This window comes from Nansenia antarctica (genome assembly GCF_963989245.1).
Source record: "Nansenia antarctica genome assembly, chromosome: 4".
In the NCBI taxonomy this organism is placed as follows: Eukaryota; Metazoa; Chordata; class Actinopteri; order Argentiniformes; family Microstomatidae; genus Nansenia; species Nansenia antarctica.
The window spans coordinates 20,386,369-20,458,457 of record NC_137689.1 but is presented as its reverse complement, the minus strand read 5'-3'; the positions used below and the strand labels follow the sequence as shown (position 1 = coordinate 20,458,457).

The 72,089-nt window shown below is 41.6% G+C and overlaps 4 protein-coding genes across 4 annotated transcripts in view; 2 read left to right on the top strand and 2 right to left on the bottom strand.

The window, feature by feature from the left end:
* Nucleotides 1-13,723: 13,723 nt before the first annotated feature.
* LOC308155857 (polyadenylate-binding protein 1A-like) lies at nt 13,724-15,852 on the bottom strand (the record flags this gene model as incomplete). The annotated part of the gene is made up of 4 exons (XM_080529226.1): nt 13,724-13,932; nt 14,019-14,225; nt 14,330-14,882; nt 15,001-15,852. 4 exons carry the CDS (start codon nt 15,850-15,852, stop codon nt 13,724-13,726), a joined length of 1,821 nt encoding a protein of 606 aa, XP_080385352.1.
* Nucleotides 15,853-19,153: 3,301 nt separating this feature from the next.
* LOC308155341 (kelch repeat and BTB domain-containing protein 4-like) lies at nt 19,154-21,293 on the bottom strand (the record flags this gene model as incomplete). The annotated part of the gene is made up of 4 exons (XM_080528650.1): nt 19,154-20,035; nt 20,176-20,282; nt 20,433-20,574; nt 20,835-21,293. 4 exons carry the CDS (start codon nt 21,291-21,293, stop codon nt 19,154-19,156), a joined length of 1,590 nt encoding a protein of 529 aa, XP_080384776.1.
* Nucleotides 21,294-53,015: 31,722 nt separating this feature from the next.
* Nucleotides 53,016-55,138, top strand: LOC308155150 (kelch repeat and BTB domain-containing protein 4-like; the record flags this gene model as incomplete). The annotated part of the gene is made up of 4 exons (XM_080528400.1): nt 53,016-53,474; nt 53,735-53,876; nt 54,027-54,133; nt 54,278-55,138. The coding sequence occupies 4 exons, from the start codon at nt 53,016-53,018 to the stop codon at nt 55,136-55,138; spliced, it is 1,569 nt and encodes a 522-aa protein (XP_080384526.1).
* An 11,380-nt stretch (nt 55,139-66,518) lies between these two features.
* The window catches only part of LOC308154949 (amyloid beta precursor protein binding family B member 1-like), a gene marked incomplete at both ends in the record, with an annotated part of 7,777 nt that continues 2,206 nt past the window's right edge, over nt 66,519-72,089 (top strand). The window contains 8 exons of the mRNA XM_080528172.1: nt 66,519-67,356; nt 67,843-68,048; nt 68,369-68,425; nt 69,282-69,358; nt 69,483-69,543; nt 69,656-69,802; nt 69,947-70,074; nt 71,025-71,139. Of these exons, the coding sequence (XP_080384298.1) occupies nt 66,519-67,356; nt 67,843-68,048; nt 68,369-68,425; nt 69,282-69,358; nt 69,483-69,543; nt 69,656-69,802; nt 69,947-70,074; nt 71,025-71,139 (1,629 nt within the window). The remainder of the gene's footprint in view (nt 67,357-67,842; nt 68,049-68,368; nt 68,426-69,281; nt 69,359-69,482; nt 69,544-69,655; nt 69,803-69,946; nt 70,075-71,024; nt 71,140-72,089) is intronic.

Sequence of the window (72,089 nt, the reverse complement as noted above, 5' to 3'; positions counted from 1 at the left end):
AGACATTCTAAGGTTTAAACCAGACATTCTAAGATTCAAACCAGACATTCTAAGGTTTAAACCAGACATTCTAAGATTTAAACCAGACATTCTAAGGTTTAAACCAGACATTCTAAGGTTTAAACCAGACATTCTAAGATTTAAACCAGACATTCTAAGGTTTAAACCAGACATTCTAAGGTTTAAACCAGACATTCTAAGATTTAAACCAGACATTCTAAGGTTCAAACCAGACATTCTAATGTTCAAACCAGACATTCTAAGGTTCAAACCAGACATTCTAAGGTTTAAACCAGACATTCTAAGGTTTAAACCAGACATTCTAAGGTTTAAACCAGACATTCTAAGATTTAAACCAGACATTCTAAGGTTTAAACCAGACATTCTAAGATTTAAACCAGACATTCTAAGGTTTAAACCAGACATTCTAAGGTTTAAACCAGACATTCTAAGATTTAAACCAGACATTCTAAGGTTTAAACCAGACATTCTAAGGTTTAAACCAGACATTCTAAGATTTAAACCAGACATTCTAAGGTTTAAACCAGACTCTCTAAGATTTAAACCAGACATTCTAAGGTTTAAACCAGACATTCTAAGATTCAAACCAGACATTCTAAGGTTTAAACCAGACATTCTAAGATTTAAACCAGACATTCTAAGGTTTAAACCAGACATTCTAAGGTTTAAACCAGACATTCTAAGATTCAAACCAGACATTCTAAGGTTTAAACCAGACATTCTAAGATTCAAACCAGACATTCTAAGGTTCAAACCAGACATTCTAAGGTTTAAACCAGACATTCTAAGATTTAAACCAGACATTCTAAGGTTTAAACCAGACATTCTAAGGTTTAAACCAGACATTCTAAGATTCAAACCAGACATTCTAAGGTTTAAACTAGACATTCTAAGGTTTAAACCAGACATTCTAAGATTTAAACCAGACATTCTATGGTTTAAACCAGACATTCTAAGATTTAAACCAGACATTCTAAGGTTTAAACCAGACATTCTAAGGTTTAAACCAGACATTCTAAGGTTTAAACCAGACATTCTAAGATTTAAACCAGACATTCTAAGGTTTAAACCAGACATTCTAAGATTCAAACCAGACATTCTAAGGTTTAAACCAGATATTCTAAGATTCAAACCAGACATTCTAAGGTTCAAACCAGACATTCTAAGGTTCAAACCAGACATTCTAAGGTTTAAACCAGACATTCTAAGATTTAAACCAGACATTCTAAGATTCAAACCAGACATTCTAAGATTTAAACCAGACATTCTAAGATTCAAACCAGACATTCTAAGATTTAAACCAGACATTCTAATGTTCAAACCAGACATTCTAAGGTTCAAACCAGACATTCTAAGGTTTAAACCAGACATTCTAAGATTTAAACCAGACATTCTAAGGTTCAAACCAGACATTCTAATGTTCAAACCAGACATTCTAAGGTTCAAACCAGACATTCTAAGGTTTAAACCAGACATTCTAAGATTTAAACCAGACATTCTAAGGTTTAAACCAGACATTCTAAGATTTAAACCAGACATTCTAAGGTTTAAACCAGACATTCTAAGGTTTAAACCAGACATTCTAAGATTTAAACCAGACATTCTAAGGTTTAAACCAGACATTCTAAGGTTTAAACCAGACATTCTAAGATTTAAACCAGACATTCTAAGGTTTAAACCAGACATTCTAAGATTTAAACCAGACATTCTAAGGTTTAAACCAGACATTCTAAGATTCAAACCAGACATTCTAAGGTTTAAACCAGACATTCTAAGATTTAAACCAGACATTCTAAGGTTTAAACCAGACATTCTAAGGTTTAAACCAGACATTCTAAGATTCAAACCAGACATTCTAAGGTTTAAACCAGACATTCTAAGATTCAAACCAGACATTCTAAGGTTCAAACCAGACATTCTAAGGTTTAAACCAGACATTCTAAGATTTAAACCAGACATTCTAAGGTTTAAACCAGACATTCTAAGGTTTAAACCAGACATTCTAAGATTCAAACCAGACATTCTAAGGTTTAAACCAGACATTCTAAGGTTTAAACCAGACATTCTAAGATTTAAACCAGACATTCTAAGGTTTAAACCAGACATTCTAAGATTTAAACCAGACATTCTAAGGTTTAAACCAGACATTCTAAGGTTTAAACCAGACATTCTAAGATTTAAACCAGACATTCTAAGGTTTAAACCAGACATTCTAAGATTCAAACCAGACATTCTAAGGTTTAAACCAGACATTCTAAGATTTAAACCAGACATTCTAAGGTTTAAACCAGACATTCTAAGGTTTAAACCAGACATTCTAAGATTCAAACCAGACATTCTAAGGTTTAAACCAGACATTCTAAGATTCAAACCAGACATTCTAAGGTTCAAACCAGACGTTCTAAGGTTTAAACCAGACATTCTAAGATTTAAACCAGACATTCTAAGGTTTAAACCAGACATTCTAAGGTTTAAACCAGACATTCTAAGATTCAAACCAGACATTCTAAGGTTTAAACCAGACATTCTAAGATTCAAACCAGACATTCTAAGGTTCAAACCAGACATTCTAAGGTTCAAACCAGACATTCTAAGGTTTAAACCAGACATTCTAAGATTTAAACCAGACATTCTAAGATTCAAACCAGACATTCTAAGATTTAAACCAGACATTCTAAGATTCAAACCAGACATTCTAAGATTTAAACCAGACATTCTAATGTTCAAACCAGACATTCTAAGGTTCAAACCAGACATTCTAAGGTTTAAACCAGACATTCTAAGGTTTAAACCAGACATTCTAAGATTTAAACAAGACATTCTAAGGTTTAAACCAGACATTCTAAGGTTCAAACCAGACATTCTAAGGTTTAAACCAGACATTCTAAGATTCAAACCAGACATTCTAAGGTTCAAACCAGACATTCTAAGGTTTAAACCAGACATTCTAAGATTTAAACCAGACATTCTAAGGTTTAAACCAGACATTCTAAGGTTTAAACCAGACATTCTAAGATTCAAACCAGACATTCTAAGGTTTAAACCAGACATTCTAAGATTTAAACCAGGCATTCTAAGGTTTAAACCAGACATTCTAAGGTTTAAACCAGACATTCTAAGATTCAAACCAGACATTCTAAGGTTTAAACCAGACATTCTAAGATTCAAAGCAGACATTCTAAGGTTCGAACCAGACATTCTAAGGTTTAAACCAGACATTCTAAGATTCAAACCAGACATTCTAAGGTTTAAACCAGACATTCTAAGATTTAAACCAGACATTCTAAGGTTTAAACCAGACATTCTAAGGTTTAAACCAGACATTCTAAGATTTAAACCAGACATTCTAAGGTTTAAACCAGACATTCTAAGGTTTAAACCAGACATTCTAAGATTTAAACCAGACATTCTAAGGTTCAAACCAGACATTCTAATGTTCAAACCAGACATTCTAAGGTTCAAACCAGACATTCTAAGGTTTAAACCAGACATTCTAAGGTTTAAACCAGACATTCTAAGGTTTAAACCAGACATTCTAAGATTTAAACCAGACATTCTAAGGTTTAAACCAGACATTCTAAGATTTAAACCAGACATTCTAAGGTTTAAACCAGACATTCTAAGGTTTAAACCAGACATTCTAAGATTTAAACCAGACATTCTAAGGTTTAAACCAGACATTCTAAGGTTTAAACCAGACATTCTAAGATTTAAACCAGACATTCTAAGGTTTAAACCAGACTCTCTAAGATTTAAACCAGACATTCTAAGGTTTAAACCAGACATTCTAAGATTCAAACCAGACATTCTAAGGTTTAAACCAGACATTCTAAGATTTAAACCAGACATTCTAAGGTTTAAACCAGACATTCTAAGGTTTAAACCAGACATTCTAAGATTCAAACCAGACATTCTAAGGTTTAAACCAGACATTCTAAGATTCAAACCAGACATTCTAAGGTTCAAACCAGACATTCTAAGGTTTAAACCAGACATTCTAAGATTTAAACCAGACATTCTAAGGTTTAAACCAGACATTCTAAGGTTTAAACCAGACATTCTAAGATTCAAACCAGACATTCTAAGGTTTAAACTAGACATTCTAAGGTTTAAACCAGACATTCTAAGATTTAAACCAGACATTCTATGGTTTAAACCAGACATTCTAAGATTTAAACCAGACATTCTAAGGTTTAAACCAGACATTCTAAGGTTTAAACCAGACATTCTAAGGTTTAAACCAGACATTCTAAGATTTAAACCAGACATTCTAAGGTTTAAACCAGACATTCTAAGATTCAAACCCGACATTCTAAGGTTTAAACCAGACATTCTAAGATTCAAACCAGACATTCTAAGGTTCAAACCAGACATTCTAAGGTTCAAACCAGACATTCTAAGGTTTAAACCAGACATTCTAAGATTTAAACCAGACATTCTAAGATTCAAACCAGACATTCTAAGATTTAAACCAGACATTCTAAGATTCAAACCAGACATTCTAAGATTTAAACCAGACATTCTAATGTTCAAACCAGACATTCTAAGGTTCAAACCAGACATTCTAAGGTTTAAACCAGACATTCTAAGGTTTAAACCAGACATTCTAAGATTTAAACCAGACATTCTAAGGTTTAAACCAGACATTCTAAGGTTCAAACCAGACATTCTAAGGTTTAAACCAGACATTCTAAGATTCAAACCAGACATTCTAAGGTTCAAACCAGACATTCTAAGGTTTAAACCAGACATTCTAAGATTTAAACCAGACATTCTAAGGTTTAAACCAGACATTCTAAGGTTCAAACCAGACATTCTAAGATTCAAACCAGACATTCTAAGGTTTAAACCAGACATTCTAAGATTCAAACCAGACATTCTAAGGTTTAAACCAGACATTCTAAGATTCAAACCAGGCATTCTAAGGTTTAAACCAGACATTCTAAGGTTTAAACCAGACATTCTAAGATTCAAACCAGACATTCTAAGGTTTAAACCAGACATTCTAAGATTCAAACCAGACATTCTAAGGTTCGAACCAGACATTCTAAGGTTTAAACCAGACATTCTAAGGTTCAAACCAGACATTCTAAGGTTCAAACCAGACATTCTAAGGTTTAAACCAGACATTCTAAGATTTAAACCAGACATTCTAAGGTTTAAACCAGACATTCTAAGATTCAAACCAGACATTCTAAGATTCAAACCAGACATTCTAAGATTCAAACCAGACATTCTAAGGTTCAAACCAGACATTCTAATGTTCAAACCAGACATTCTAAGATTCAAACCAGACATTCTAAGGTTTAAACCAGACATTCTAAGATTCAAACCAGACATTCTCAGATTTAAACCAGACATTCTAAGATTCAAACCAGACATTCTAAGATTTAAACCAGACTTTCTAATGTTCAAACCAGACATTCTAAGGTTTAAACCAGACATTCTAAGATTTAAACCAGACATTCTAAGGTTTAAACCAGACATTCTAAGGTTCAAACCAGACATTCTAAGGTTTAAACCAGACATTCTAAGATTCAAACCAGACATTCTAAGGTTCAAACCAGACATTCTAAGGTTTAAACCAGACATTCTATGATTTAAACCAGAAATTCTAAGGTTTAAACCAGACATTCTAAGGTTTAAACCAGACATTCTAAGATTCAAACCAGACATTCTAAGGTTTAAACCAGACATTCTAAGGTTTACACCAGACATTCTAAGATTTAAACCAGACATTCTAAGGTTTAAACCAGACATTCTAAGGTTTAAACCAGACATTCTAAGATTTAAACCAGACATTCTAAGGTCCAAACCAGACATTCTAAGGTTCAAACCAGACATTCTAAGATTCAAACCAGACATTCTAAGGTTTAAACCAGACATTCTAAGATTCAAACCAGACATTCTAAGGTTTAAACCAGACATTCTAAGATTCAAACCAGGCATTCTAAGGTTTAAACCAGACATTCTAAGGTTTAAACCAGACATTCTAAGATTCAAACCAGACATTCTAAGGTTTAAACCAGACATTCTAAGATTCAAACCAGACATTCTGAGGTTCGAACCAGACATTCTAAGGTTTAAACCAGACATTCTAAGGTTCAAACCAGACATTCTAAGGTTCAAACCAGACATTCTAAGGTTTAAACCAGACATTCTAAGATTTAAACCAGACATTCTAAGGTTTAAACCAGACATTCTAAGATTCAAACCAGACATTCTAAGATTCAAACCAGACATTCTAAGATTCAAACCAGACATTCTAAGGTTCAAACCAGACATTCTCAGATTCAAACCAGACATTCTAAGGTTTAAACCAGACATTCTAAGATTCAAACCAGACATTCTCAGATTTAAACCAGACATTCTAAGATTCAAACCAGACATTCTAAGATTTAAACCAGACTTTCTAATGTTCAAACCAGACATTCTAAGGTTCAAACCAGACATTCTAAGGGTTAAACCAGACATTCTAAGGTTTAAACCAGACATTCTAAGATTTAAACCAGACATTCTAAGGTTTAAACCAGACATTCTAAGGTTCAAACCAGACATTCTAAGGTTTAAACCAGACATTCTAAGATTCAAACCAGACATTCTAAGGTTCAAACCAGACATTCTAAGGTTTAAACCAGACATTCTATGATTTAAACCAGAAATTCTAAGGTTTAAACCAGACATTCTAAGGTTTAAACCAGACATTCTAAGATTCAAACCAGACATTCTAAGGTTTAAACCAGACATTCTAAGGTTTACACCAGACATTCTAAGATTTAAACCAGACATTCTAAGGTTTAAACCAGACATTCTAAGGTTTAAACCAGACATTCTAAGATTTAAACCAGACATTCTAAGGTTCAAACCAGACATTCTAAGGTTCAAACCAGACATTCTAAGGTTTAAACCAGACATTCTAAGGTTTAAACCAGACATTCTAAGGTTTAAACCAGACATTCTAAGATTTAAACCAGACATTCTATGGTTTAAACCAGACATTCTAAGGTTTAAACCAGACATTCTAAGATTTAAACCAGACATTCTAAGATTTAAACCAGACATTCTAAGGTTCAAACCAGACATTCTAATGTTCAAACCAGACATTCTAAGGTTCAAACCAGACATTCTAAGGTTCAAACCAGACATTCTAAGGTTTAAACCAGACATTCTAAGGTTTAAACCAGACATTCTAAGATTTAAACCAGACATTCTAAGGTTTAAACCAGACATTCTAAGATTTAAACCAGACATTCTAAGGTTTAAACCAGACATTCTAAGGTTTAAACCAGACATTCTAAGATTTAAACCAGACATTCTAAGGTTTAAACCAGACATTCTAAGGTTTAAACCAGACATTCTAAGATTTAAACCAGACATTCTAAGGTTTAAACCAGACATTCTAAGATTTAAACCAGACATTCTAAGGTTTAAACCAGACATTCTAAGATTCAAACCAGACATTCTAAGGTTTAAACCAGACATTCTAAGATTTAAACCAGACATTCTAAGGTTTAAACCAGACATTCTAAGGTTTAAACCAGACATTCTAAGATTCAAACCAGACATTCTAAGGTTTAAACCAGACATTCTAAGATTCAAACCAGACATTCTAAGGTTCAAACCAGACATTCTAAGGTTTAAACCAGACATTCTAAGATTTAAACCAGACATTCTAAGGTTTAAACCAGACATTCTAAGGTTTAAACCAGACATTCTAAGATTCAAACCAGACATTCTAAGGTTTAAACCAGACATTCTAAGATTCAAACCAGACATTCTAAGGTTCAAACCAGACATTCTAAGGTTCAAACCAGACATTCTAAGGTATAAACCAGACATTCTAAGATTTAAACCAGACATTCTAAGATTCAAACCAGACATTCTAAGATTTAAACCAGACATTCTAAGATTCAAACCAGACATTCTAAGATTTAAACCAGACATTCTAATGTTCAAACCAGACATTCTAAGGTTTAAACCAGACATTCTAAGATTCAAACCAGACATTCTAAGGTTTAAACCAGACATTCTAAGATTCAAACCAGACATTCTAAGGTTCAAACCAGACATTCTAAGGTTTAAACCAGACATTCAAAGATGTAAACCAGACATTCTAAGGTTTAAACCAGACATTCTAAGATTCAAACCAGACATTCTAAGATTCAAACCAGACATTCTAAGATTCAAACCAGACATTCTAAGGTTCAAACCAGACATTCTAAGGTTCAAACCAGACATTCTAAGATTCAAACCAGACATTCTAAGGTTTAAACCAGACATTCTAAGGTTTAAACCAGACATTCTAAGGTTTAAACCAGACATTCTAAGGTTCAAACCAGACATTCTAATGTTCAAACCAGACATTCTAAGGTTCAAACCAGACATTCTAAGGTTTAAACCAGACATTCTAAGGTTTAAACCAGACATTCTAAGGTTTAAACCAGACATTCTAAGATTTAAACCAGACATTCTAAGGTTTAAACCAGACATTCTAAGGTTTAAACCAGACATTCTAAGGTTTAAACCAGACATTCTAAGGTTTAACCCAGCTAGCAGGGAATGTTCCCACAACATTGGCTAACATTCCCTACAAGTTCTGCTAATGTTTTAAAGAAAACGTTTTCATCTAATGTTCAAAGAGCATTTTAAGGATGTTTACCATTTCAAATAATGTTCCTATAACGTTAAATGTTAACAAAGTAAGAACGTTTTAGGTGCAACATTCTGAGGATGTTTTGGGGACATTGTTTAGGTAACAGATTATAGAATGTTCTTTTATAAAATGTTCCCACAATGTTACATGATAACAAAGAATGGACATTTTCAAAGCAACATTCGGATAATGTTTTCAGGATGTTATTGATGCCTCAGATCACAAAACGTTTTTTCTAGAATGTTCCTGTAATGTGATATGTAAACAAAGGAAGAACGTTTTACCTGCAACATTCCAAGGATGTTTCGGGGACATTGTTTAGGTAACAGATTATAGAATGTTATTTTATAAAATGTTCCCACAATGTTACATGATAACAAAGGAAGGACATTTTCAAAGCAACATTCGATAATGTTTTCAGGATGTTATTGATGCCTCAGATCACAAAACGTTTTTTCTAGAATGTTCCTGTAATGTGATATGTAAACAAAGGAAGAACGTTTTACCTGCAACATTCCAAGGATGTTTTGGGGACATTGTTTAGGTAACAGATTATAGAATGTTCTTTTATAAAATGTTCCCACAATGTTACACGATAACAAAGGAAGAACATTCCCAGCTAGCAATTTTTGGTTCTAAAAATGTTCAAAGAATGTTATCTAGAATGTTCTCGTAATGTTTTCAGCGGGAAGTTTTCTTTAAGTTCCCAGAATGTTCTAGGATAACGTTCTCTAAAAACATTTTTTAAATGTTGTGTGATAACCTTCTTAAAATGTTAAGTGACAACATTGCTAGAACATTATGCCCTAATGTTCTTGAAAACGTTTTCAGTGGGAAGTTCCCAGCATGTTTTAGGATAATGTTCTCTAAAAACATTTTTTAAATGTTGTGTGATAACCTTCTTAAAATGTTAAGTGACAACATTGCTAGAACATTATGCCCTAATGTTCTTGAAAATGTTTTCAGTGGGAAGTTCCCAGAATGTTCTAGGATTAACAAACTGTTAATGTCGAGTCCTGGTAGATCTTGCATTACGCCCACTGTCATGCATTTTAAATAAGAGTCAAGTTACCTCAGAGCCAACAACCTCAAACTCTTAGGTTGGCAGGTATTCGTGACGTTAGAATTATAAGGTTCTATCTCCATTTTTGTCAAAATTTAGTTTTTTACATAAATATTTTTAAAAATGTTGAAATGTTTTAGTTAGTAATTCATAAAATACAAAGGTTCTATCTCACAAAACATAATGGAATGTCAAAACTTTGACGCTTAATATCTCTGAACTACCCTAAACGGAGATAGAACCTTATAATTCTAAGCTCACGTATTGTAATCACCCCTCTGAAGTGTGTTATCTTTACTCTACTGTATGAGTGTGGCCAGACAGTATAATATTAGCAGGTAATGAATGGTCTTTATTGTCATTGTAACATGTACAACGAAATTTAAATGCAACCCCTAGGTGCTAACAATCAAACACAGCAAGATACTGTAATAAAAAACAAGAATGACATAAATAGGGGGGATATAAATATAAATAGGGGGATAAGTGATCGGTAGGAATCTGAGAATGTATCTATTATGTAAACTTAACAACACCTCTGTTTACTCCAAAGGACTCTGATCATGGGTCTGATGACCTCAGCTCCGGGGTCTTCTCCTCCTACAACAGCCAGACGGATGGACAGAGCTTCAACCTGGAATGGATGGCCTCCACCAATCAGCCGCCATCCCTTTGCTTTGAGGGTAAGTGAGCTCTCTGGATAGATAGAGGTCGTCTGTTTACACTCTAGGATCAGTTTGCCCTCTCCCAAATCCTGCTAACCATTAGGAGAAAATCCCCAAACTAGATCAGTGCAGCCTCATAGGCAACTTCATTCTATTCCTGAGGTATAACATGTTTTTCTACCGGCTGGTCATCCCTGGTCTTGCATAGCCATACCTCCAAATCATGCTGTTCTCACGACTCTTTTGGAGGTCTGGAGGATTTTTTATTTTTTTATTTTAGCTGTTCTGGCTTGGGTTGAACTGGACAGAGCTGGAGAATCTGCTCGCAATTACATTGGATGCTACATTGCAAGAACACTCCCCCCATATGCCCGTAGAATGGTTGCTTGTTGCTATGTGCGTCATCTGCACATAACAACAAGCAACCATTTGAGCTGGAACGTTTGCAGGAAAAGTGCTATACAAATAAAAGTTATTATTATTATCTGACCAGGTGTACTATTTTGCAGAGTTGTTGCCTATGCTAGCTTGCACCATTGACGAGAATTTAAGGAAACCTGAAGGAAAAACAGAATTCAGTTTTTTTCAGCTCCTCCCAAGCAAAGTATTTGACTGGTTTACGTGTCATGTATGTAGCTACTTAATCCAAAGGATTTAAGGTCAAGTATGATTGGTCAAAAAATCACTGTCCTGTGAATGCTTATTCTAGGTGTTGACATATGGATCGAGAACATTGGCGGGGAATGTCTGAGAATCCGTGATCGCCGCCAGGTGAAAGAGGGCCACGTTGCCATAGGGATCAGTGAGCAGGTAAGACTGCGGTTGCATGAAAGCATTTTGTTCACAAACTGCATTGCAGTTCAACAAATAATAATATGAATACCTATCTTTACTTTCACTGTCAGTTAAATCCAGGTTATTATAGATGACAGGGTCTGTTCTGCTTTTTCCATCTTTGATGACTGAACAAGCAGGCATTCTAAAGGGTTAAATGGGTCTGGAAGGTTTCACTGTGCCTCTGTTTGACTATCTACTGACTATCTCCCTAATAGAGTGGTTCCAACACTGTGTTATGGCAACTAAGACCCAATAAAGACTTTCGATGTTTCTTGTCACCCTAAAGTACAAACCGAAGCAGCAATATTTAAAAATGCATTACATCATTTTGGCATCATCAAATATTGGTTCTTGAGGGTTCATGATCTAATGTTTTGCCATTTCTTATCTCATTAGACCACACAGTCCTCAGTTTAAGGCCAACCAACTTTAGCAAAATAATATTTTGCTCATGGGTGAGGAGAGGTGTGTCCTTTCCATCATGTCATTTCTTGACAATATTTCTCTTTATTTAGGGGACTCTTTTTGCTTTACACTGAAAGGATAGTTCAGGTTTTTGGATGTGAGACTTGCTGAGGTGCATCAATCATATTTGCGTTCTTGAGCGTCCGTTGGCTAGGCTCAGGGCTAGCATTTAGTCATGCTGGTGGAAGTGGTAGGGAACAGAAACCCTCACTCTCAGTATGACTACTTAAAATGAATATCTGTTATCAATATATTAATGTATAACTTAAATAAAACAAAATCATATTTTGGTCATACAATTTAAAGAAGGATTCACTTGACAATTGTAATGCCATTAGTAAATATGTCAAATAAAACACACTGAGTGGGCTTTAAAAAAACCTGATTATCTGCATGTTGTTACATTATGTTTCACGTTTCACATTAAGATTTCTGCCAAGGCCTTCAGTCTGGAGACTCTGGACAGGAAGCTGGTGTCCTTCCAACAGGAAATAGAGGAGTCAGGCTCGTGGCTTCGCTGCATCCCTGCCCCCGACGGATGCCCACTATGGAGTTGGAGGATCACAGAGGGAAAGCTGGAGATTCGGGAATGAGACTAATAGCATATAGTACATGTATGCATTCATCCATTTTGTTGGTTCAGACATATCAATTGTTTCCCTGATGTGACCACAGTACTACTCTGACTTTAAAATGATGAACTGTCAGAATTGGTTTCTCTATATTTTACTACTCGATCTTTTCAGTTTGTAAAGCGTCTTTGAGTGTCTAGAAAAGCGCTATATAAGTCTAATGTATTATTATTATTGTTATTATTATTATTATTATTATTATTATTATATATTTGGATTAGTACAAGGTATGATATAATAGTTCAGTGATAGGCTACTTGGCTGGTCATCCATGTGTAAGAAATTATTTCAATGAAATAAAACACATTAATGAGTGCAATATTTAGATTTGATTTAAATATTTATTTTTGTCACTTAGAAAATATTAAGTTGAAAACATATGTTTAAGACTTAAATCATGTATTATGTATTATTAACCTTGGCTCAGATTGAGCTTTTGGCTCAGATTTATAAATTAAATCTGGGTAAAATGTGTAATCCATATACAGTATATTAAAAAGATGTATACATCTGTAAAAAAAAAAAAATACAAAGGCATTTGTAAATCTTTAAACATTAAATAAATATAAAAAATCTTGTAAACTCAGCTTAAGCAGAGAATGTGACTCGCTGATCTTTATGACATGTACAGTTGATAAGTAGAAGCTGGCCTTTGTGATACATTCCCCATTGGCTTCACAAAAAATAAGAAACTTAGGCATTGTAAGTAAGGCATTGATATACAATTCCACTGCAAATCCGGATCTGCTACTTCTTGGAGAGTGGGTGGTGATGTATGTAGGTGTAGATTAGAGCCTCTCAGAAACATAAAGAACCTAATACTCCTCCATGCACCAGTGCCACAGCTATCATCACTCCATATTATGTTCTGTAGAGAAATGTTATGGTTTGGCCCAGATCTATAAGCACAGAGATGTTTTGGCCTCTGAAGACAGTTTGAGAATTGATCACAGCCAGCGGTATTTCATTCAAATGACTTTCCAAGATATACAATGCAAAATGCATAACTATCAAGTCTTTGTACAGTACAACACTGTTGATATTCTGATCACTGACACAGTAAAAGGCATTCAGGCATAGCAAAATAGACATTTTGTTCATTTGGTAATGAACTAATTTATTAATAATATTTTGAAAATGTAAAGTTGTTCAATGTTAGAAAAGGTTTTTCAATGTCGTAGGAGGAGTAGGTTTTAATGTCTGGATCTCCATCCCTCGTCACGAGTCTATCTACCCTTCTTTTCTGTCTATCTACTCTTCTTTTCTCTGTCTATCTACTCTTCTTTTCTCTGTCTATCTACTCTTCTTTTCTCTGTCTATCTACCCTTCTTTTCTGTCTATCTACTCTTCTTTTCTCTGTCTATCCCTCGTCTTAATCGCTTTGAACTCAAGCTGAGAGGGGGTCAGAGTTCTGTGCAGCCTCCTTAGCCCAGTGTGCCTGCAGTGCAGCGACCGCTTCATCCACCTTGGAGCTCAGGGAGTCTGGAGCCTCCAGCATGTGGAGAAGTTCAGAGTTGTCCATCTCCAGCACCATCCCTGTGAGCTTGGCAGCTAGACTGGGGTGTGTTTTCTGGATAAGTTGGAAGAGATGCTCACCTGGAGGGATGGAGAATCAAACAATCAGTAACAGTTATTATACAGGATAGCTAACGGGGATCTAAAGATCTAACAAGTAGACTCACCCAGCAGCTGTTTCTGCTCCTCAGGAGGAGTGGCAGCCAGCATGGAGGCAGTCAGCACAGCAGGCTGCTGCTGCATGGGGACCTGTGTCTGGGGAGCCATGTGCTGCTGTGGGTAGTCACCAGCTGCATGCTTGTTCTGGGGCACAGTGCGCATCCTGGCTGTAGCTGCATTTGCACTGGCAGGACGCTGTCTCAAAGCCTGAGTGGCTGTGTGCGTAAGAATCAAAAGTATATTCATTGTAAATGTTCTGATATTGGTCTAAGTCACACATCTACTGTATGTGCAGGGTTGCTTCAATAAATATACTGACCGATTTGCTGAGAGGTAATCATACAGGGATCCTGGGACGGTGTGGGGTTCATAGAACTGAAAGTCTGAGGCATGATGTAGGGCATGTTCTGGAAGTATTGAGGTTGCACACTCTGGGTGGCCCAGCCAGGAGCAAGTCTCAGCTGAGCCAGCTGGTTGGGGAGGTAGTAGGCAGCACAGGTCTGGGCCTGTGGAATGGGAGCCATGACGTATCCAGATGGTGGAGCAGGCTGGTAGGGGTTGTTGACAAGGTTGGGCATGGCGCAGACACTGTACTGGTTTGTGATAAACGCCTGGTGCTGTGCTTGGCGATCCTCCCTGCGCTGAGCCAGGGTCACATACAGCGGCTTGGTGGCCACAATGCGGCCGTTCATCTCAGTCACAGCCTTGGTGGCGTCCTCAGGGGAGGAGAAGCACACAAAGCCAAAGCCCTTGCTGCGTTGACCTTCCATCATCACCTTTGCACTGGTGATCGTTCCAAAGAAGGAGAACGCTTTGTGCAGACGCTCATCATCCAAGCCATCATCCAGGTTCTTCACGTACAGATTGACACCCTGGTAGAGAGAAACTCTGTTTAGTGAAATGTTTTTCATACCTCAAATACATCAACAATAATTATGTATAAGTAATATCAACTTCTGTGTTAGTAACAGAGAACTGGAAGCCACAAACCTGGTATCTGGTCATACGCTCATGCTTCATGTGTTCAAACTGGCGCTTCAGCAGAGTCTGGCGCTCTCCTCTCTTCTGGGCACGGCCCACATAGACCTTTCTCCCGTTGATCTTCATACCATTCATGTCGTCAACGGCCTTCTGGGCATCCTCATGACTTTTGAAGCTAACAAAGCCGAAACCCCGGGACTGACCATTGTCATCAGTCATGACCCGGACACTCAGGGTTGGTCCACATATTTCAAACTTTTCCTTCAGTTTTTGGTCATCCATATCCTTTCCAAAGTTTTTGATGTACACATTGGTGAACTCTCTGGCCCTGGCTCCATGTTCAGCCTCTCGTTCTTTTCTAGATTTGAAGTGTCCAATAAACACTAATTTTTCATTGAACAGCATGCCATTCAGCCTTTTAATGGCTCTCTCAGCAGCCTCCTGGCACTCAAACTGCACATAGCCATGGCCTTTAGATTGGCCATTCTCATCACAAACAACCTTACAGGAAAGGACCTTTCCAAAGGTAGAAAACGTGTCGTAGAGGACCTGGCTGTCAATAGATTCCTCCAAGTTCTTGATGAAAACATTTCCTACCCCACTCTTCCTCAGTGAAGGGTCAGGCTGAAACCACATGATGCGCATAGGTCTTCTTTTGAGGTCATCGAAGTTCATGGTGTCCAGGGCAAGCTCTGCGTCAGCGTGCTGTTGAAAGTTGACATAGGCATACCCAAGGGATCGTTGGGTGATCTTGTCCCTGCACACTATGATGGAGATAATTGCACCAGCAGAGCTGAATTTCTCATGCAACATTGTCTCAGTGGTATCCTGGTGGAGATCTCCAACATACAAGGAGGCCATATCCATATTTCGTTGAAGAGAAGTTGAGAAGAAATCTAATATTTTAGCTTTGGATATTCTTGATAGTAATAACGTGTGTGGTCTATGCAGAGGATTGCAGGTAAATGAAATTAATGTCATTTAGAACTGGTTCCAGAACCCCAGTTGTGTGGTCCTTGTTTGTTACATCATCACATTGTCAACTGTGACATGTATCCATTAAACTCCTTGATGTTCTATTTAAGTTTCTAAATGACAATGTATACAACCATTCTAACTAGTGATGTAGCCAGCAGTGTAAATTATGTTGTATAGATTAGATTCAACTTTATTGTCATAGCAGAGTACAAGTACTATACAACAAAAGGCAGTTTAGCATCCAACCAAAAGTGCAAATAGTGATATAAGAACATGATATAAATAAAACAATAATGATAGTGATAGTGATAGGTAACTATATAATATACAGTATGTGCAGAGACGGTATTGTAAACATCATTTTAGTTTAGAGGTATATACAGTTATGAGCTACTATGTGATCACATTAATCAGGGATGTGCAGCCAGCATAGTATTGTCATTGTCATAGCCATGCGTGTGCAGCACAAAGTGAAGCAAAAAGCTACACAAAATGAAGATTCTAGGGAAGGGATTCACCAGAGACTCTAATACAGACTACTCTCTGTGTGTGTGTGTGTGTGTGTGTGTATGTGTGTCCCTCCCTCCTCAGGTGCTCTGGGCCTGGTGGTGTTGGGGCCCTTAATGTACGCCCGCGGACCACAGCTGCAGCACTGGAGGGACATGGTCAACACTCCCCAGGAGCTGGTCAAACAGTGGCACGGGCTGGGCAGGGCCACATAACACACACACACACTCACACATACACACACACACAGATGCATTATGTACACACAAACACATAGAACATGCAGACCATACTCCGTCACATTTACACAATGCTATATGATATTGAAAAATGTTCAATAAATGCATGTGGAATATCTCCCGAATTATTTATTCAATCAACACAGGTTACACAAACACTCACACACACACACACACACAAACAGGAGTTACACAAACGCACACGGTAACAGGATATTGTGTTCTTTTATTGTTAATCGTTTATCACATTGTTTGCTGTGACAAATTTAGCCCTTATTAAAGTTGTTTTAATTTTTTTCTGTACATGTCATATGACAGTATGCCAGGTGTGATAAAAGTCTATCTCCCTCTGTAACTGGTTAAATAAACACACACACTCACACATACGCACACACACACGCACACATCCTTGATGTTCTATTAACATTTCTATATAAGAATGTATAGAACTATTCTAGTCATTGTTACCTCAAGGACTGTAGCCAGCAGTGTAAATTATGTTGTACAGAGTTTGGGTTTTTCACCTATGTAGGGGTTCAGGAAACCTTCAGTAGGAGATTTATTTGGTGCACTCTGAACCACATACACTATGGAGTGAATAGATATTCGTAGGAAAAAAGTATTTTCCACGTATATACAGTACTCAAAAGCACTGTTTTCATCAAAGACCCTAAAGAAGCAATGTTAGTGTTTTGATCTATAAGCAGAATGTTGTTTTGGTCTCTAAAGAACAAGCGGTTTTCAACCAAAATAATTTTCCAAAATGCACAGCTATACACCGTTGATTGACATCCAACCTACCCTTTTACAGACATAGCAGCGTCAATAATGTCAACATTTTCTAATGGATGATATTTTTAAATATCTTTTTTATTTTGCAATATTATTTTATTAGATACTCATAATCAAAAGCATATTCATGATAAATGTTTTGTTGATGGTCTCGGCATTGAAGGTCGGAGGCCTAGGATCCAATGAACGCCTGGTTTTGGCCATGTTCTGGAAGTGCTCAGGTCTCACCCAGGGGGTGAGGTAGAAGGCAGCACAGGTCTGGTTCCACAGGTGACTGTGGAATGCAGAATGTTGGACCAGGCTGGTAGGGGTTGATGACTGGGTTGGGCACGGTGTGGAAGCTGGCCATCCTCTGCATGTACTGGTTCGTGATAAGTTCCTCGCGCTGTGCTTGGCAATTCTCCTTGTGTAGGGCCAGGGCCACATGCACAGGCTTGGTGGCAATGATGCGGCCGTTCACCTCAGTCACAGCTAATGAAACAATGTAAAAGGTAACCAGACCATACATATACACTGGTGTACTGTATCTATATGGGATAGACTCTGTATTTATGACTATATTACTTTTTATTAAACTTTTTTTTTTAAAAGCTGTCTTAAAAGAAATTGAGAAGCAGTTCAAGTGAGAAAGCAAGGCAAAGAAGCATACACCAAAGTGGACATGTTTTTCTCTTTACTAAAAGAGATTAGGAAGGGGCGCTTAGGTGGCGTAGCGGGTTAAGCGTCGACCATGTAACCGCAGGGTCCCCGGTTTGATTCCGGCCGGGGACATATCCTGCATGTCATCCCTCCTCTCTCTCTCACCCATTCTTCCTGTCAAAACGTCACTTTATCTGTCAATAAAAATGAAAAAATATGAGTGGGACTGCCCCACTCATTAATGTGCACTGTCCTGACTAAATAAAGATCTATCTATCTATCTCAGAAACGCATTCACCTGTGCCCTTGATGTCCTGCCAACAAGCTTTTTTAAAAACATATTTAGCTGCATGGCAGGCGAAGTAATACAAATAATTAACACCTCCCTTTCATCAGGAATCTTCCCTGAAGCCCTGAAAACTGCAGTTATTAAGCCACTACTAAAAAAGAACGGCCTAGACCCATTTGTACTAAACAACTACAGACCCATATCAAACCTTCCCTGTACAGGAAAAATTATTGAAATGGTTGCCCACGAACAACGTAGCAATTATTTGACCCTAAATGATCTCTTTGATGACTTTCAATCAGGCTTTCGCCCCCTACATAGCACTGAAACGGCCCTTATTAAGGTCCTTAATGACATTCGCGTAAACACAGACTCCGGAAAAATCTCCGTTTTGATACTAGTAGATCTTAGTGCTGCCTTTGACACTATAATTGATACATTTAATGTACCGGTACATGAACAGCAAGAAAATACAATTTTAGGAATTAGTCATGGAAAGTTATAAAGTTACAACAAATCCCCACTGGTCCTGTGTATGAACACAAACAGGATTTTACATTAATCTTTAGACACAATAAGCTACAACACCTTTATGCTATGTGCTAATCACAATATTGTTTTTCTTATGTAGATGACTGTCAATGACTGTCACGACAATGATAACTAAAATTATATCTGTTTGGGAAAATATGGAAATCAGCAACAATGAGTGAAATGTTCAGGCCAATATGAACTGCCAGTTTGTGAGGGGAATTTTTATCCCCCTGATGACAGTGACGACAGAGGTGGCAGGGTTGAACTTTAGCGTGTTAGCATCGCCCTTTTTGCACTCGTCCCTGAAGACGTATATGCAGCCATTGCAGCTGGCCACCTTCCAGAGAGAGGGCACACAGCTCCACACCTCAGGGAAGCGCAGGCGCGTGAAGCTTTCCAGCAGAGGGTTGTAGCACACTAGGTTGTCCCCCTCAGCCACTACAAAGATCAGGTCCATGTGGGCCGTAGCGTGCATGCAGCCAGCAAACGGCAGCATGTAGGGCTTAATCTGGCACTTCTGAGTGGCTGTGTCAAAGCACTGGATGAGGCGGGAGGGTTTGATGAAGAAGTCCATGTCATGTTCCTCCCCTCCCAGCAGGTAGATTGTCCCTCCCAGGTTAACCCCTGCCGCCCCAGACACAGCCGTGTCCAGTTGGCTGGTCACTGTCCACATGTTGTCCTTGACAGTGTAGTATGTGACAGCGTTGGACAGTGTGTCCGGCAGGGTTGTTTTATAACAGTGTTTGCCCCCTAAGGAGTAGATGGTATCCTGGTTGGACACTGACACCATGGTGTGATGAAGGGGTGTGAGGAAGGGGACTCTGGGCAGCGGGGCACAGCGCTCCCAGTCCATGGTATGCATGTTGCACTTCCACATGCGACGGTGGTGATGGCCACCAACCACGTACAGGTCCCCTCCATGCTTACAGGCTGCAGTGATCTGATGACACAAGCTGTTCTGGCCACTCACACTGATGGCATCATCCTCATCGCAGTGGAGTGACACAGCCAGTGAGTGTGTCTCTTCCTTCCCTATCAGGTAGATGTGGACATTTTCACCAATTTCCTATTGGCCCAGGGGAGAGGATTTAGAGACAAAAGAAAATAATCACTAAATGGAAATACTACTGAACATCTCTTTAATCTATGGTACCACAAAGGAAGAAGGCCAGCTGTGTGTTTACTAAAAAAACATATAGAATTTACCTTTAGGCTCTCCTGAAGAACACTAGCGAATTCCTCTCTCTCCACCCTGTTGTGATTTATCCAGGACTGAATGGACACGGTTGGGTTCTGAGAGGTCGGGACGCCATCTGCAACAAGCAAAGTAAATACTTCTGAACACATCACAGCATGACTCTGCTGGATCACAAGTATTAAGACAAGCAGTCGACATATAGAACACACTGTTGGTATGCATGCAGCTGAGGTGGGAGGAGAAGCCTATTGGATGAATCACAAACCTTTTAAAATGTCCAAGAGCAGGCAGAGGGGCAGGTTGAGGAATTCTTCAGTCTGATGCAGCTGAACCAGATGGATTTTAGCACAATGCTTAGCAACAGTGTAAAGCTCCTGGTCACTGTGTCTGTCTGCCAGCCACATCACCTGGAGAGGGAGGAAAGAGTGATTAACTGAATAACTGAACACCACAAGCTGTGCTGATGAATGTATACCACAACAAGACGGCAGACAGGTGATAGGGTAACACACTTGACAGATAGGGTAACACACTTGACAGATTTCACATCTAGGTTAATTATGTTAATTACATGAAAAGGCATAGAGCATAATGGTAAACTCATTCATTCAAATGCAATGATTTGTTGTATGACACGATGTGTAAACTATCGCTACCAGCCAATCACCTGCAGGCAATTCTTGACCTCCACTGTGCGTGAGAGGAAGCGTGAGCATTCCTCAAACAGGGCAGTTAAGTGGTACATGTCTGACATTTCATACGTGTCCTGGAGGTCTTCCACCCTCAGTTTGATGGTTCCATGATAAATGTAGTCGACTAGCAACTGGAAGACTGATGCACTGACATCCTTGAGTACAATGCAGCGGTTGTGTGCCTCCTTCAGATTGGAGGTGAACATAGAGCGGAAGACGCTGCTCTGGGCTGAGAGCACCAGGCGATGCAGGTTGAACTCCTTGCCATCCACTGTGATGTTGACATCAGCAAACAGTCTGTCCTCTAGGCAAAGGTCCATGATGCTCTTCACCACCCGGCTGGAGTGGGAGCGATCGGTAAAGGTATATCCCATGAAGTAGTTCTCATCTCCCACTGAGCCCCCCACACTGAGCCCATCCTCACTGGACTCCATCTCATCTGTAGGTTAGCGATCTGAGGATAATGCATGAACACAACAGACAGAGATTAGATGTTATTGAAACATTGAGGGTTTACGGAAGAAAAAAAGGCAAGCAGCAGAACTTTCCAGAATGTAGGATAATTCAGAATGATGCAAGCAGCTAACGTGTTATGGTCTTTGCACACACCAATGCGTGCGTTTTCGCATGCATATTTTTAAATCCGTCATCCGAAAAAAACGCATTGGTGTGCAAGGGCCTTTAGTAAGATAAACATGTCTCTAGCTAGCTAATAATAGAGTTGTTTTGAAATGTATACGTGGTCACAGTGGGTGGCCATCGCCAGAATGATGACAGCTAGCCTATCACTGTAACAGGCCAAACAGTTGCATGCAGAAAACAAAAGCACATTATGAAATTCATGAAGTCATTGTGTTGAAGTTAGCTAGCAATGTAATAATGAGCTCTCTGTCTCTGCTCTGAGCCCTACAGGCTACGGTAACAGGACGCTAGACGGAGAGCATCCTCGTCTGTTCAGCTCTGGGCAGAGAAGTATTCACTTTGCCCTGTATCGAAATAAACACGACCCCGTCAAGACAGTGTAATAAAATCCTTCTTTCACCGACTACACCGGGTGGTTCTCCCCTTCGACGGGCATCAAACAAAGTATGAATTCATGGCTTATTAGTTTATATTATATATATATATTATTAGTTTGCTCCTTTTACTCTATAAATATATACATATATATATACTCTTTTTACTTTTACTCACTTTATTCACACTAAACGCGAGGTCCAACCGTCGAGTTGCGGGGAAGCTCACCTTCTGTTGTTGAATTTAACGGCAGCTTGCATCCTTATATGGAGTTAATCTTGAGCCAAATTAAATCAAAACATTTATGCTTGCATCCTGCTGTGCGCGTGACCAGGAGACAACTGAAAGGTTGCCGGAGAGACTGCGTTCTGCATCGTGATTGGTCCAAACGACACGTCTGCTGTCACATCTTCGATAATCCTCTTTAGACACACTGACAATTGAATTGCCTGCACCCGAGTGACACCTAGTGGTTGCATACATACACTTTCTCTACCTGGCTGAGAATGGGTTTTTCAAGATCCCTAAATAGATCCCTAAATATAAAGAGGATACACTCTTACAGGGTCGGAGTGGGACTCATTTTCAGCTCTGGAGTTTCATGCCTCAGACCGGCCCACTTTAGTTCACAACCGATTACAGTATATTAAAATCATGTAATTACAACCTTGGTATTTTAGTCTGTAATAGCGGACTCACTGTTCTCTACAGTCTTCTCTACATTTACAGGATGCTATGTCATGGGTTTGCTTCATTGTTCCCATACTGGTACAACAGCTCACCTGTGCCTTCTACTGTGATAGCAGCAATCCTTTGCTGGACACCACTAGGGTGACCAGGTCCCAACAAACCAAATGTGGGACAAGGAGTATGTTTGTGTGGGACAATGTGGGACACCCTCTCAACAGGCCCGGACCGAACTTTAGGTGCCCCTAGTAGCATCCGCTTCCCCTGGCCGAGTTGAGAGCTATGTCTATCCAATTTTTAAAAATATATATATGCATTTCCATTCTGTTTCCTATTCTGTTTGGTTTATTCAGTAGTAGGGATGCACGATATTATCGGCACCGATATTTATCGGCCCGATATTGAGGAATTAATGTTTATCGGTATCGGTATTTATTATAAAATTTAGCCGATATTTAACCGATAATATGAAGCCGGAAATATTTCTGCTTCCGGTTTCCGGTTTCCGCGCTCTGCTTCCGGTTTCCGCGCTCAGGCACGCAGTTTGTTTTGACGAGACGCGAGCGAAACATGCCTTCCCCGGTGTGGACATTCTTCACAATTTCTAAGGCAGATATTGCGTTTGCAATTTGCAATACATGTTCAACAAAAGTTCGGAGAGGAGGGCAAAGGTCTACGAGTTACAACACAACGAATCTAATAAGTCACCTGAAGAATCACCATTGCAAGCACGCTGTATGGAAGGAATATCAAGCACTCGTTGTAGCAGAACACGTTAGCCTAGCCGCGAAAAAAAAGCCATTGTGGATTTCATGAACTTACATGTAATGAATATACATGTAAACATACTGTATACTGTCTAAAGCTATGGTTAACATATACATGTAAACATGCAGTATACTGTCTAAAGCTATGGTTAACATGTACATGACATGTAAACATACAGTATACTGTCTAAAGCTATGGTTAACATGTACATGACATGTAAACATACAGTATACTGTCTAAAGCTATGGTTAACATGTACATGTAAACATACAGTATACTGTCTAAAGCTATGGTTAACATGTACATGACATGTAAACATACAGTATACTGTCTAAAGCTATGGTTAACATATACATGTAAACATACAGTATACTGTCTAAAGCTATGGTTAACATGTACATGACATGTAAACATACAGTATACTGTCTAAAGCTATGGTTAACATGTACATGTAAACATACAGTATACTGTCTAAAGCTATGGTTAACATATACATGTAAACATACAGTATACTGTCTAAAGCTACGGTTAACATAAGATCTTTATGAACTTTGGCTAAAAAAAGCATTGTGCACTGTCTATAACAGATTCTGTTTGTTAGAGGAAATAATAAATGAACATTTGAAGACTCAGAAGTGTTCTCTTTGTTGTGTTAACAATAGTGATGTAAGTTAGATTTGGTGAGATCACTATGGAATATTAAATCATCAATCTTTGCTCACTACATAGCCTTTCTTACCTTCAGGTGTGCATGAACTACAGGTTATCAACTGTGAAATTATATCTGAATGGTCTTTATTGTCATTGATATAGTACAGGTACCAAACAATGACATTTGGGAGGGGGGCTCCCCTGGTGCTAGGAAAGAAAAAATAAAATAATAATAATAATATCGGTATCGGTATCGGTTATCGGCCACGAGAAGCGGGTAAATATCGGTATCGGTATCGGTTGGAAAAAATGCATATCGTGCATCCCTATTCAGTAGCATCCAATAATTCTTAGTTCACAAAGTCCGACATGTTACTGAGCTTGGGTTTCAGCTGCACAGCCTCCTGAAACACATCAATGGGATCCGACCATTGGCCACCCTAGTGTAGCCCCCCCTAGCAAGGGCGCCGCTAGGGGGGGGTAAGTTAGGACGATTCTAAGCGCCCAGCACTGACAGGGGCCCATGATAATCTTTTTTTAAAATACATTATATTACATAAGGACGTTAACTCATTGACTGCCAAAGACGCCATTTGAAAAACCAGATACTTTTCTGTTTTGGTAGTCTGTCCAATGTCACACTTGCCCTTCTCCACCGGCACTAGTTTTGGATCTAGCTTGCTGTTCATTATTTTGATGATAAATTGTAGATAGCTAGCTATAACATCTTCATGAGTCATCTACGTCTGTCGAATACTACACAGCAGAGTTTGACGCTTGAGTTTTTACAACGCGCAACTGCCAGAAAAACATACCGGCATATACAGTAAATCGATATTGTCGAACCCTATATATATATACACACACACACACACACACATACATAACCATACAGGCTTAAATACTGATTAACAGTTCATCACTGTAACCCCCCTCCCCCCCTACGCAAAACGTGTCCACCGCGTGTACTGATAATGGCCATGTCAGGACAGCCCACCTGGGGGTCAGGGTTCAAGGGGGGTTGAATAGCTGTAGAATGTAGATTGGTTTCACGGCTACATTATTGTCATAGTGCAGCATTTGGAATATATTTTATACATAACTAGCTAGATTTGATAGCTTGGTAGCTTACAATCAATTATAGCGCGTTTTCCGAATGCGGACGATTGACCCTTAGCTAAGCTAGCATCTAATTGGAAAGAGTCCGAATTGTCCAACTACCGAATAAGTCCACTTGACGAACCGTTTTACCTATAACATACATAACTAGTTATGTTTAATGACCTATATGTAATATATGACCTATATTTAATGACCGTATACCAGCCGTCAATGACGAAAGCTCTAATGAATAGCAACTAAGCTAACGAAATGCTAACGCTAACACAGCTAGTTCAATGACAGTGCACACACCGTTTAAAGCAAGATTAATTCAATAACATAATTGCAGCACGTGAGATATTAACACATTAATATGTCCATTGATAAGATATGAAAATGTCTTCCATACATTGTGGAAGGCTTTCCGCGGTAAGGTGAGCAGATGTCTCAGATGCAATCTGGTGTCTGGGCGGTCTGGGCGGTGAGCAGCGAACAGGTTGATGGTCGGAGAGAAAAGAAAGACTTGACGTCTATGACCTGGAGTGTCTAGGACCGGAGGGCGGGAAGGAGTCACGTGAGAGGAAACAGGACCCGTGCAATTTGCCCTTCTGAAAAAAACACGCAATTAAACTCTGTTATCATTGAAAATGTGAGAGAGTTCAACAGTTTACAACAACATTTAAGTTTTGCCCATATACATGCACCTTAATTTATGGATACCTATATTACCGGTATATCTTGTATTTTTATTAACTGCTGTGCAACACATTGACTCTGAATATTTATCTGAAAATAGCAGCTATGGAGTCCATAAGGAGCCTATCATTTACTGTGTCTTTTAGCTTAACTTCATGATTTGATTTTTTTTCTTTTTTTTCAGTAAACTGTTTCGGAACTACTTGACTGTGCTACTTAATGGGTCAATTGCGTAGTCAGTGGCAGGTGTGAGAGATGAGTAAGTGGTGGCTTGCCTCAGGCATGAATCTAACCACCACAAATCAAACAACCAACCGAACTGATCTTGAACCAGTTTATTAAGACGCCACCAGATCATCGCTCATCAAAGACACAGTAAATAGGCTGATTATGGACTCTATAGATGCTATTTTCAGATAACTAAATTAAGAGACAATGTGTTGCACAGCAACAGTTAACAAAATACAAGATAGAATAGGTAGCCTATCCATAAATTAATGTAGCCGACTTCAAATTATAATTCTATGTATTAAAAAAAGTCACAAAAGAAACAAACTGGAGTTTGAGCAAAATTGAGCCTTATTATTTACCCCTCTATGCTAGACTAGAGGAACGTTACCGCGAGAGAGACGATGACGTCACAGGCGAAGCCAAAGTCAGGTCAGGGTCTCAAAAGAGAAAAGTAAAAGTAAAGAACGAGGAGAGTGACAGAAAAGGGCGACAGCTAGTCACAAAGTAAAAAAAAAAAAAAGAAGAAAGATATTCATTCACAGACCTTCTTTTGGGGCCCATAACATGTAGGCTATCTAGACAACAGGGGTTTAGTGATCTAATCACTGCGTGGATGATCTAGTTAGCTCGCTATAGCTAATTAACATTAACTTCAAGTAAAGTTAACTTACCGTGCACTGTCAGTATAATTTCAGTTAAATGTATGAGATGAGGGCCATTTTGGTCCAACATTTTGGTTATTAGAGCTCAGTGAATTTGTATCCAGCAGCTATGCACTCTTGCTATAGCTAGCTAGCTAACTAGTATAATGTTACATGCTAATGACGTCATGCACAGATGCAGCTTCAGGATCAGGACTCCTTCCCTCAACCCACCTCCCAGTTGAAGGAGAAGGAGGTGAGCAGTAGGAGTTTGGGGTTAACATTAAGATTTTGAATATTTTAATGTATGCTGCATTACCATGCAAGCATTGAATACAACTTTAGCTAATATTCATATTTAGTTAATAGTTCTTCCAGTAATTGCAATAACATTGACCACTGGCATCTTAATAATATTGTTAGCTAGCTAGATAACATTTAAGTTAGCTAATCTGGTGTAATGTATGTATTACTATGTTAATACTATTATAGGACATATTATGAATGATGTACCTATGGATACTCCATGCCAGGGCCCTCTTCAAGCCAGGCAGCCAGAGAGGAGAGCAGAGGTAAAGAGGCAGAAGAAGAAGGGCAAGAAGTAACAAAGGACAATGACAGCAGCACAGCAAGTTGGCTTTATCACTAGATTTCAAGGATCTTATTAAAGATTTTGCTACTAAGAAGGCCCAGCGTTTAGCTTTGATTTGATCTCTTTACTCCTATCTTGAATCGTTGTGCATTACTCTAGATATAGTTTTTAGCTCTCCAGGTATACTATTCCACAGTACTGCCGCAGTGTAAAAATGACATTTCTCCCATTTCACTATTCAATTTCGCTGGCACCATGTCTGTGTTGCTCCCTCTTGTATAAGACACGTTTGTCTTTGTGTGAAACAAGCAATGCTGAGTCAGTAAATATCTCTCTGCTGTAATTCTTCATTGATCTAATCCTGACAGTATTATGGCGAACTGATCTTTACAAGATCTACATTTACTTAGACACAATACCACCCCATTAAAATTATATTTTTTACTTTTTGTGTGATTTATACTTTTATAATTGGGTTCAAATCTTCATTTAATTATACTTTAGTCCTTGTGTTGTTCAAGTCTTAATTTAATAAGTTAAAGAATGTTGAGATTTCTTTGCTGAATTGTTGATTCCTGTATTAACTGTAATTTTAAATTACATTTACAAAAGATGTCCATCATTGGATTTCTTGCAGTGCATCAATAGTTCATCAACTTCAACTGGGTTTAGGTTGATGGGTGGTTTAGGTGGGGGGGGCCCAAAATGATATTCTGTCATGGGGCCCAGAATCTCTAGCGGCGCCCCTGCCCCCTAGTGTAGCCCCCCCTCGGCCCCTTTTATCCTCTACAGCAGGGGTCGAACACGGCCCACCCCCACACTTGGACCGGCCCTTTGAACAACGTGTAATTTCTAACTGCAATTGCGGCATTGCACCGACGTGGTGGCGGGGGCGCTGTTTCGCAAATAATTGGAAATAAATTTCCACCATAAATGGATGCAGAAAGAGCACAAATTGCATCTAAATTCACCAGAATGCAAGAAATTAAGTGTTTGATGCTCGTTTAAGGACCCCCAGACAGCCCTGCTTCATGGGTCCCCCCGTGTATGATGAGGGTCCTCCCTCAAGTATCAGACTGTAAAACTGATTATATTTCATTGACATATCACTATAGGTATAAATTCCATCCAAATTCAACTGTTTAGACTTTGTTTGCATCCACCAGTGCTCTCCTACGCGCAATTGCTTTGCACAACCGCCTCCATTCCACTCCGTTCCATATTATTTTATGTTAGAGACCAACCCAGGCCCCCCATCACAGAAAGGAAAAATTATGTGGCCCTCACAGAAAAAAGTTTGGGGACCCCTGCTGTAGACCATGACATTCTAATAGATAGACTAAAAACCTGGGGAGGACTTTCGGGCACTGCCCTAAACTGGTTCAGATCCTACCTACAGGACAGAAGCTACTATGTCTCCATTGGCAACTTTGTATCTGACCAAATTAAAATGACATGTGGGGTTCCCCAAGGGTCAATCCTTGGCCCCCTTCTATTCAATCTCTACATGCTTCCATTGGGACACATCATAAAAAAGAACAAAATTGCCTACCACAACTATGCGGATGACACTCAAATCTACATAGCCCTCTCACCGAACGACTATAGTCCCATTGACAATCTCTGTAATTGCATTGAGCAAATAAACGCCTGGATGACACAAAACTTCCTCCAACTAAACAAGGACAAAACAGAGATAATTGTATTCGGTGCACCTGACAAAAGATCGAAAGTCAGTGCAAAACTTGATTCTCTCTCTCTTCACACTAAAAAACAGGTCAGAAATCTTGGTGTAATTCTAGACTCCGATCTAAACTTCAACAGCCACATAAACTCGATAACTAAATCAGCCTACTATCACCTGAAAAACATAACAAGAATGAGAGGTTTCATGTCCAAGCAAGACCTTGAAAAACCTCATCCATGCATTTAGTATGCGAGTAGACTTGATTATTGTAATGGTCTACTAACAGGCCTATCTAAAGGAGCTGTTCGTAAATTGCAGCTCATCCAAAACGCCACTGCTAGGGTCCTAACAAAAACAACGAAATTTGAACACATTACACCAATCCTGAGATCCCTGCACTGGCTACCAGTCTCTCAGAGAATTGAATTCAAAATCCTCCTAATTACATACAAATCACAAAATGGTCTTGGACCAAAATACATATATACCTATATTCCAAAATACATATATACCGGTACCTATATTCCCGCAAGGTCCCTAAGGTCAGCTGAGACAAATCAGCTAATAATTCCAAGAGTAAAAACAAAACACGGTGCAGCAGCTTTCAGTCACGCTGCTGCATGCTCCTGGAACAAACTCCCTGAAGAAATCAAACAGGCCCAAACCCTTAAAATATTTAAATCTAAGCTAAAAACCTTCATGTTTTGCACCAGTTATGATTAAACACAAACACTTCTATCAATGTATTTTTTCCATTAACTATTGTCTTTTTAAATGTTTTATCTATTTACTTCTTATATTTGCTTTTATTCATTGTAATTTTTATTTTCCTATGCCCCTCTTGCTGTATTTTTAAATAATGCATGTAAAGCACTTTGAATTGCCCCTGTTGTATGAAATGTGCTATACAAATAAACTTGCCTTGCCTTGCCTTGCCTTGCATTGAACGTGGTGAAGAACGACCTGATAGCGTGTGTGGATGAGCTGGCCTGTGAGAAGGAGGTGCTCCAGGGAGAGCTGGACGCTGTGAACCAGGCCAAGACCCGCCTGGAGGAGAAGAACAAGGAGCTGGAGGAGGAGCTCAAGAAGTGAGTCTGAATTAGAGAATGATTGTAAGAAGAAGTAGACTGATTCATCCAGCGCTTATCGGTGAGGTGTTTGAACAGAGCGGTTCCTGAGCTGCCCGTTCAGATGTCCTGCTGTGTGTGTGTGTGTGTGTGTGTGTGTGTGTGTGCACCTGTTTTGATGTAATTATTTACTCCAAGCTGTGGACTTTAGGGTGACTCTAAAGGTGTGTTTTCTTTTAGGATGCGGGCTGAGCTGGAGGAGGCCAAACAGAGGCCCAAGAATGAGGACGATGACGTGAGTGTGTGTGTGTGTGTGTGTGTGTGTGTGTGTGTGTGTGTGTGTGTGTGTGTGTGTGTGCGTGCGCATGTGCATGTGTGTGTGTGTGTTGTACGTTTATCTCTATGTGACTAATGTGTTATAGTGTATGTGTATGTGTGTGTGTATGTGAGTAATGTGTTAAAGTGTGTGCGCGTTTATGTGCGTGTGTCTAAGGGCCATGCTGACCTCTAGTGTGTGTGTGTGTGTGTGTGTGTGTGTGTGTGGGTGTGTGTGTGTGTGTGTGTTACAGAGTGACGTGCCCACGGCCCAGAGGAAGCGGTTCACCAGGGTGGAGATGGCCCGGGTCCTGATGGAGAGGAACCAGTACAAGGAGAGACTGATGGAGCTAGAGGAGGCCGTACGATGGACAGAGATGATACGGTGAGGAGGGGGAGGGGGAGGAGGAGGGAGAGAGGGGGTAGGGGAGGGGGAGAGGAGGAGGGGGAAGCAGGGTTCCCACGGGTCCTTGAAATCCCTGAACGTTTGTGAATTTGAGAAAAAGAAATCAAGGTCTTAAAAGTTTTTGAAAATAGACATGGGTCATTGAAAGTGCTTGAATTCCCCCCTCTCTCTCTCTCTCTCTAAAAAAAATAAATACAAATGTTTTACTTGTCAACTAGTTCTGTCTCAAACTATGCTGTGTTGGGTCCTTGAATTTGAGGGAATTGAGTCTTGAAAGTCCTTGAAAGTCCTTGAAAGGTGCTTGAAAGGTGCTTGAATTTGATGTTTCAGAAGGTGTGGAAACCCTGAGGAAGGGGAGGGGGGGGGTAGGGGAGGAGGGTAGGGGACAGGTTTCCTATAAAAGGATATTTATCCAAATAGAATTGTTGATTGTTTCATCACTGTTGTTATTTTCCTTCCCTCAGAGCATCGAGGGAGAACCCAAACCTCAACGAGAAGAAGAAGTCCAGTATCTGGCAGTTGTAAGACACCTTTACTCCTCCTTCACTCCTTTATTACCATCCCTCCATTCCTACTCCTCCTTACCTCCTTACCTTACCTTCTACAACACCTCTCTTTTCTCACAATCAGTCTACTTCTTCTTACAATCATTCTCTAATTCTCTTTTCTACACTCATTCCTTTCTATTCCTCTCCACATGTATTACCTATGATGTGCCTTCTATGAGATGATTTGATGATTCTTGAATTTTGAGTCTTATTTTTTTTGTTTTCCTTCTCTTTTTCATTTCCTATCTTTATTTTTATTTTTTTGGTTTGTTTTTCTCTTCTGCAGGATGTAGGTGAAACTTTGACATGCTAACGGTTTCTAACTGGCTCATGGTGTGATCTTGAAAGTAAAACACATAACTGGTGGAACGGATCAGGGAATGGCTTTTAGGTTCAATCTGATCTGCTCTGTGATTTCGTCATTATGTTCTAATTAGTCAAAAGTCTAAGCGAGTTCAAAACACCAAATCATTTCAAATCCTTGAAATCTCCCAAGGGATACCTGTGTCTGCAGTGTACTGTTGAACAAACTGTTCGCACACCTAAAACACCTGAATATCCTCCTGAAACACCTGAATATCCTACTGAAACACCTGAATATCCTGCTGAAATGCCATTCCCTGATCCGGGCTCTTCTCTGTCAACAGGAATAGAATGGGTTTGTGTTTGAGTAATGATGTGTCATTTTGTGGGGCAAGGACTAATGCATCATTGTTGGAGGAAGAGAGAGTGTGTGTAATGCATCTTGACTAAGAAATCCACTGTCTCTCCTGCCCTGATCCTCTGTGCCCTCTCTATATCCTGCCTGGTGTTGTGTGGTGTCATGTCTGTGTGCAGAAGGTGTGTGGGGAAGGAGGGGAGGGTGTGGGGGGGGGCTGTGTATGCGCAGTGGTGTGAGGATGTAGGGGGGCCTATTTTTTAATGGATAGTTATTCCCTAGAAGCAGATATGGCCTGGCTGCTGAATAGGTTAAATAAACACACCAGTTCGTCATAGTGCATACTCATAACTAACAACTAGAACTGAATTTTGAGTATGAGCGTCTGTTGTTGTTTCTGTACTATGTGTATATATATTAATATATCAATAGACCTATTGATGAACTGATAATTGATGAGGATGACTTGGGTGGATGTGGTCTTCTCTCCTGTCTGGAGTCATTCCGCTGACGTGAGCCTTCTTAACAAGCAAACTTGGTCCGAAGCATCTTGATGATGTCATAATGATGTCGACGTGAAGCATTTTGATCTGGGATGATTGGTAGAGTTACTAGCCTTGTTCTGTTGCGTGTTGACTAACCAACCCCCCAACCCGGTCAGTGTACAATATTAACCCCCGCACTCCCCGCTCTCCACTCCTTGGAGTGGAGACTCCTGCTGTAATGCCTTGCTCTCGGTGAGTGGACTTAAATGATAGTGGCAAGTAAAAAAAAAATAAAAAAATATCTGGGTGGTGGTGTCCTGCTAGATGAGTGTGGGGGAGGGAGGGGGGGTGGGGGGCCTACCCTTGACCCCTGACCTCTGACTGTTCAACCCTGCCGCCGCTGCTGCTACTGCTTGTGTACACCCCTCTACCACTGTGTCTGTGTGCTTTCTCTCTCTCTCTCCCTCCATCCCTCCTTCCCTCCACCGCCCACCAGTTTCAGCCGCCTGTTCAGCTCTTCGGGCGGTGCGGCTAAGAAGCCCCCCTCGGAGGCTCCAGTGAATGTGAAGTACCACGCCCCCACCTCTCAGATCCAGCCGTCCGTCAAGAAGAGGAGCAGCACTCTGCAACAGCTGCCCAGCGACAAGAGCAAGGCCTTCGACTTCCTCAACGAGGAGTGAGTCTGAGAGACGGGCCCACCCACACACACACACACACACACACACACACACACACACACACACACCCTCAAAGTGAGCATTCACACACCAGCAAGAAGAGCAAGGTCAAATGGCATTTCAGCAGGATATTCAGGTGTTTCAGTAGGATATTCAGGTGTTTCAGGAGGATATTCAGGTGTTTTAGGTGTGCGAACAGTTTGTTCAACAGTACACTGCAGACACAGGTATCCCTTGGGAGATTTCAAGGATTTGAAATGATTTGGTGTTTTGAACTCGCTTAGACTTTAGACTAATTAGAACATAATGACGAAATCACAGAGCAGATCAGATTGAACCTAAAAGCCATTCCCTGATCCGTTCCACCAGTTATGTGTTTTACTTTCAAGATCACACCATGAGCCAGTTAGAAACCGTTAGCATGTCAAAGTTTCACCTACATCCTGCAGAAGAGAAAAACAAACCCAAAAAAAAAAAAAAAAGATAGGAAATGAAAAAGAGAAGGAAAACAAAAAAAATAAGACTCAAAATTCAAGAATCATCAAATCATCTCATAGAAGGCACATCATAGGTAATACATGTGGAGAGGAATAGAAAGGAATTAGTGTAGAAAAGAGAATTAGAGAATGATTGTAAGAAGAAGTAGACTGATTGTGAGAAAAGAGAGGTGTTGTAGAAGGTAAGGTAAGGAGGTAAGGAGGAGTAGGAATGGAGGGATGGTAATAAAGGAGTGAAGGAGGAGTAAGGGTGTCTTACAACTGCCAGATACTGGACTTCTTCTTCTCGTTGAGGTTTGGGTTCTCCCTCGATGCTCTGAGGGAAGGAAAATAACAACAGTGATGAAACAATCAACAATTCTATTTGGATAAATATCATTTTATAGGAAACCTGTCCCCTACCCTCCTCCCCTACCCCCCCCCCCCCCTCCCCTTCCTCAGGGTTTCCACACCTTCTGAAACATCAAATTCAAGCACCTTTCAAGCACCTTTCAAGCACCTTTCAAGGACTTTCAAGGACTTTCAAGACTCAATTCCCTCAAATTCAAGGACCCAACACAGCATAGTTTGAGACAGAACTAGTTGACAAGTAAAACATTTGTATTTATTTTTTTGAGAGAGAGAGAGAGAGAGAGAGAGGGGGGGGGAATTCAAGCACTTTCAATGACCCATGTCTATTTTCAAAAACTTTTAAGACCTTGATTTCTTTTTCTCAAATTCACAAACGTTCAGGGATTTCAAGGACCCGTGGGAACCCTGCTTCCCCCTCCTCCTCTCCCCCTCCCCTACCCCCTCTCTCCCTCCTCCTCCCCCTCCCCCTCCTCACCGTATCATCTCTGTCCATCGTACGGCCTCCTCTAGCTCCATCAGTCTCTCCTTGTACTGGTTCCTCTCCATCAGGACCCGGGCCATCTCCACCCTGGTGAACCGCTTCCTCTGGGCCGTGGGCACGTCACTCTGTAACACACACACACACACACCCACACACACACACACACACACACACACACACTAGAGGTCAGCATGGCCCTTAGACACACGCACATAAACGCGCACACACTTTAACACATTACTCACATACACACACACATACACATACACTATAACACATTAGTCACATAGAGATAAACGTACAACACACACACACACACACACACATGCGCACGCACACACACACACACACACACACACACACACACACACACACACACACTCACGTCATCGTCCTCATTCTTGGGCCTCTGTTTGGCCTCCTCCAGCTCAGCCCGCATCCTAAAAGAAAACACACCTTTAGAGTCACCCTAAAGTCCACAGCTTGGAGTAAATAATTACATCAAAACAGGTGCACACACACACACACACACACACACACACACACACACACAGCAGGACATCTGAACGGGCAGCTCAGGAACCGCTCTGTTCAAACACCTCACCGATAAGCGCTGGATGAATCAGTCTACTTCTTCTTACAATCATTCTCTAATTCAGACTCACTTCTTGAGCTCCTCCTCCAGCTCCTTGTTCTTCTCCTCCAGGCGGGTCTTGGCCTGGTTCACAGCGTCCAGCTCTCCCTGGAGCACCTCCTTCTCACAGGCCAGCTCATCCACACGCGCTATCAGGTCGTTCTTCACCACGTTCAATGCAAGGCAAGGCAAGGCAAGGCAAGTTTATTTGTATAGCACATTTCATACAACAGGGGCAATTCAAAGTGCTTTACATGCATTATTTAAAAATACAGCAAGAGGGGCATAGGAAAATAAAAATTACAATGAATAAAAGCAAATATAAGAAGTAAATAGATAAAACATTTAAAAAGACAATAGTTAATGGAAAAAATACATTGATAGAAGTGTTTGTGTTTAATCATAACTGGTGCAAAACATGAAGGTTTTTAGCTTAGATTTAAATATTTTAAGGGTTTGGGCCTGTTTGATTTCTTCAGGGAGTTTGTTCCAGGAGCATGCAGCAGCGTGACTGAAAGCTGCTGCACCGTGTTTTGTTTTTACTCTTGGAATTATTAGCTGATTTGTCTCAGCTGACCTTAGGGACCTTGCGGGAATATAGGTATATATGTATTTTGGAATATAGGTATATATGTATTTTGGTCCAAGACCATTTTGTGATTTGTATGTAATTAGGAGGATTTTGAATTCAATTCTCTGAGAGACTGGTAGCCAGTGCAGGGATCTCAGGATTGGTGTAATGTGTTCAAATGTCTTTGTTTTTGTTAGGACCCTAGCAGCGGCGTTTTGGATGAGCTGCAATTTACGAACAGCTCCTTTAGATAGGCCTGTTAGTAGACCATTACAGTAATCAAGTCTACTCGCATACTAAATGCATGGATGAGTTTTTCAAGGTCTTGCTTGGACATGAAACCTCTCATTCTTGTTATGTTTTTCAGGTGATAGTAGGCTGATTTAGTTATCGAGTTTATGTGGCTGTTGAAGTTTAGATCGGAGTCTAGAATTACACCAAGATTTCTGACCTGTTTTTTAGTGTGAAGAGAGAGAGAATCAAGTTTTGCACTGACTTTCGATCTTTTGTCAGGTGCACCGAATACAATTATCTCTGTTTTGTCCTTGTTTAGTTGGAGGAAGTTTTGTGTCATCCAGGCGTTTATTTGCTCAATGCAATTACAGAGATTGTCAATGGGACTATAGTCGTTCGGTGAGAGGGCTATGTAGATTTGAGTGTCATCCGCATAGTTGTGGTAGGCAATTTTGTTCTTTTTTATGATGTGTCCCAATGAAAGCTGCTCCATCTCAGGCAACTCTCCATTCTACAACACCTGGCCTCACACTCCCTGTGACGCCAGCCTCATCAACAATGCCAGCCTCATCAACAATACCCATCGCCCTACCCCGCCACAGGATGCTATCTACAACACCCATCCCCATCCCCCGGATGACACCCAGAATCAGTTGATGCTCTAACAGTCCCTGCTTCCATAGAGTTGATACCATTGACATTCCTGATATAAAGCTGGGACTCTCAACTCTTGCTATCCCTGTTCATATCAGTAACAGAACAGTTAATTGCAAGTCTGAATGCTTTATACACCCCTCAAATTTAATTTCTGTACCCTGCCACACACAGCCCACACAGAGACCAAACACAAAACCACTCAAGCTAGCACTTTTCAATGCCAGATCCTTAGCTAATAAGTCTCTCTTAATCAACGACTTGATTAGCTCCTATGAACTAGATTTCTTATTTATCACTGAGACCTGGTTAGATAAAGATAACAAGACACCAATTCTTATTGAGTCAGCACCCCCCAATTTTAGAACCTTAGATGTCGTTAGATCCCACAAAAAAGGTGGTGGAATCGCCTCTTTCTTCCGAGACAGTTTTAACTGCAAACAGAAATCCTTCGGGGAATTTTTATCATTTGAATATCTTTCAGTTGTTTTTAAATGTTCCACTCGAATTATTTTTATAATTTTAAGACCACCCCAATACTCTACTAGCTTCTTTAATGAACTTACAGAGCTTCTCTCCATCATTACTACTGAATTTAATGGTCTGATCATTGCTGGTGATTTCAATATTCATGTAGATAACTCAGAGGACAACAAAGCCAAAGAACTCTCTGTTCTGTTAGATGTTTTTGAACTTCAACAACATGTGAACCTCCCTACTCATAATCGAGGTCACACTCTGGACCTTATCATCACCAAAGGCCTAGATATTTCAAATGTTGTTGTAACTGACATTGCCCTGTCTGACCACTGTTGCATATTCTTTGACGTATCTATCTTTCCTGTTATTCAAACTATGTCTAAAACTATTTCCAAACGATATATCAATGAAAAGACCAGTGCACTGTTCACACAGGCCTTTTCCCTAGCCCCCCCACCCCAAACTTCTATTCCAACCTCAGTAAATGACCTTCTACACGATTTCAACTTAAAAATCACAAAAACCATTGATGATATTGCACCCATTAAATCCAAATGCATCTCTGGTAAGCAAAAAGCTCCCTGGAGAACTGCCCCATCCGTAAAGACCCAAAAAAGAGAATGTCGTAAAGCAGAGCGCAGATGGAGAAAAACAAACCTTCAAGTCCACTATGATATCTATAAAGAGAATCTTCAGAACTATAACTTAGAAATAAGAAGTGCCAGGCAATCATTTTTCTCTAAGATCATAAACAATAACATAAATAATGCCCGCATCCTTTTCAGAACTGTTGACAGACTAACAAATCCCCCAACACCCATTGCTCAGGAATTTCACTCAACTAGTAAATGCAATGAGCTTGCATCCTTTTTTAACAATAAAATAGAAACCATTAGACAAGGCATTAGGTCTTCTGTGTCAGGCATGAAAAACATGTCCCCATTAACAACCCCAAATAGGGCGGACATAACAACCATGTCACAATTTAACACCATTGATTACAAGACCCTAGATAAAATCATGTCACGTCTTAAACCATCCACCTGTGCCCTTGATGTCCTGCCAACAAGCTTTTTTAAAAACATATTTAGCTGCATGGCAGGCGAACTAATACAAATAATTAACACCTCCCTTTCATCAGGAATCTTCCCTGAAGCCCTGAAAACTGCAGTTATTAAGCCTCTACTAAAAAAGAACGGCCTAGACCCACTTGTACTAAACAACTACAGACCCATATCAAACCTTCCCTGTACAGGAAAAATTATTGAAATGGTTGCCCACGAACAACTTAGCAATTATTTGACCCTAAATGATCTCTTTGATGACTTTCAATCAGGCTTTCGCCCCCTACATAGCACTGAAACGGCCCTTATTAAGGTCCTTAATGACATTCGCGTAAACACAGACTCCGGAAAAATCTCAGTTTTGGTACTACTAGATCTTAGTGCTGCCTTTGACACTGTAGACCATGACATTCTAATAGATAGACTAAAAACCTGGGTAGGACTTTCGGGCACTGCCCTAAACTGGTTTAGATCCTACCTACAGGACAGAAGCTACTATGTCTCCATTGGCAACTTTGTATCTGACCAAATTAAAATGACATGTGGGGTTCCCCAAGGGTCAATCCTTGGCCCCCTTCTATTCAATCTCTACATGCTTCCATTGGGACACATCATAAAAAAGAACAAAATTGCCTACCACAACTATGCGGATGACACTCAAATCTACATAGCCCTCTCACCGAACGACTATAGTCCCATTGACAATCTCTGTAATTGCATTGAGCAAATAAACGCCTGGATGACACAAAACTTCCTCCAACTAAACAAGGACAAAACAGAGATAATTGTATTCGGTGCACCTGACAAAAGATCGAAAGTCAGTGCAAAACTTGATTCTCTCTCTCTTCACAGTAAAAAACAGGTCAGAAATCTTGGTGTAATTCTAGACTCCGATCTAAACTTCAACAGCCACATAAACTCAATAACTAAATCAGCCTACTATCACCTGAAAAACATAACAAGAATGAGAGGTTTCATGTCCAAGCAAGACCTTGAAAAACTCATCCATGCATTTGTTTCGAGTAGACTTGATTATTGTAATGGTCTACTAACAGGCCTATCTAAAGGAGCTGTTCGTAAATTGCAGCTCATCCAAAACGCCGCTGCTAGGGTCCTAACAAAAACAAAGAAATTTGAACACATTACACCAATCCTGAGATCCCTGCACTGGCTACCAGTCTCTCAGAGAATTGAATTCAAAATCCTCCTAATTACATACAAATCACAAAATGGTCTTGGACCAAAATACATATCAGATCTCCTCCCACCCTATATTCCCGCAAGGTCCCTAAGGTCAGCTGAGACAAATCAGCTAATAATTCCAAGAGTAAAAACAAAACACGGTGCAGCAGCTTTCAGTCACGCTGCTGCATGCTCCTGGAACAAACTCCCTGAAGAAATCAAACAGGCCCAAACCCTTAAAATATTTAAATCTAAGCTAAAAACCTTCATGTTTTGCACCAGTTATGATTAAACACAAACACTTCTATCAATGTCTTTTTTCCATTAACTATTGTCTTTTTAAATGTTTTATCTATTTACTTCTTATATTTGCTTTTATTCATTGTAATTTTTATTTTCTTTTGCTCCTCTTGTGGAGGGATGTGGAGGGATATGGAGAGATATGGAGTGGTGTAGAGGGATGTAGAGGGATGTGGAGGGATGTAGAGGGATGTAGAGGGATGTGGAGGGATGTAGAGGGATGTGGAGGGATGTAGAGGGATGTGAAGGGATGTGGAGGGATGTAGAGGGATGTAGAGGGATGTAGAGGGATGTGGAGGGATGTAGAGGGATGTAGAGGGATGTAGAGAGATGTGGAGGGATGTAGAGGGATGTAGAGGATTGTGGAGGGATGAGGGATGTAGAGAGTTGTAGAGGGATGTAGAGGGATGTAGAGGGATATAGAGGGATGTGGAGGGATGTAGAGGGATGTAGAGGGATGTAGAGGGATGTAGAGGGATGTAGAGGGATGTAGAAGGATGTGGAGGGATATGATTAAACACAAACACTTCTATCAATGTCTTTTTCCCATTAACTATTGTCTTTTTAAATGTTTTATCTATTTACTTCTTATATTTGCTTTTATTCATTGTAATTGTTATTTTCTTATGCTCCTCTTGCTGTATTTTTAAATAATGCATGTAAAGCACTTTGAATTGCCCCTGTTGTATGAAATGTGCTATACAAATAAACTTGCCATGTAGAGATTGAATAGAAGGGGGCCAAGGATTGACCCTTGGGGAACCCCACATGTCATTTTAATTTGGTCAGATACAAAGTTGCCAATGGAGACATAGTAGCTTCTGTCCTGTAGGTAGGATCTAAACCAGTTTAGGGCAGTGCCCGAAAGTCCTACCCAGGTTTTTAGTCTATCTATTAGAATGTCATGGTCTACAGCAGGGGTCCCCAACTTTTTTCTGTGAGGGCCACATCATTTTTCCTTTCTGTGATGGGGGGCCTGGGTTGGTCTCTAACATAAAATAATATGGAACGGAGTGGAATGGAGGCGGTTGCGCAAAGCAATTGCGCGTAGGAGAGCACTGGTGGATGCAAACAAAGTCTAAACAGTTGAATTTGGATGGAATTTATACCTATAGTGATATGTCAATGAAATATAATCAGTTTTACAGTCTGATACTTGAGGGAGGACCCTCATCATACACGGGGGGACCCATGAAGCAGGGCTGTCTGTGGGTCCTTAAACGAGCATCAAACACTTAATTTCTTGCATTCTGGTGAATTTAGATGCAATTTGTGCTCTTTCTGCATCCATTTATGGTGGAAATTTATTTCCAATTATTTGCGAAACAGCGCCCCCGCCACCACGTCGGTGCAATGCCGCAATTGCAGTTAGAAATTACACGTACCGGTAGTTCAAAGGGCCGGTCCAAGTGTGGGGGTGGGCCGTGTTCGACCCCTGCTGTAGAGGATAAAAGGGGCCGAGGGGGGGCTACACTAGGGGGCAGGGGCGCCGCTAGAGATTCTGGGCCCCATGACAGAATATCATTTTGGGCCCCCCCCACCTAAACCACCCATCAACCTAAACCCAGTTGAAGTTGATGAACTATTGATGCACTGCAAGAAATCCAATGATGGACATCTTTTGTAAATGTAATTTAAAATTACAGTTAATACAGGAATCAACAATTCAGCAAAGAAATCTCAACATTCTTTAACTTATTAAATTAAGACTTGAACAACACAAGGACTAAAGTATAATTAAATGAAGATTTGAACCCAATTATAAAAGTATAAATCACACAAAAAGTAAAAAATATAATTTTAATGGGGTGGTATTGTGTCTAAGTAAATGTAGATCTTGTAAAGATCAGTTCGCCATAATACTGTCAGGATTAGATCAATGAAGAATTACAGCAGAGAGATATTTACTGACTCAGCATTGCTTGTTTCACACAAAGACAAACGTGTCTTATACAAGAGGGAGCAACACAGACATGGTGCCAGCGAAATTGAATAGTGAAATGGGAGAAATGTCATTTTTACACTGCGGCAGTACTGTGGAATAGTATACCTGGAGAGCTAAAAACTATATCTAGAGTAATGCACAACGATTCAAGATAGGAGTAAAGAGATCAAATCAAAGCTAAACGCTGGGCCTTCTTAGTAGCAAAATCTTTAATAAGATCCTTGAAATCTAGTGATAAAGCCAACTTGCTGTGCTGCTGTCATTGTCCTTTGTTACTTCTTGCCCTTCTTCTTCTGCCTCTTTACCTCTGCTCTCCTCTCTGGCTGCCTGGCTTGAAGAGGGCCCTGGCATGGAGTATCCATAGGTACATCATTCATAATATGTCCTATAATAGTATTAACATAGTAATACATACATTACACCAGATTAGCTAACTTAAATGTTATCTAGCTAGCTAACAATATTATTAAGATGCCAGTGGTCAATGTTATTGCAATTACTGGAAGAACTATTAACTAAATATGAATATTAGCTAAAGTTGTATTCAATGCTTGCATGGTAATGCAGCATACATTAAAATATTCAAAATCTTAATGTTAACCCCAAACTCCTACTGCTCACCTCCTTCTCCTTCAACTGGGAGGTGGGTTGAGGGAAGGAGTCCTGATCCTGAAGCTGCATCTGTGCATGACGTCATTAGCATGTAACATTATACTAGTTAGCTAGCTAGCTATAGCAAGAGTGCATAGCTGCTGGATACAAATTCACTGAGCTCGAATAACCAAAATGTTGGACCAAAATGGCCCTCATCTCATACATTTAACTGAAATTATACTGACAGTGCACGGTAAGTTAACTTTACTTGAAGTTAATGTTAATTAGCTATAGCGAGCTAACTAGATCATCCACGCAGTGATTAGATCACTAAACCCCTGTTGTCTAGATAGCCTACATGTTATGGGCCCCAAAAGAAGGTCTGTGAATGAATATCTTTCTTCTTTTTTTTTTTTTTACTTTGTGACTAGCTGTCGCCCTTTTCTGTCACTCTCCTCGTTCTTTACTTTTACTTTTCTCTTTTGAGACCCTGACCTGACTTTGGCTTCGCCTGTGACGTCATCGTCTCTCTCGCGGTAACGTTCCTCTAGTCTAGCATAGAGGGGTAAATAATAAGGCTCAATTTTGCTCAAACTCCAGTTTGTTTCTTTTGTGACTTTTTTTAACCCTTGTGTGGTGTTCACTTTTTGGACCCTTTCGTACTCTTCGGGTCAAGTTGACCCGGGACATCATTGGGGTTTTGAAAGCACTTTTCCTGACACGGTGCTCCTAGTCCCAATGGTGACCCGTACAAGGGAGTATGCTCAGGGTGCAAGATAGCCCCAAAATAGCCCATAATATTAAAGAGCGCCTCTTGTGGGCACAAACAGGTACTGTACCCATTAATGCACAATAGGTACTGTGTTCACATTCAAAAGTGTATATTTTGTTCTGGTGGACCTAGGGGGCTGCCCTTTGGAGGGGCTGGAGCAGAGGGTGCCTAATTATAACCCTCAAAGTGTCAGACCCCTGGGAATAGGTGGGGCCGAACGGCAGCATGATGAGTAGAGGCGTTTTTACGCACATGATGCTCCTAACTTCCACTAAACAAAATCCACTATAATAAAGACTTGGTTGTCATAATTCATACTTATCTAGGAAAAATGTAAATGAAACAATGTTTTTATTGATGTTCATTATTTTGAACTTATATTCTCAATTGATTTTCAAAGCATTATAATCAAAGCTGTAAAAAATACAGGTGATGAACAAGAATAATGCTACAAATGCTGAAACACAAAACATGTGGAAGGTACACTGTTTTAGTCACTGAAATAACACTGGTTACAATTGTGTGTGCATGGGCATGTCTGTCTACACAACACATGAAGTACAGCATTTGACAGTATGTGTACCACAAATGTACTTTTTGCAGTTGCTGCATGTGGTCCCTGTCTTTGTGTCCTTTGAGGGTCCACACACCTCGCAGCGCTTCCTCTTTTTGCCATCGGCTGCAGTCTAGAATAATGAAAAGACTTAGTTCAGGATTTTTTTTCCACCACGTCTCCTAATACTCTAAATCACACACACACACACACACACACACACACACACACACACACACGCACACACACACATATTTACATTTACATTGAAAATGTTGGCATTTAGCAGACGCCTTATTTCAAAGCGACTTACATTTACCAAAGCGATCAATACATTTGACTAAGCAAGTGAATCAACACAGACACACACACACACAAACAACCGCAACAGGACACTTACCTCAGGCACTGGAGATTGTGGTTGTGTGGGTTGTGCAGGTGGAGCATCTGTAATCCTCCTCACTATGGCTAGAGAAGTTGGGGTCCTGGGCATATGTTGTCTCCTTTGGATATGCGGTGTCACCAGTGCCATACCTAGCTCCTCAAGGAAAATACGTCGTCTTTGGAGCTTCCTTTGGTTCCAGTCTGGGTTGACTGCCATCCAGATTGAAAATGCATTGTAGGCTGAAACATCCAGGATGTTGAAGAAGATCACGAGAGGCCACCGTAGAGTTCTTCTTTGGCAGCTGTAGCAGGCCAGCAGCTTGTCCAGGTTGTCTACTCCACCTTTGGTGGCGTTGTAGTCAAGTATGACCTCTGGCTTACGGTCCTCCCGGCCACTGATTCTTCCATCCCTATGTAGAGTGCTCATGAGCATCACATTCTTGCCCTTTTTTGGTATGTAAGACACCAGGGTAGTGTTGGCTGTAAACACAAAGTTGGAGGAATGGACTGGCCTGTTCTTCACATTTAGAAACTGGGGTGGGAGCTCCGTCTTGTTTTTTCGGACTGTTCCAACCATTGTCACCTTTCGTTTGAGAAGTTCCTGTTCCAGGCTGTAGGATGTAAAGAAATTATCACAGGTGATGTTATGGCCACTGAGGCCCTGTGACATATCCAACACCACCCGTGTCCCCTGGTTTCTCTCAGGGGCTCCTCCCTCTGGCTTCCCTGTATACATTTGCATGTTCCATGCATACGATGAAACGGCATCACAGGCAACCCAGATTTTTATTCCGTACCTTGCTGGTTTGGAGGGCATATACTGCCGGAAGGGGCAACGACCTCTAAACCCCACAAGCCGTTCATCCACAGTTAGATTGGGCCCAGGGTTGTAAAGAAGTGGAAGCCGGTCCACCCACTTGTCCCACACCGTGCGGATTGCAGCCAACTTGTCCCTACGCCGTCTAACAGGTCTTGATTCCCGGTCATCAAACCTGATGACCCTCGAGTAGATATTGAAGCTCTTCAGAGACATTGTGGCTCTAAAAATTGCTCTCCCTGTCTCCACATCCCACAGACTTTCAGTTGACTCCCCTCTTGACCTATAGACACCTGCTAGGATGAGGATCCCAAAATAGGCCTGTAAGTGTGTGTTGTCCATTTCTTTCCACTCCTCCCCGAAAACACGTCTCCCCTCAAGGTTGGTCATATCAAGAATTATTTTCTGAATTGAATCAGTAATCAGCAGCTCAAAGGATGACTTGATATCATCAACATGAGTCACTGCCAATCGTGTGGGCCCTGGTACCATCCTTATAATGTTAGCAGCTGAGCGGGGGGGCTCTCTCATTGGGGATGAAGACCATTCAATTTGGCCATTCTTGGACAAATATGTGTGGGCTCCTGCAGTGGCTGGCTGTGGGGCTCCTGCAGTGGCTGGCTGTGGGGCTCCTGCAGTGGCTGGCTGTGGGGCTCCTGCAGTGGCTGGCTGCGGGGCTCTTCCAGTGGCTGGCTGCGGGGCTCTTCCAGTGGCTGGCTGTGGGGCTCTTCCAGTGGCTGGCTGTGGGGCTCTTCCAGTGGCTGGCTGCGGGGCTCTTCCAGTGGCTGGCTGCGGGGCTCTTCCAGTGGCTGGCTGTGGGGCTCCTGCAGTGGCTGGCTGTGGGGCTCTTCCAGTGGCTGGCTGCGGGGCTCTTCCAGTCGCTGGCTGCGGGGCTCTTCCAGTGGCTGGCTGTGGGGCTCCTGCAGTGGCTGGCTGTTGGGCTCCTGCAGTGGCTGGCTGTGGGGCTCCTGCAGTGGCTGGCTGTGGGGCTCCTGCAGTGGCTGGCTGTGGGGCTCTTCCAGTGGCTGGCTGTGGGGCTCTTCCAGTGGCTGGCTGTGGGGATCCTTCTGCTGCATGCTCAGAGTGAAACTCATCTCCAAATTCACTTTCAGAATCAGAATACTCTGAATTAATTTCTACATTATCCTCATCTGAAACATCCTCCCCCCCTTCAACTTCACTATGTTGCTCACTCTCTTCAAATATTATCTCCACGGCCCTCTGAACACTGAATCTTTTCTTCATGTTGCTGGTGGAGGATTGTAGTTGAAATGACCTATACACTGGGATGGAGAGCTATTTCTCTCTTTTATCCCTCCCATGATGTGCAGGTGCAGTACAATGTTATTATACATTTTTTTTACAACATTGCAATTCAAAGGGTAAAAAGTGCGAGAGCAGACAGCTTCTCGGCGCGGGAAAGCCAGAGCAGACGGCTTCTTGTGCAGGTGTGAGGAGTCCAGTACAATATTATTCTTTATTATTATTATACAATGTTGCATTTCAAAGAGTAAAGAGTGTGAGAGCAGACGGCTTCTCTGCACGGGAAAGACAGAGCAGAGGTGTGTGAGTGAGTGAGTGAGTGAGTGTCAGTGTGAGTGTGTGTATGTTTCTGTGTCTCTGTGTATCCGGGTCAAAATGACCCGAACACCTTATGAAGGACATAAATGTGTTGGGGTATTGTAGGATGTGTAAAAAAAAAAAAAAAAATGTTTTTTGTTTTTCATATAAAATGAGCTAAGGCCATGGAGTTTCAGATTGATAAAATGTATTCTTGTACCATTTCTCTTTAAGTAAAAATTGAAAACGGGTCAGGTTGACCCGAACACCACACAAGGGTTAATACATAGAATTATAATTTGAAGTCGGCTACATTAATTTATGGATAGGCTACCTATTCTATCTTGTATTTTGTTAACTGTTGCTGTGCAACACATTGTCTCTTAATTTAGTTATCTGAAAATAGCATCTATAGAGTCCATAATCAGCGTATTTACTGTGTCTTTGATGAGCGATGATCTGGTGGCGTCTTAATAAACTGGTTCAAGATCAGTTCGGTTGGTTGTTTGATTTGTGGTGGTTAGATTCATGCCTGAGGCAAGCCACCACTTACTCATCTCTCACACCTGCCACTGACTACGCAATTGACTCATTAAGTAGCACAGTCAAGTAGTTCCGAAACAGTTTACTGAAAAAAAAGAAAAAAAAATCAAATTATGAAGTTGAGCTAAAAGACACAGTAAATGATAGGCTCCTTATGGACTCCATAGCTGCTATTTTCAGATAAATATTCAGAGTCAATGTGTTGCACAGCAGTTAATAAAAATACAAGATATACCGGTAATATAGGTATCCATAAATTCAGGTGCATGTATATGGGCAAAACTTAAATGTTGTTGTAAACTGTTGAACTCTCTCACATTTTCAATGATAACAGAGTTTAATTGCGTGTTTTTTTCAGAAGGGCAAATTGCACGGGTCCTGTTTCCTCTCACGTGACTCCTTCCCGCCCTCCGGTCCTAGACACTCCAGGTCATAGACGTCAAGTCTTTCTTTTCTCTCCGACCATCAACCTGTTCGCTGCTCACCGCCCAGACCGCCCAGACACCAGATTGCATCTGAGACATCTGCTCACCTTACCGCGGAAAGCCTTCCACAATGTATGGAAGACATTTTCATATCTTATCAATGGACATATTAATGTGTTAATATCTCACGTGCTGCAATTATGTTATTGAATTAATCTTGCTTTAAACGGTGTGTGCACTGTCATTGAACTAGCTGTGTTAGCGTTAGCATTTCGTTAGCTTAGTTGCTATTCATTAGAGCTTTCGTCATTGACGGCTGGTATACGGTCATTAAATATAGGTCATATATTACATATAGGTCATTAAACATAACTAGTTATGTATGTTATAGGTAAAACGGTTCGTCAAGTGGACTTATTCGGTAGTTGGACAATTCGGACTCTTTCCAATTAGATGCTAGCTTAGCTAAGGGTCAATCGTCCGCATTCGGAAAACGCGCTATAATTGATTGTAAGCTACCAAGCTATCAAATCTAGCTAGTTATGTATAAAATATATTCCAAATGCTGCACTATGACAATAATGTAGCCGTGAAACCAATCTACATTCTACAGCTATTCAACCCCCCTTGAACCCTGACCCCCAGGTGGGCTGTCCTGACATGGCCATTATCAGTACACGCGGTGGACACGTTTTGCGTAGGGGGGGAGGGGGGTTACAGTGATGAACTGTTAATCAGTATTTAAGCCTGTATGGTTATGTATGTGTGTGTGTGTGTGTATATATATATATATATAGGGTTCGACAATATCGATTTACTGTATATGCCGGTATGTTTTTCTGGCAGTTGCGCGTTGTAAAAACTCAAGCGTCAAACTCTGCTGTGTAGTATTCGACAGACGTAGATGACTCATGAAGATGTTATAGCTAGCTATCTACAATTTATCATCAAAATAATGAACAGCAAGCTAGATCCAAAACTAGTGCCGGTGCAGAAGGGCAAGTGTGACATTGGACAGACTACCAAAACAGAAAAGTATCTGGTTTTTCAAATGGCGTCTTTGGCAGTCAATGAGTTAACGTCCTTATGTAATATAATGTATTTTAAAAAAAGATTATCATGGGCCCCTGTCAGTGCTGGGCGCTTAGAATCGTCCTAACTTACCCCCCCCTAGCGGCGCCCTTGCTAGGGGGGGCTACACTAGGGTGGCCAATGGTCGGATCCCATTGATGTGTTTCAGGAGGCTGTGCAGCTGAAACCCAAGCTCAGTAACATGTCGGACTTTGTGAACTAAGAATTATTGGATGCTACTGAATAGGGATGCACGATATGCATTTTTTCCAACCGATACCGATACCGATATTTACCCGCTTCTCGTGGCCGATAACCGATACCGATACCGATATTATTATTATTATTTTATTTTTTCTTTCCTAGCACCAGGGGAGCCCCCCTCCCAAATGTCATTGTTTGGTACCTGTACTATATCAATGACAATAAAGACCATTCAGATATAATTTCACAGTTGATAACCTGTAGTTCATGCACACCTGAAGGTAAGAAAGGCTATGTAGTGAGCAAAGATTGATGATTTAATATTCCATAGTGATCTCACCAAATCTAACTTACATCACTATTGTTAACACAACAAAGAGAACACTTCTGAGTCTTCAAATGTTCATTTATTATTTCCTCTAACAAACAGAATCTGTTATAGACAGTGCACAATGCTTTTTTAAGCCAAAGTTCATAAAGATCTTATGTTAACCGTAGCTTTAGACAGTATACTGTATGTTTACATGTATATGTTAACCATAGCTTTAGACAGTATACTGTATGTTTACATGTACATGTTAACCATAGCTTTAGACAGTATACTGTATGTTTACATGTCATGTACATGTTAACCATAGCTTTAGACAGTATACTGTATGTTTACATGTATATGTTAACCATAGCTTTAGACAGTATACTGTATGTTTACATGTCATGTACATGTTAACCATAGCTTTAGACAGTATACTGTATGTTTACATGTACATGTTAACCATAGCTTTAGACAGTATACTGTATGTTTACATGTCATGTACATGTTAACCATAGCTTTAGACAGTATACTGTACAGTGTTTCCTCCAGGAATTTTTCCAATGGTGGCGGGTGGCCGTGGCAGCGCGCGCGATTTTTTTAGCGTGCACGCGCATGACACGCGCACGCGCGCTCAAAACAACGTTTTTTTTATTTTTTATTTTTTTCTTCTAATCACAGCCAAAACTAGAGGATGGCCAAAAAAATAAAATAAATGAATATACAGAATATAAACTTGTGACTGACAGTCACATACACACACAAAGATCATCAGCTATAATATAATACGAAGTAGGCCTACATGAGCACAAAAGCGGCTAACGTTACTGATTAACTGTTTACTGTAGTGCAGAGAGATGGTAGTCGTAGGCGGCGTATCAAATGACAAAGCTAAACGTTTAATGAAGGACATGAACGATTGTCAACAACACACTCAAGCAGTAAATAGAACAGTCTAAACAACTTGGGTACTACGGACGGAACAATAGTCTCAACCTATAGTTCCGTGCGTGAATTATGTCAACCCACCACATTACAGAAGTAAAATCACAGTCAGATGGAGCATTCGGTAAACAGCTGAGTATCAGCTGAGTTAAAGAAAACAAACTCTTACCTTTGATGAGACCCACATGAGCCCTGTTTTCCCGTACTTCTCCTGTGTGACTCTTATTGTCCAAATGTTCCCTGAATTTTAGCTGCATGTTTTTCCAGCATGTAATTCCGTTGTCAATAAAAAAATCGTCTCCCCTTCTTTTCCCCTTGACAATACTGTGTCGTTGCTAAAGTGACGGCACATAAGAATCGTTTTTTGACTTGCTAATGTCTGCTAACGTAGCACTTGAAACTGGCGCCGTTCTCTGGACTGCAGCTGCTCCCGCGTTAGCATTAGCATCCATCTTTTCTTCTCCCTTCTCACCGTCACGAGCTCAAATGACACTTGTCGGCCGATCTAACTCTTAACACTCACTTACAGGACTTCTGACACCATGTCGTGTTATTCTATTAAACATACACGTGAGTCCTTCTGTATTTCAATGTAAGTGTCTTTATTTTAACTCGCTCTGTAAGCTCTACAATACCGGTCTCTTGTTGTCTCGTCGTAACCTGCCCACCTGACCTGGGGGGTATTCCATCAACGTCGCTAAAGGAAAATCCTGGCTTATTTTTGATAACTCTCGCGAGACCTATCAGAATATGCCTGGATATTTGTAAGAACTCTCGCGAGATTTATCAGACTAAACCTGGATTTTCCCTTTAGCGATGTTGATGAAATACCCCCCGGATGTCACTACGGTGGCCTGTACACAATAACAATAATACCACAGTTCACATTTAGACCAATCAGGAGCCCTTGTGTCACGTCGTCAACTGAATGTCATTAATCTGATTTTGGATCAGCGGTTAGAGAGAGATGGGCGTGGATTTAGGTGCACTTTTAGTCAACATCCATTATAGCGCTGATCTAGGATCAGATATATTTTAATCAGCTAAAATGTTCCGTTTTTTTTTTTTTTTGTGGACTGAATCAATTCGTGGCGGAGGAAATTCTATCGTGGCGGCCCGCCACCAATAAATGCATGTAGAGGAAACACTGCTGTATGTTTACATGTCATGTACATGTTAACCATAGCTTTAGACAGTATACTGCATGTTTACATGTATATGTTAACCATAGCTTTAGACAGTATACAGTATGTTTACATGTATATTCATTACATGTAAGTTCATGAAATCCACAATGGCTTTTTTTTCGCGGCTAGGCTAACGTGTTCTGCTACAACGAGTGCTTGATATTCCTTCCATACAGCGTGCTTGCAATGGTGATTCTTCAGGTGACTTATTAGATTCGTTGTGTTGTAACTCGTAGACCTTTGCCCTCCTCTCCGAACTTTTGTTGAACATGTATTGCAAATTGCAAACGCAATATCTGCCTTAGAAATTGTGAAGAATGTCCACACCGGGGAAGGCATGTTTCGCTCGCGTCTCGTCAAAACAAACTGCGTGCCTGAGCGCGGAAACCGGAAGCAGAGCGCGGAAACCGGAAGCAGAAATATTTCCGGCTTCATATTATCGGTTAAATATCGGCTAAATTTTATAATAAATACCGATACCGATAAACATTAATTCCTCAATATCGGGCCGATAAATATCGGTGCCGATAATATCGTGCATCCCTACTACTGAATAAACCAAACAGAATAGGAAACAGAATGGAAATGCATATATATATTTTAAAAAATTGGATAGACATAGCTCTCAACTCGGCCAGGGGAAGCGGATGCTACTAGGGGCACCTAAAGTTCGGTCCGGGCCTGTTGAGAGGGTGTCCCACATTGTCCCACACAAACATACTCCTTGTCCCACATTTGGTTTGTTGGGACCTGGTCACCCTAGTGGTGTCCAGCAAAGGATTGCTGCTATCACAGTAGAAGGCACAGGTGAGCTGTTGTACCAGTATGGGAACAATGAAGCAAACCCATGACATAGCATCCTGTAAATGTAGAGAAGACTGAGTCCGCAGTGAGTCCGCTATTACAGACTAAAATACCAAGGTTGTAATTACATGATTTTAATATACTGTAATCGGTTGTGAACTAAAGTGGGCCGGTCTGAGGCATGAAACTCCAGAGCTGAAAATGAGTCCCACTCCGACCCTGTAAGAGTGTATCCTCTTTATATTTAGGGATCTATTTAGGGATCTTGAAAAACCCATTCTCAGCCAGGTAGAGAAAGTGTATGTATGCAACCACTAGGTGTCACTCGGGTGCAGGCAATTCAATTGTCAGTGTGTCTAAAGAGGATTATCGAAGATGTGACAGCAGACGTGTCGTTTGGACCAATCACGATGCAGAACGCAGTCTCTCCGGCAACCTTTCAGTTGTCTCCTGGTCACGCGCACAGCAGGATGCAAGCATAAATGTTTTGATTTAATTTGGCTCAAGATTAACTCCATATAAGGATGCAAGCTGCCGTTAAATTCAACAACAGAAGGTGAGCTTCCCCGCAACTCGACGGTTGGACCTCGCGTTTAGTGTGAATAAAGTGAGTAAAAGTAAAAAGAGTATATATATATGTATATATTTATAGAGTAAAAGGAGCAAACTAATAATATATATATATAATATAAACTAATAAGCCATGAATTCATACTTTGTTTGATGCCCGTCGAAGGGGAGAACCACCCGGTGTAGTCGGTGAAAGAAGGATTTTATTACACTGTCTTGACGGGGTCGTGTTTATTTCGATACAGGGCAAAGTGAATACTTCTCTGCCCAGAGCTGAACAGACGAGGATGCTCTCCGTCTAGCGTCCTGTTACCGTAGCCTGTAGGGCTCAGAGCAGAGACAGAGAGCTCATTATTACATTGCTAGCTAACTTCAACACAATGACTTCATGAATTTCATAATGTGCTTTTGTTTTCTGCATGCAACTGTTTGGCCTGTTACAGTGATAGGCTAGCTGTCATCATTCTGGCGATGGCCACCCACTGTGACCACGTATACATTTCAAAACAACTCTATTATTAGCTAGCTAGAGACATGTTTATCTTACTAAAGGCCCTTGCACACCAATGCGTTTTTTTCGGATGACGGATTTAAAAATATGCATGCGAAAACGCACGCATTGGTGTGTGCAAAGACCTTAACACGTTAGCTGCTTGAATCATTCTGAATGATCCTACATTCTGGAAAGTTCTGCTGCTTGCCTTTTTTTCTTCCGTAAACCCTCAATGTTTCAATAACATCTAATCTCTGTCTGTTGTGTTCATGCATTATCCTCAGATCGCTAACCTACAGATGAGATGGAGTCCACTGAGGATGGGCTCAGTGTGGGGGGCTCAGTGGGAGATGAGAACTACTTCATGGGATATACCTTTACCGATCGCTCCCACTCCAGCCGGGTGGTGAAGAGCATCGTGGACCTTTGCCTAGAGGACAGACTGTTTGCTGATGTCAACATCACAGTGGATGGCAAGGAGTTCAACCTGCATCGCCTGGTGCTCTCAGCCCAGAGCAGCGTCTTCCGCTCTATGTTCACCTCCAATCTGAAGGAGGCACACAACCGCTGCATTGTACTCAAGGATGTCAGTGCATCAGTCTTCCAGTTGCTAGTCGACTACATTTATCATGGAACCATCAAACTGAGGGTGGAAGACCTCCAGGACACGTATGAAATGTCAGACATGTACCACTTAACTGCCCTGTTTGAGGAATGCTCACGCTTCCTCTCACGCACAGTGGAGGTCAAGAATTGCCTGCAGGTGATTGGCTGGTAGCGATAGTTTACACATCGTGTCATACAACAAATCATTGCATTTGAATGAATGAGTTTACCATTATGCTCTATGCGTTTTCATGTAATTAACATAATTAACCTAGATGTGAAATCTGTCAAGTGTGTTACCCTATCTGTCAAGTGTGTTACCCTATCACCTGTCTGCCGTCTTGTTGTGGTATACATTCATCAGCACAGCTTGTGGTGTTCAGTTATTCAGTTGATCACTCTTTCCTCCCTCTCCAGGTGATGTGGCTGGCAGACAGACACAGTGACCAGGAGCTGTACACTGTTGCTAAGCATTGTGCTAAAATCCATCTGGTTCAGCTGCATCAGACTGAAGAATTCCTCAACCTGCCCCTCTGCCTGCTCTTGGACATTTTAAAAGGTTTGTGATTCATCCAATAGGCTTCTCCTCCCACCTCAGCTGCATGCATACCAACAGTGTGTTCTATATGTCGACTGCTTGTCTTAATACTTGTGATCCAGCAGAGTCATGCTGTGATGTGTTCAGAAGTATTTACTTTGCTTGTTGCAGATGGCGTCCCGACCTCTCAGAACCCAACCGTGTCCATTCAGTCCTGGATAAATCACAACAGGGTGGAGAGAGAGGAATTCGCTAGTGTTCTTCAGGAGAGCCTAAAGGTAAATTCGATATGTTTTTTAAGTAAACACACAGCTGGCCTTCTTCCTTTGTGGTACCATAGATAGATTAAAGAGATGTTCAGTAGTATTTCCATTTAGTGATTATTTTCTTTTGTCTCTAAATCCTCTCCCCTGGGCCAATAGGAAATTGGTGAAAATGTCCACATCTACCTGATAGGGAAGGAAGAGACAGGCACACACTCACTGGCTGTGTCACTCCACTGCGATGAGGATGATGCCATCAGTGTGAGTGGCCAGAACAGCTTGTGTCATCAGATCACTGCAGCCTGTAAGCATGGAGGGGACCTGTACGTGGTTGGTTGCTCCCACCGCCGTCGCATGTGGAAGTGCAACATGCATACCATGGACTGGGAGTGCTGTGCCCCGCTGCCCAGAAACCGCCTTCATCAGACCATGGTGTCAGTGTCCAACCAGGATACCATCTACTCCTTAGGGGGCAAAATCCTGGCGGACACACTGTCCAACGCTGTCACATACTACACTGTCAAGGACGACATGTGGACAGTGACCAGCCAACTGGACACGGCTGTGTCTGGGGCGGCAGGGGTTAACCTGGGAGGGACCATCTACCTGCTGGGAGGGGAGGAACATGACATGGACTTCTTCACCAAACCCTCCCGCCTCATCCAGTGCTTTGACACAGCCACTCAGAAGTGCCAGATTAAGCCCTACATGCTGCCGTTTGCTGGCTGCATGCACGCTACGGCCCACATGGACCTGATCTTTGTAGTGGCTGAGGGGGACTCCCTAGTGTGCTACAACCCTCTGCTGGAAAGCTTCACGCGCCTGCGCTTCCCTGAGGTGTGGAGCTGTGTGCCCTCTCTCTGGAAGGTGGCCAGCTGCAATGGCTGCATATACGTCTTCAGGGACGAGTGCAAAAAGGGCGATGCTAACACGCTAAAGTACAACCCTGCCACCTCTGTCGTCACTGTCATCAGGGGGATAAAAATTCCCCTCACAAACTGGCAGTTCATATTGGCCTGAACATTTCACTCATTGTTGCTGATTTCCATATTTCCCCAAACAGATATCATTTTAGTTATCATTGTGACAGTCATTGTTACTGGTCTACATAAGAAAAACCATATTGTGATTAGCACATAGCATAAAGGTGTTGTAGCTTATTGTGTCTAAAGATTAATGTAAAATCCTGTTTTTGTGCATACACAGGACCAGTGGGGATGTTTTGTAACTTTATAACTTTCCATGACTAATTCCTAAAATTGTATTTTCTTGCTGTTCATGTACATTAAATGTATCAATTATAGTGTCAAAGGCAGCACTAAGATCTACTAGTATCAAAACTGAGATTTTTCCGGAGTCTGTGTTTACGCGAATGTCATTAAGGACCTTAATAAGGGCAGTTTCAGTGCTATGTAGTGGGCGAAAGCCTGATTGAAAGTCATCAAAGAGATCATTTAGGGTCAAATAATTGCTAAGTTGTTCGTGGGCAACCATTTCAATAATTTTTCCTGTACAGGGAAGGTTTGATATGGGTCTGTAGTTGTTTAGTACAAATGGGTCTAGGCCGTTCTTTTTTAGTAGTGGCTTAATAACTGCAGTTTTCAGGGCTTCAGGGAAGATTCCTGATGAAAGGGAGGTGTTAATTATTTGTATTACTTCGCCTGCCATGCAGCTAAATATGTTTTTAAAAAAGCTTGTTGGCAGGACATCAAGGGCACAGGTGAATGCGTTTCTGAGATAGATAGATAGATCTTTATTTAGTCAGGACAGTGCACATTAATGAGTGGGGCAGTCCCACTCATATTTTTTCATTTTTATTGACAGATAAAGTGACGTTTTGACAGGAAGAATGGGTGAGAGAGAGAGGAGGGATGACATGCAGGATATGTCCCCGGCCGGAATCAAACCGGGGACCCTGCGGTTACATGGTCGACGCTTAACCCGCTACGCCACCTAAGCGCCCCTTCTTAATCTCTTTTAGTAAAGAGAAAAACATGTCCACTTTGGTGTATGCTTCTTTGCCTTGCTTTCTCACTTGAACTGCTTCTCAATTTCTTTTAAGACAGCTTTTAAAAAAAAATGTTTAATAAAAAGTAATATAGTCATAAATACAGAGTCTATCCCATATAGATACAGTACACCAGTGTATATGTATGGTCTGGTTACCTTTTACATTGTTTCATTAGCTGTGACTGAGGTGAACGGCCGCATCATTGCCACCAAGCCTGTGCATGTGGCCCTGGCCCTACACAAGGAGAATTGCCAAGCACAGCGCCTGCGCTTCCCTGAGGTGTGGAGCTGTGTGCCCTCTCTCTGGAAGGTGGCCAGCTGCAATGGCTGCATATACGTCTTCAGGGACAAGTGCAAAAAGGGCGATGCTAACACGCTAAAGTTCAACCCTGCCACCTCTGTCGTCACTGTCATCAGGGGGATAAAAATTCCCCTCACAAACTGGCAGTTCATATTGGCCTGAACATTTCACTCATTGTTGCTGATTTCCATATTTCCCCAAACAGATATCATTTTAGTTATCATTGTGACAGTCATTGTTACTGGTCTACATAAGAAAAACCATATTGTGATTAGCACATAGCATAAAGGTGTTGTAGCTTATTGTGTCTAAAGATTAATGTAAAATCCTGTTTGTGTGCATACACAGGACCAGTGGGGATGTTTTGTAACTTTATAACTTTCCATGACTAATTCCTAAAATTGTATTTTCTTGCTGTTCATGTACATTAAATGTATCAATTATAGTGTCAAAGGCAGCACTAAGATCTACTAGTATCAAAACTGAGATTTTTCCGGAGTCTGTGTTTACGCGAATGTCATTAAGGACCTTAATAAGGGCAGTCTCAGTGCTATGTAGTGGGCGAAAGCCTGATTGAAAGTCATCAAAGAGATCATTTAGGGTCAAATAATTGCTAAGTTGTTCGTGGGCAACCATTTCAATAATTTTTCCTGTACAGGGAAGGTTTGATATGGGTCTGTAGTTGTTTAGTACAAATGGGTCTAGGCCGTTCTTTTTTAGTAGTGGCTTAATAACTGCAGTTTTCAGGGCTTCAGGGAAGATTCCTGATGAAAGGGAGGTGTTAATTATTTGTATTACTTCGCCTGCCATGCAGCTAAATATGTTTTAAAAAAAGCTTGTTGGCAGGACATCAAGGGCACAGGTGAATGCGTTTCTGAGATAGATAGATAGATCTTTATTTAGTCAGGACAGTGCACATTAATGAGTGGGTCCCACTCATATTTTTTCATTTTTATTGACAGATAAAGTGACGTTTTGACAGGAAGAATGGGTGAGAGAGAGAGGAGGGATGACATGCAGGATATGTCCCCGGCCGGAATCAAACCGGGGACCCTGCGGTTACATGGTCGACGCTTAACCCGCTACGCCACCTAAGCGCCCCTTCTTAATCTCTTTTAGTAAAGAGAAAAACATGTCCACTTTGGTGTATGCTTCTTTGCCTTGCTTTCTCACTTGAACTGCTTCTCAATTTCTTTTAAGACAGCTTTTAAAAAAAAAAAGTTTAATAAAAAGTAATATAGTCATAAATACAGAGTCTATCCCATATAGATACAGTACACCAGTGTATATGTATGGTCTGGTTACCTTTTACATTGTTTCATTAGCTGTGACTGAGGTGAACGGCCGCATCATTGCCACCAAGCCTGTGCATGTGGCCCTGGCCCTACACAAGGAGAATTGCCAAGCACAGCGCCTGCGCTTCCCTGAGGTGTGGAGCTGTGTGCCCTCTCTCTGGAAGGTGGCCAGCTGCAATGGCTGCATATACGTCTTCAGGGACAAGTGCAAAAAGGGCGATGCTAACACGCTAAAGTTCAACCCTGCCACCTCTGTCGTCACTGTCATCAGGGGGATAAAAATTCCCCTCACAAACTGGCAGTTCATATTGGCCTGAACATTTCACTCATTGTTGCTGATTTCCATATTTCCCCAAACAGATATCATTTTAGTTATCATTGTGACAGTCATTGTTACTGGTCTACATAAGAAAAACCATATTGTGATTAGCACATAGCATAAAGGTGTTGTAGCTTATTGTGTCTAAAGATTAATGTAAAATCCTGTTTGTGTGCATACACAGGACCAGTGGGGATGTTTTGTAACTTTATAACTTTCCATGACTAATTCCTAAAATTGTATTTTCTTGCTGTTCATGTACATTAAATGTATCAATTATAGTGTCAAAGGCAGCACTAAGATCTACTAGTATCAAAACTGAGATTTTTCCGGAGTCTGTGTTTACGCGAATGTCATTAAGGACCTTAATAAGGGCAGTCTCAGTGCTATGTAGTGGGCGAAAGCCTGATTGAAAGTCATCAAAGAGATCATTTAGGGTCAAATAATTGCTAAGTTGTTCGTGGGCAACCATTTCAATAATTTTTCCTGTACAGGGAAGGTTTGATATGGGTCTGTAGTTGTTTAGTACAAATGGGTCTAGGCCGTTCTTTTTTAGTAGTGGCTTAATAACTGCAGTTTTCAGGGCTTCAGGGAAGATTCCTGATGAAAGGGAGGTGTTAATTATTTGTATTACTTCGCCTGCCATGCAGCTAAATATGTTTTAAAAAAAGCTTGTTGGCAGGACATCAAGGGCACAGGTGAATGCGTTTCTGAGATAGATAGATAGATCTTTATTTAGTCAGGACAGTGCACATTAATGAGTGGGTCCCACTCATATTTTTTCATTTTTATTGACAGATAAAGTGACGTTTTGACAGGAAGAATGGGTGAGAGAGAGAGGAGGGATGACATGCAGGATATGTCCCCGGCCGGAATCAAACCGGGGACCCTGCGGTTACATGGTCGACGCTTAACCCGCTACGCCACCTAAGCGCCCCTTCTTAATCTCTTTTAGTAAAGAGAAAAACATGTCCACTTTGGTGTATGCTTCTTTGCCTTGCTTTCTCACTTGAACTGCTTCTCAATTTCTTTTAAGACAGCTTTTAAAAAAAAATGTTTAATAAAAAGTAATATAGTCATAAATACAGAGTCTATCCCATATAGATACAGTACACCAGTGTATATGTATGGTCTGGTTACCTTTTACATTGTTTCATTAGCTGTGACTGAGGTGAACGGCCGCATCATTGCCACCAAGCCTGTGCATGTGGCCCTGGCCCTACACAAGGAGAATTGACAAGCACAGCGCGAGGAACTTATCACGAACCAGTACATGCAGAGGATGGCCAGCTTCCACACCGTGCCCAACCCAGTCATCAACCCCTACCAGCCTGGTCCAACATTCTGCATTCCACAGGCACCTGTGGAACCAGACCTGTGCTGCCTTCTACCTCACCCCCTGGGTGAGACCTGAGCACTTCCAGAACATGGCCAAAACCAGGCGTTCATTGGATCCTAGGCCTCCGACCTTCAATGCCGAGACCATCAACAAAACATTTATCATGAATATGCTTTTGATTATGAGTATCTAATAAAATAATATTGCAAAATAAAAAAGATATTTAAAAATATCATCCATTAGAAAATGTTGACATTATTGACGCTGCTATGTCTGTAAAAGGGTAGGTTGGATGTCAATCAACGGTGTATAGCTGTGCATTTTGGAAAATTATTTTGGTTGAAAACCGCTTGTTCTTTAGAGACCAAAACAACATTCTGCTTATAGATCAAAACACTAACATTGCTTCTTTAGGGTCTTTGATGAAAACAGTGCTTTTGAGTACTGTATATACGTGGAAAATACTTTTTTCCTACGAATATCTATTCACTCCATAGTGTATGTGGTTCAGAGTGCACCAAATAAATCTCCTACTGAAGGTTTCCTGAACCACTACATAGGTGAAAAACCCAAACTGTATATGTACAACATAATTTACACTGCTGGCTACAGTCCTTGAGGTAACAATGACTAGAATGGTTCTATACATTCTTATATAGAAATTTTAATAGAACATCAAGGATGTGTGTGTGTGTGAGTGCGTGCGTGTGTCAGTGCGTGTGTGTGTGTGTTTATTTAACCAGTTACAGAGGGAGATAGACTTTTATCACACCTGGCATACTGTTATATGACATGTACAGAAAAAAATTAAAACAACTTTAATAAGGGCTAAAATTGTCACAGCAAACAATGTGATAAACGATTAACAATAAAAGAACACAATATCCTGTTACCGTGTGCGTTTGTGTAACTCCTGTTTGTGTGTGTGTGTGTGTGTGTGTGTGAGTGTTTGTGTAACCTGTGTTGATTGAATAAATAATTCGGGAGATATTCCACATGCATTTATTGAACATTTTTCAATATCATATAGCATTGTGTAAATGTGACAGAGTATGGTCTGCATGTTCTATGTGTTTGTGTGTGTACATAATGCATCTGTGTGTGTGTGTGTGTGTGTGTGTGTGTGTTTTATGTGGCCCTGCCCAGCCCGTGCCACTGTTTGACCAGCTCCTGGGGAGTGTTGACCATGTCCCTCCAGTGTTGCAGCTGTGGTCCGCGGGCGTACATTAAGGGCCCCAACACCACCAGGCCCAGAGCAGGCCAGTAGAGTCTTAGGAGGCATAGTACAGGGTAAACGCAGGTGTCTCAGGAGACGTAGTGCTTGGGGGTGGCAATGTCTCGGGAGGAGCAGGTAAGGTGTAACCTGACACTACGAATGAACTATGAAATATTTTGTCATTCAAAAGGTTTGAGACACCAAAGTGTGCCACATTGTTTCATGTTTTGTAGCAGTGCAATTCCCTGTAATCATGAACCAATTACAGTTGCATGTTCTCCGATCATGATAATACACATACTGTATTTATGTGCTGGCAATGTGTTTTTGAAACAATAAAACTAGTTCACATTTATTTACATTGACACTCCTTGGAATTACGGCACTGTTACGTTCTACATTTTCGCTAGGGAGAATAAGAAGTAACAATTTACAGGTGTTATGTAATATTGGTATTTATTACAGCAAGGATAAATTAAAGTCACAATGGGTCAGATAAAAACAGAATTAGAACTATAACAAATGCCTCATACTCAAATAAACAATAAACTCATCCCGAGGATGGTTAAATAAACAATAACAATAAAAAGGTTTCAAACACAACGTATCACTAACAATATCAACTGAACAAAGTCTCAACACAATTATAACCAAATGAAGTATCAACTAAATCATAACCAAAATATCTCTAACAAAGTATCACTGAACAAGATCACTAAACACAGAACACAACTAACAAACTAAACCACCAGCAAGGCAACACAAAATGGTGGGAACTGTGTGAATGGATCACACAGCTGCTGCTGGTTCTCCCTCAAGATCTTTTGTAGGGTGTGGCATCTGATGATTGGTTGGGGGTTGATTATTGGCTGGTGATGATTGGCTGGAGTTGATTGACCACTGCTGGAGTTGATTGGTAATTATCACGGGGGGGGGGGGGGGGGGGTGGATCCCCTGGACTGGACTTATGGCTGTTAAAAAGACATACACACAAATACACAGACACAGACAACCAGGCTACTTATAGCCGTCACAGGCACTAAATAAAGCAACGTTGGATTTTGCAGTAAGGACTATTCAGTAACACTATACATTAAGAGTGCCCTTCATAATGGGTTTTATAAATTATGAATTTACTTTAGAAACCATTGATAAATTATGTATTACTACAGTATAATGTAGTTATTGTTGTTTATGAATCCTTTATGAACCATTTTGAGGGATTATTGACAATATTACATGTTATTTTAGATATCAGTTAGTGGTAAGTGACAGTGCCCAGATAAACAGAACCAAAGTTTGGAGTGAAGTCTTTCCCTGTTCATTGACTCTTTTATCAAATAAGTAATTTGTCATTTAGGGGAACTATCCCAATAATGTAAAGTGTGACTGACTTCTCTTTGCCCAAGAATGGCACCAATTGTGATGTATTGTGAAATGTTAATACACCTAACCAGTAGGTGGCGCTCCCTACCTAATTGGATGCAGTCATAGAACCTGTAAGATACCTGAGTAAGAGTCAGTTCAGTAAAGTGATCTTCAATTGCATGTCAGGTCTCCGTGTGAGTTATTACTTGTAAGCCCTATCAGTCATTGTTATTAATAAGACAAAGACATATTACACCAATGTCTCTGTTAACAATAGAATAGAATACATTTCCCAGTGTTCCATTTCAGGTGTAGTAGTAGTAGTCATAATTCTGACCTTGAGGCACAGCGGGTGGGAGTAGTAGCGGATCCAGGGATGGCAGCCATTGAGCATGTGCAGTAGCATGCAGCAGCCGCTCCACACGTCCGCCTTGGCACAGCGGAGGTCGCCTCGCGCCACCTCAGGCGCCATGTGAGTCTCGGTGCCAGGGAACCCTGACCCTGGAAGGACCATAGACAGATAGGTGTTCAGGTGACTGGTGGTGCCAGCCTTTCATTCAGATTTACTTGACATCATTGAAGGCTGACTCACTCAAGGTAAAAAATAAACTCTACTGAGTGAAATAGGAGTACATTATGATACAATGGTCACTGTCTCTGCCTGAAGTGAATCAGTCAAATGAACAATATTGGTTTGTATTTCTGAGACGACGGTATACAAATAAAGAAATCACATTATTATAAAGACTTGTATGCGCACACACACACACACACACACACACACACACACACACACACACACACACACACACTCACTCACCCCTGTATGCTTGGGTGCTCTGTCCATTCTGGTCCAGTGTCTCAGAGAGACCAGTCACAGAGGAAAGTGTCCCTGCCGTCCTCAGAGAGCAGAACGTTGTCGACTGTAAAAAGACAGAGACAGACAGAGACAGACAGAGACAGACAGACAGAGACAGACAGAGACAGACAGAGACAGACAGAGGTAAACAGACTGAATACGAAGTGAAAGAAAGCTCATTAAACTACATTAATCGACATTTTGCTTTCATCAGGATGTATGACGAAGGTTCAGTCAGGACACTTAGGTCGGTAAAATATTGTTTACTGAAATGGTGGTACATTAGGTTTGGCGTAATTGGATGGCACCGCAATGTAGGCCTATAGCTCCCCGCCTAAACAGCATAAAATACTATAATATAAGGCAGGGAGGCCAGCGACCGGGCGGGTGGAGGCTGGGACAGTGGGTGGGACGACCCATAAGTATAACTCTCATAGCCAGTGGCGTTACGCTGTTTAACCATGGTGGAGTGTCGCATAGCTCGCCTCTTTTAAGCCTAGTCCTATGAACATGTGATGTGTTTTGCATATGAAAACGCACGTTCATTACTCTGTCTGCACCCTGCGTATCTATCAGAGTAGAAAGGCATATTGAAACCAGTAGATGGCGTTATGCACCTGAAAGCAGCTTATGATTAACTTATTAAAGAAGACCATGCCTGGATCCAATTGGCTGATGCCTTCCCAGCTCATAGAAAGTCCCATCCCAGTCAACTACATTACACTCCACATGCTGTCACAAAAGGCAATAAAGGGTTACATCTTTATGTGCAACCCAAACGTTGTGGGTTCGAGCCGGCTTTAGGACATGCCTTCTGCAGACAACTTACCCTTACCACTTAATGACTAATACTGTCTAACTGCCACCAAGTTGAAGTATTATACTGTAGTTAAGTTAGTAACATAGTGTTTTTTTTTAAGTACATGTATTGCTTTGTATAGTAACATGCAGAGGTGCGAATTATGATGGCCTTGTACTATCGTTTCTGCATGCATGTTTTGCTTGGAGACTACAGTAGCTTAAAATGTTTTGCTCTAGCAACATTCTCCTTTTCCGGGGGGTCAAATACATATATCTTCATCTGATCAATAGGGTCAGGTATAGTTTCATTATATATCCTAACAATCACTACTGATTGCTACAGCAGTATGTCAACAAAAGGTTTGCTACAGTTCATAAAGCAGACAAGTGAAGGCAGTGGTTTTAAGGGTTCAAAAACATGACTTTATTATGTGTACATAGCTTCCTCTCTCTCTTTCTCTTTCTCTCCCAAAAAAATCATGGTTAGTAATATACCACATGCCGAGGAAAAAATATACGATAGCTTCAAGTTCCTCCATGTTGTTATTGTTGTGGCTGTGTTGTGTCTTGTGAAAATATACGTCACCACCATGGTGCACTTTTATGAAGCGTAACGGCCAAGCTCCACCTGCTGCGTTGCGTCAACTCGCCATCGGCGTTGCGTCAACTTCCCGTTGTCCAAGCTCCACATGCTGCGTTGCGTCAACGTCAACGTTCTACTCTAGCTCCACTGGCATTTTTTGTATACGGGAGTAATTTCACCCTTGACTGCAAGTCCACAACAATAACAACATCATACAGAACATTTTCCAATCAGGGTAATATTTTATCTACATATTCCCAAATAGATAGTTGTTAGTTCTGTAGATGTTCAACTAACTGTCAACAACATTTCAACTAACTAACCACTAATCCTAAACCTTGCCCTAACCTTAAATCTAACCCTATCCGTAACCATAAATCTAGTTACATATCAACAGCAACAACTAGTCGCATATAAACAATTATATTTTTCGACCTCAAGGATCAGCCGTTCGTCGTCCATTCCTGCAACAAGCTTTCAAGCACCTGTGGTGATTGACAGCTGACTCGCGTGAATAGCAATTCGCAATAGCTGAGTAGTTGGCTACAAGCATTTTCAATCTGGTATTATCTCTATTAACCGCTGTGGTGATTTAACAGCTGATACATTTTTTAATAATATATATCATAATATCAAGTGCACTACAAACAGAGCAAAACAATAAAACAACACCAGAAAACAACCAATAGGCTATACAATTATAACCAACAACTACAATTGTAAATATACATCTCATGCCCCACGTGGGGCAAATATACAATTGGTCTCATTGTGACGTCTGCGTCCACCGTAAAAAATCAAACTTTTTTGAATGTCTACTTTGGACGCAGCCATCGGACGCAACGCTGACGCAACGCAACGCAGCAGGTGGAGCACCTTTCATTGATTACAATGCATTTGATCCCAATTTCGGACGCAACGCACATTAGACGCAACGCTCGATGGCCATGGTGGAGCTTGGCCGTAACTCCGCCTACTATCGCCTACTCCTCCTACTCGTTCCTGGTCTGTTGTGTATAGTGGAAAACCAGAACTGTTCAAAAGCGTGCCGAAGCGAGCCGAGCCGACCCGAGCTGGGCTGATAGTGGAAAAACGCCATTAGTACTTCAATTCAACTCATATGGAGGCAAGGACAAGGGTTTCCAAAGGGACAAGGAGAACTGCCTTTAAATGACAAAGTGAATAAGTGTCATATTGACATGGCTGACAATAGAAGAGGGTGTAGCAGACATATTGATGCAGGGAGAGTATCCATCATTTGCTTTAGAACTAGGTAAAGTCATATACAGAACTGGTCATTCTGTTTCTTGTGTAGCTACACAGTAGGTGAGTTTAGAATTATAAGGTTCTATCTCCGTTTAGGGCAGTTCAGAGATATTGAGCGTCAAAGTTTTGACATTCCATTATGTTTTGTGAGATGGAACCTTTGTATTTTATGAATTACTAACTCAAAAATTTCAACATTTTAAAAATAACATCACACAGGCATTAATAAACACCTAATGGATCAGACTATGTAAAAAACAAAATTTTGACAAAAATGGAGATAGAACCTTATAATTCTAACGTCACGAGTAGCTAGTCTACTGCCACCAGTGGTATGACGCGGTACTGTCACGTGCCAGTTTCGAGGTTCACCAGGCTGATTCTGCTCCCATGTTTTCAATGTTGTGAGCCATCACATTAGATCTATGTACCTTTGAAGTCAAGGTGGGGAGGACAAATAAAGAGCTGTACATAAAGGTAAGTCGATGTGTCCTATAGAGGTGATGTAGAGACAGCTGCTGGTACGCAACTGTGTTTCTAAGAGAATGGTGTGAATGCTGTGCTAGCTACGATTAGCGGATGCTAACTCACTAGCTTCGATGGTTGGCCTGCCAAATGTGAGCTTCTGGTGTGTATTTGGCTGTATCACCGGCTGCTTATAATGCTACACATGCAGTGGGCTTTTATTAGCTCAACGTCGGCTTAATTGTGCCATCTATCGTACATTGTTGTCTTAGTAACTTCACTTAAGCGAGCTAGCTCACTCAGCTAGCCAGGCCTTTTAATGTTGTGCTGAGGTTGGGGGCTGAAATCACTGCAGGATAGGCGTTGCCATAGCAGTCCAGGAAAAGCTAAGCGGTTTGTGATGTTGACTTAACTGTTCTGTTTTGTTTGCTGTCCTAAGGCAGACTTTTTAAGATGGTTTTAATCTCAGCTGCAGTCCAATTTACCTTCTATTTGTGTGGCTATTTTCTCCCATTCCTCTATCCCTCCCTCCCTCCCTCCCACCCACCCACCCCATGTTTGCCTCTTAGCTCTCTGCCATGTCTTTGGAGAAGACCTCAGACCTGACCAACGACAACACGTGCATGAGCTCCTCGCTGACCCTCGACCTCCGCTCCCCTCACAGTGCTCTGCTGGATTCTGACCTATGTAAGAAGGGCAAAGGTACGAGCACATCCTCCTCGACCAAGAAGCGCCACAATTATGCCACGTCTACACCTTTGGAGCTGTTGAACGGCACTGGGGTTGCCATCGATGACGACGATGACGATGAGTCCTGTCAGCAACGAGAGGAGGAGAGGGTCCGGAATCAAGAGAACGAGCAAGGCCAGAATGGAACAGGTACCAACGCCAAGTGGGTCAAGGAGGGTCAGAATCAATTACGCAAGGTGGCAGAGAGGCAGCAAGACCAGAATCAAAACCCTGACCAGAATCTTAATCATAACGAGAGCCCGGATGGAAACCCCAACCAGAACTCTTTGGTGACGGAGCACCAGGAGGACATGGAGAAGAACTCCTCCTCAAAGACCCTCCGGTCCCTCTGCTCTGACCTCGACGAACCACTTCTGATTGACACCTCAGAGACAACTCAGGGGAAAGAGCAAAAGGAGGAGGAGAAGGAAGAGGAGGAGCAGGAGGAAGAAGAAGAAGAGGAGGAGGAGGAGGAGGAAGAGGCACTACTTCCGGCAGGCGGCGAGAAGGACACAGACTCCTCCGAGGCGCAAAGTTGCAGTGAGTCTCGGAAAGAGGACAGTGGAGAAGGCAGCAACGCCTCCCTGCTGTTCCAGGGCAGGAACGGAGCGCCCAGCGATGAGGACTCCAGCTGCATGTCACTGTCGCAGGGCAGCACAGCCAACAGCACGCCAGACGGTGACCCAGGTAAGAGAGGCTGACCTAAGCCGTATTTGCACGGGACTAGTATTATATGGTTCCACCGCAAATGACCTAGCCTACCTATTTTTTACCTATTTCACTGATCCTGGAGGTCCTGGTATAATAGTAGTCCAGCACGAATCGACATGTCTGTCATTTTTTTCACCCTTTTGCCCGTTGCGCTTGTTGTTCATGTAGCGGATGTTACACATGGCCGTGACATCATATCCAGGGGAATAAATTACAGACATCACCACACTAATACTAGTCCTGTGCGAATAGTGCTCTAGAGAGCAAACTATGTCTCCGTAGGTAGTGAATACAGGGTTGGGTGATAGCCTTTTTGGAACTAATATCAGTGAGCGAACAATGGTTTGTGGGATTAAGTGGAAAACTACAGGAGCAACTTCATCCTCTCCTCCTCTTTGCTCTTCCACATTTCCCACCTTCCCTCCCATATCGCTCATGTGTCTCTGCTTGTTGTTTTTTTAGAGTCCTATTGGGACCGCAGTGCGTTTGAGACGGACACAGACCTGCCTGCCGGGTGGATGCGGGTCAGGGACACCTCAGGTACCTACTACTGGCATATCCCCACAGGCACCACCCAGTGGGAGCCCCCCTCTCCCCTAGAGGAGGGCGAAGGCCCGGAGAGACCCTCCAGTACCTCACCTGCTGTCACACCCAGTGAAGAGCCACAGGTGAGACCTTTAGAGTAGGGAAATGGGTCGAGTAGAGTAGAGTAGGCATGGTATGGGGGGGCTTCATACTTCCCAGGACATACCAGCAATGTTTTCCCAATATGACACAGAGTCTAGCCTCCATTTGTGGATTTAGGATTTAGGATTTCATTGGGTCTGTGAATGATGGTGAAAAGTGAGTCAAACCTGCATGGACCCATCCACTCTCTGCCTGCCTGTGCCAATGAATTCCTATTCTATAGACTCCTTAGGCACAACCTGCTTGCTGGTATATTTCCTTACTTCTAATTGGCCTTCGGCTCTCTTCCTTGTATTTTCAGCTGACATGGAGTGGTGTTTCCCGCCCCAACAAGTTTAATGATGAGGAGTTCTGGAAGGTGAGTACCAGGCATGCAGCAATAGTTTACGGTTGACTATTTACCAAAGTAAGATTCACTTTTATTGTCATTGAACGGAGCACAAGTACTGAGACAACAAAATGTAGTTCGGGCACACGTCTCCCCCCAGAGCTCTGGGCACAGGGTCGGCCATCTTCGGCACCCCTTGGAGCAGTTAGAGGTTAAGTGCCTTGCTCAAGGCCACAACGGCAGTGGCTGGCACCTTAGATATGATGCCAGCTCCTGGTGTGGGGATCGAACCAGTGACTAGGGATGCTCCGATTTATCGGCCACCGATTTAAATCGGCCGATTTCACTCCAAATGACTCGATCGGTGATCGGCAAAAATGGCCGATCGCAAAAACCGAAAAAAATTTTTTTATGGGGGGGGGGGGGAGACAGATAACTGAACAGAAAACATAGGAGGACGTAACAGTATGTAAACCATGAAGGCCACGTTTATGATGTCTTTTATACAGCCATATCGACTGACTTGGGCTTCAGGCCGTAACTGGGTGATAGGCCAGACCTTTACTATGCCATAGAAATGGGTCTGCGTTTGCTTGGTGCCTAATGGATCAAAACTTTTGTCTAAAAAGCAAAAAATATGTAGGCTATCCAGTCAGTAGGCCTACAGTTATGTATTGTAAAAAAAAATCGGTATCGGTTGATCTCGAGGAAAAAAATCGGTGATCGGTATCGGCCCCAAAAATCCAGATCGGAGCATCCCTACCAGTGACCTACTGATTGCTGGCCGGCCTTTCTAACCCCTAGGCTACCTGCCACCCCCTAGTCAAACCTCCTGGAACCTTCACCACTAACCTCTCTCCTTCTTTCTGTTATGTGACATCTTCAGGAGGAAGACGCGGCCTCGGATCAGACCATGAAGGAGTTTGAAGGAGCCACTCTGCGTTACGCCTCCATCAACCTCAGGTGAGCCCAATGTGTTTCTTTCCCCCACGAGAGGCCTTGAGTCTCATCATGACGCCGTCTCATCCCGTACGGATGGCACAGTCGATTCATTACGTACGCTCTCTCCATCCCTTTCTGTCTCCAGTAGCTCACAGTCCGGGGGGGACGAGAAGCTTGGCGCGCTCATCAACGACCCGGACGCTAAGGTACGGTATACGCCTCGTGTTCTCTCAGATAGACTGTCACTGTCCTCCACATCCCCTTCCTTCCTACGTCTCTCCATCCATCCCTCCGTGTCTTTTGGCTCTCTCGACGCAGGTTTTCGCGGTGCGTTCTCTCGGCTGGGTGGAGATCTCAGAGGAGGAAATGGCTCCGGGGAAGAGCAGCGTGGCCGTCAACAACTGCATCCGACAGCTCTCCTACCACAAGCACAACCTGCACGACACGGCCGGGATCTGGGGAGAGGTCAGAGAGCGCCCGGGCTTGTCCGTATCGCTACATGAGCATGTCGGTTGTTGGGAATGTGACCTGGATATCGTCGGTAGAACAGTAATATGGTTTTGAGGATGGATAGGTTGTGTCATATTTCGTTTTCCCCCCCACACACAGGGGAAGGACATGCTCCTGGTCCTGGAGAACGAGACCCTGAACCTGATCGACCCGTTGGGTCAGACTCTGCTGCATTCTCAGCCCATCGTCAGCATCCGAGTGTGGGGAGTGGGCCGTGACAACGGCAGGTCAGTACGCCGACCGGGAGAACTGGAAACCCTTTTCTTAAAGCCCTAGTTACTGTTAATCCTCTGTACTGTCGGACTCTGATCAAATGTGTGGTAATCAGCAGCGAAGGATCCTGTATGTTTAACAGCATAACTCTGAACATACATCTGAAGGACTTATCGATAGGGTACTCACCAGGGATTCGGGGTTTAGTTTTACGTCTCTTTCGATTGAACTGACTGTGTTGCGAGAACCCATAATCCCCCCAAAATGATTGTAATGTTTGTTATGTTGTTCTGAATTTTGCCTCTTCTTAAAATGGTGGTTATTTTTGACGACATCCCCTCTTTGTTTTTTTCTGTTGAATTGATTGATTTGCTGTTTTCTCTCTAACCTGCTGCACTGGGCCGATCAGGGAGAGGTAGTGTACCGCTCTCGCGACTACCCGCCATCATTTTGTCATGTAGCGCATAGTTGTGGTTGTCATAGTGATGTGTTTTAACATTGGCTAGTCGAGTGGTTGATTCCTCACCCCACCCCCCCCCATCCCATAATGTTGGACATCTCTCACACACCCCCACGGCCTCTCCATCAGTCTCATTGTGTATGTCGTCCCACATAGTTGTCAGATGTCATCCATTTCCCAATAGTGTCGCTCATTAAAGGAAAACATAATAAGTGATGATCAGTACTCTACACACAGATATGGATTTAATCTTGCTCATGATTTGTGTTTTTGTTCATGTTCATTAGCGTTGATAGATTTGTTGACACATTGTCCAACCCGAAAATCGTACAGTGCGCCGTTGTGTAGAGAGCTCTCTCATTAGGCCCATGATCGATATTCATTTCAGCACCAGCGTTCATTTCACCTGCGTCATTGGTCACTGTCCGCCTTTTATTGCAGCGATTTTCTCCAGTCGACACTCAATCCTTGTGTGTGTGTGTGCTCGTGATTTTCTTTTTTTAGGGACTTTGCCTACGTGGCAAGAGACAAACTGACCCATGTTCTGAAGTGCCATGTCTTCAGATGTGACACGCCCGCTAAGAACATCGCCACGAGCATGCATGACATCTGCTCTAAGGTAAGCTCCGTCCGCTGCAGGGTGTTGCTCAATACTGTCACTGTTGTCCCCTCTATGAAACGGTCGTCACGTTAGTGTGTTTACATTTTAGTAATTTAGCTTTAGACTAAATCTTGTATCCAGAGAGACTTACACATGAGTACATTTGTGTTAACTTTACTGTCACAGTACAGTGTGAGTGATTCACCTATACATCCTAGTGATGTATAGGGGTGGGACGATTAGAAAATGTCATGTCACGATTATCGTGGGCAAAATAATCGCGATTATTATTAAAGGAAGTTTAAAGAACGTACTCCCAGTGTTGCCAACTTCCAGAGCCCCTTGGCGACTTAATTAGTCAAAAGCGACCAGCGACAAATCTAACTTCCTTTTCTGGTCATTTGGGGAATTACTGTAAAGCATCTAACATATCCTGTATTCCACGGTTCACGTTACAACCGAGCTCAGGAGAGACGAGTAGGGATACAATCTATGGCGAGCGAGGGTTGCCGTCTCCTCTCTCCCTCAACACTCACTCCCGCGGCCAGTCTGATAGCAGCCGCGGGGAGCGTACCGTTGTTCCCCGGGTCCTCGCAGGGGGTTCGGGCAAAGTTCGGGAAATAACGGACGGTTGTCATGTGTTTATACAGCATGGATGTTACGTGCCTAATGCCTTTGATGCGCACACTTGCTACTTGCCGCTTTAATCATTGTATTTAGCCTATAGCACAAGTCATGCATTGAATGTAACCTCAAGTGCTGAACAGTATCAAGTAAACCACAATATATTTGCTAAAGCTTAGGGGCGACCGTGCCTTTTGCAGCCATAGACTGTCACTGCCTGGTAATAACAAGGAAGGTCAATGACAGTATCCCGTCTAAAGTTTTTCACCAGCCATGGTGAGTAGGCTAGCATACGTTACCTAGTGACTGACTAACAAGACTGACTTGACAGTAACGTTACCCAT